Genomic DNA, 70,624 nt, shown 5'->3' on the forward strand with positions numbered 1-70,624 from the left:
GTCCCGCGGGGCTGTGCAGCTGGTGTCTCGTGTGGTGGGGTCAGTCTGGTGTGTGTGTACGGCTCAGAGAGAACGATACAGTCCATACAGTTCAGAGTCACACTGAACGGCAAAACGTCGGAATGGACTAGTGTCATTTCGGGAACTCCAGAGGGGTCATTGATTGCTCCGATCCTATTTTCTATTTTTATCAATGACCTCCCTTCCGATCTAGACTCAGAATGTTTACTCTACGCAGACGATGCCAAAATCTTCAGGAAAATCACGACGCGCCAGGATGCTGCCACTCTGCATACGGACATCGACCGGCTGAGCTCCTGGTCGGCCACATGGGGTCTGTCTCTAAACCCAGCCAAATGTAAAGCATTCAGTGTGACTCTGCGGCGCGCTCCCGTTCGGACCACCTACCGTATTGGCAGCGCTGTTCTGGAGAGCGTAGACGAGATCAAAGATCTTGGCGTCACAATTGACAGCAAGCTGTCGTTTTCGGCGCACGTGTCCCGGATTGTATGCCAGGCAAACAGGGCCCTAGGCCTGATGATCAGAACCTTTCAGGCCGGGACTAAGAGATCGAAATTTAACAAACATACGTTACTCGTTACTTACTATGCCAATGTTCGTTCAATTTTGGAATACGGTTGCGTGGTCTGGGCGGGAGCGGCCAAATCCCACACAGAGCGGGTTGATCGTGTGCAGCACAAATTCTTGTTGTGGTTGAATAGCCACACATCCTCGCCATGTTCCTCTCTGTCCTATCCTTCTCTTCTGCATCATTTTGGTATTACATCACTGTCTGTCCGTAGAAACCAACACGACCTGCTCTTCCTGAGGAATATCCTGGCCGGTAAAATCCGTTCTTCTAACCTCCTTGGTAGATTTCCGCTCCATGTGCCGCCGCGATCAACCCGCTCACAGCGGCTCTTCGCCGAGCTTCCCTGGCGCGTAAGGACCGTCGGGGATGGTTTTCTGCGCCGACTACCGAGGGCCATGAACGTGTTTTTAACTAGAAGTACCGCTGATGTTTTTAGCGATAGTTTCTACACTTTTAGAGGACACGTTTTAAATTATGTGAAAGGGCTGGAAGCGGCGTGATCGCATCCGCTGTGCTTTTAGTGTTTCTTGTTTACTAGGCTTTTTAGGCTATTATTTATTTATTTACATCTCCTGTGTTTATAACCCTACGTGTTTTTATCTTCAGTGTGTGTGTGTGTATGTAGGGGTGTGTGTGTTGTGTGTGTGGGTGGGTGCTGTTTTACTGTCTCTTTGACTTCGCCTTTTAAGTGGACTTATTGTCTGTTGGCGATTTTAAATATACAAATACAAATACAAACACTACTGCGCTCAGCAAATATTCAAACCGTATAGTGTTATAGACTCAGCACAGACAGAATACACACGGGAGCTACAGATAGCACAGGTGAGTTTTGGCTGGTGGGTGAGTGATGAATGTACTTGTCCGTAGGTTTACGCAGCAGTTGAGGGTTTCACAGTCTTTGATCTATGTACCTATTGTCCATACTTACGCCCGCGCGGTATAGGTACGCAAGGTGATAGGCAGCCGGTAGGGATGGACTGGGACATGCATTTATAACCAGCAAACTGCGTTGTATCATTGACGTGACATACCTCGAGAAGACTACGAGTACACTAAAGGACGTTGAAATTAGCAGGCTTATTTCAAAATTCAGCTACGCTCTTTAAATTTCTTTTTTTTACCTTCATTTCATCGTCCTAACAGCTCGATCATAGTTTTCCCAGCAGGCCGAGCTATGAGTTGATGCACTACTATAAGTGATTCAACCTTCGCCCGCTATGTTAAATTCATTCGTCGAAGAGGAATGGGGTGTGCCGGGGTGCGTTAGACGTGTTTAGAACAGGAGGACGGATGCATGTGCAAATGTATGTCAGTCACGCTCAGACGCTTGTGTTATTTCCATCCACGCGTATATTGCGATGTGTTTGAAAAACTGCAGCGTTTCTCGGCCAATCTCTTTCTTAGAAACGATCGATTCAACCATTCAATCCGTGCCAGCAGCCACCATGTGAATTCACAGTCTTCAAACTAATACGAAAATAATTACTCTCAGATTTGCCATCATCTATACTGCTTGCGATAGGTATGGAATATTTAAATTGAATGTGTCTTTAATCTGCTGATGATGCTAATTAGTATTCTGATAGTAATTGGTGAAGTTATGCATTGTTATAGTTATATACAGCATGTGCTACACCTTGCAGTGCGCATCCGTCTTGCCACGCTCTGGCGGCCAGCAGGAGAGTTGAGCCGAAAATTCCAATGGCTCCCGGCCCCGGTTACGATGCCCCGTCACGATGCGGCGGAAGCCGGTCTGTCCTTGAGTCGCGGGGCGGGACCTCCCTCCGCTCCGCGTGGTCCAGCCTCGGGGCACGGAGCGTGGCTCAGCATCCGAATGGGGCGCAGAGAGCAGAGAGCTTGTCTCCACGAGAGGGAGACGCAGTAGAGTAAGCCTGAGGGAGCAACAGTTGGTGCATGTTGAGCGCCGTGGGGTAAAGCCTGGAGGGCATCGCGTCGTGCCTTCGCTTAGGCCAAGGAGCATCGTCGCGGTAAGTCAAACGCTTCAAATTGCATCTGAAAATGCATTTACATTACATCCTCATGGCTTGTGTCTATAAGACTGTTTTCATTTCATCTCTGGGTTTGTAAAAGCGTGAGCTTGTCGGTCCGCTTCTGGGAAAGAGTGTTTCCAAAGACGAGTAACAAATGGAATGTTGACTGTCTAGTGTCCATTGTTTTCTTTTTTTGTACAATCTAGTTTTTTTTTTTGCATCACGTTTCTTTTCTCGACACGATGAAAATCGTCATGAATAGAGGAAGCTACATATGTGCGGTAGGCATTTACAGGGTTAAAAAAAAAAAAACAGAATTGACCACCCATTCATTGTCTGCTTTCCTTTCCAGAATACTTGCGTGAGTTTTTTTGCGAAAAATACATAAATACCAAACCTCAAAGTGTCAGAAAAAAGACACTGAATCCTCCCCTCATAGCTTTCGTAAACATTTATCTCCCCCAGGTCTCTCCCCCAGGTGGCTGGTCGCGATGCCGCCGGCCGAGCAGCTGACCGAGGAGCCTCACCAGGTGAGCTTCACACGCCGCTCGGGCGTGCTGCTCACCTGGCGGCGCGGCCTGCTGCTGCTGCTCCTGCTGGCCGCCTGTCTGCTGGCCACCGGCCTGCTGGTGCACCACCTCGGCACGCCGGCCGACGGCGCGTCCTCCGAGGCACGCGCCGCGCCCGTCGTCTCCGATGAGACCGCCGCCACCGACCGGCCGGCGCCCGACATCCGGCTGCCTCGGCACCTGGTGCCGCTGGCCTACCAGCTGCGCACGCTGCCGCTCTTCGAGGAGGGTAACTTCAGCTTCAGCGGCGAGGTGACGGTCACGCTGCGGGCGGACGCCGCCGGCGACAACGTCACGCTGCACGTCAGCCAGCTGCTCGTCTCCGACGACTCCGTGGCGGTGACGGACGTGACCGACGACAGGCAGGTGCCCGTTGTTCGGCTGGTGCACGACGTCGAGCGCGAGTTTCTGGTGGTGGTGCTGGCGGAGCTGGTGGTGCCGGGCCACAACTACAGCGTCAACGTCAAGTTCTCCAGCACCCTCAACGACAAGCTGGCCGGCTTTTACCGCAGCAGCTACTACACTTCGGAGGGAGAAAAACGGTAAGTCATGGGAGTTCATGAGGGTAGGTATATTACAGTGAGCTCCAGGCTGCAGAGTGCAGAGCCCAGTCATCAGAAGTGGTATTTTCCTGGCCGGCCCTGATCGTGTCCTTGTAAAATCCCCGACTGTCAATATGTAACTCTCCCGAGTCTGACTACACCTTTTACCGTGACCTTCTCAGGTGGATGGCGGTCACTCAGATGGCTCCGACCGACGCAAGAAAGGTGTTCCCCTGCCTGGACGAGCCGGCACTGAAGGCGACGTTTGAGATCACTCTGGGACGTCATAAAAACATGACGGCCATCTCGAACATGCCGCTCAGCACCACAGAACCAAAGTGAGAGGGATGCTTCCACATTTGCCAACTATTTCGTACATAGTTTAAGAGCGACTCTCTTCCCTCGCGAAGTCTTGCGAAGTTGAGGTAAGTAAGAAAAAGCTAGCGGCTAAATGCAGACCGAAAAAGTAGCATTCCAGTTCGTTCCTCAATATGTTCTGCATAATGTATGCAGTTCTTCGCGTGTTCACTCACCAAAGCATGCCTATCAATTGATTATAGACGCGTCCTTTCTCCGACGTCACTCTAACCGCGATCACAATCTTTATTACAGTCCGGAGAAGACAGATTTTGTCTGGGACACGTTCGAGAAATCCATGCCGATGTCCACTTACCTGGTGGCGTTTGTGGTTTCGGACATGGTCGCCAGGGAGTCCGACCCTTCTCTCAGCGACACTCGCTTCAGAGGTCAGTGGAAGGAGGGAAACGGGAGACATCACTAGTGTTAGATGATTCAACTGTTCTTTTGATGATGATGAGTAAAAGCAACAATTATATTGTTTTCGGTTACACCCCTTACTATGCGACTGGTTTATAGGCATGAGGGTGGAGGGTGGGAGGGGGTTCCTACGGTCGAAAACTGGAGTTGTCCGTTGCCGTCCAACCTCAACCACTGAGCTTGGCCTATATGTGGATAAAAAAGACCGTAATCGACCTAAAAAATATGTAAGTGCGTGATTTCCAATGTATTCGCTCCATTCATGGAAATTACGTTGATTCATAAATGGCTCACGAATGATCCTTTTTTTGTACAATAAATAAAAATATTACCTTTTTCCAGTTTGGTCCCGTGCAGAAGCTGAGGAGCAGACGGAGTACGCTGGAAAGATCGGTCCCGCCATATTGGAATATTACGAGGACTTTTTCAAGACAGACTTCCCGTTACCAAAACAAGACATGGCAGCCATGCCTGACTTCCCTTTTAGGGGAATGGAGAACTGGGGGCTCATCTTGTACAGGTAAATGGACACTGAAGATGGTACACAAGATGGTTGTATAGAAACTTACCTAACCGTTTATTTCAGAGATATACTAGTCTACTGAAAAAAATAAAGTTATGTTTACAGGCACAATCTTGTAGCAATTGCTGATTCTTTGGCAATCACTGATACAGTTTTAGCACAGCAAGGTCAAGGAAAGCAAACATAAAAATAGCTGAACGTTAACAGTGAAGTTGACCTCAGTAACATGGTCCTAGAGCCCCGAACTTTCATGAACGCTTATCGTAACGCTATACATACATACCTAACTACAGGGCCTGTAAAGTTTCGTGGTCGCAAATGTTGAAGCATGTTCGCTCCCTGATTGGTGCATTTGTGGACAGCGAGGCGGCACTGCTGCTGGACCCGGAGGTGACCTCAGCTGCCAGCAAACAGGCGCTGACCCAGGTGGTGGCCCACGAGCTGGCCCACATGTGGTTCGGCGACCTGGTCACCCCCGCCTGGTGGAATGACATCTGGCTCAACGAGGGATTCGCCAGATACGTGGAGATGCTCGGAACGCACAAGGTGATTGAAACGACAACAGAGTGAGTGCACTTTGATATAACGACGCGCGGCTAGTGTGCATGACGCAACAACTGAAAACCATGGAAATCGTTTAGCCTTGACATGAATATACATAATTATGTCCTGATCGATGAACAAACCTCCCTTCCTGTGTCCCCGTCTCGCCACAGGTGAAGCCTTCCTGGCTGGTGCCCGATCAGATGGTGACCCGGGTCACGCAAGAGGTGATGTCTGTGGACTCCCTGCGCAGCTCACGTCCTGTCTCCATCGACGTGAACAGCTCCGACGACATTGACCAGATGTTCGACAAGATATCGTATCAAAAAGGTTAGATGGCGGGGACTGATTATTGGGCGGCGAAGGATGAATGGATGGTGTAGCAGAAGTGACTACAATGGGAGCACCTGCGTTCCCGGTTCACGTTAACTAACCTATATCAATTTGTATGCGTTAAATTACAATCGATGCCTGCCAATAAACAGACGACAAAGCATCGTCACTTGTATGTGTCATGTGTCCGATTTACATACAGTTGAATTTATTGATGAACCGACGCTCCCTTTCATTGCAATGTTTCAGGTGCTTCAATTATCAGAATGCTGGACAAAATGTTGACCAGAGAAACCCTCCGAGAAGCCTTGTCTAACTACCTCAGGGCGATGTAAGTTGATGCACTGCTAATGAACAGGAATTATTATTACAACTGGGTGCGAGTGGAAAAATTTTAGGATGATCATGTCCAATTGGAATGTGGAATGCGGAATGAAACTGAAGTAGTTATTCACAACATTTTCATTACGCGTTGATTTATTTGTTTTATCATTTGCCAGCATTGGCAACCAGCATGCAGATGACGAGATGAGAACATCGTTGAAAATGTTCGCATAACAATACAAAATGATGTGCAGTATTTTAGTGCGAATTGCGTCTTTGAAGGCAGTACCGTGCGGCGACCCAGGACGACCTGTGGCGCTTCCTGACGGAGCAGGCGCACCGAGACGGCACGCTACCCGATGACGTCACCGTCAAACAGGTCATGGACACGTGGACACTGCAGATGGGGTTCCCTCTGGTGACCGTGGTCAGGAACTACGGCAAAAGGTCGGCGCAGATCACGCAGGTCAGGATAAAATCGAAAGAAAATACTACGTTGTACTGCTTATAAACTGTATGGTCTACTCAGGTACAAACATATTACATACCACCAGTAAAACGCCTTTTGGGCGAAGAACGAGCGAGCGAGATAGTGAGCCCTGCACGTGCAGAAGGGCGAGAGAGTACTTCCAACGGGCTTGTGCAAAGCACCCTTCTAACCGGTCGCTAGCGGTGTACCAAATTTGAACGCAATCGGCCCATCCGTTCCTGAGATCTGGAAGCGGCATTCTGCACGTGCGCACGTGCAAACGGGGTCAAAAATGACTTTTGCACGGCACTCTACTAACCGGTCCCCAACCGTGTACCAAATTTGAGCGCAATCAGCCCAGCCGTTCTCGAGATCTGGAAACGCCCCCTGCACGTGCGCACGTGCAGTAGCACCCTAACCGCAACACATGGGAATGCATTGCCTGGTGGGTGCCTACCTGTATGCCAAGTTTCAGCGAAATCGCCCCAGTAATTACCGAGTTACTGAAATGGGAACAAATTTGGCACCTCTTATTGTTGTATTTTGCACGTGCAGTGGGGGTCACTCACATAGATGAAGAGTATCCGACCTTTGGTAGAAGGGATGCAGCTACCCTATAAAAATGACCGCAAGACAATCGCTCAAGCCGCTGCTGAGATATGGGCCTCTCAAAATCATTACTTTTGCAAAACTGCTTGAACACCCTTGACTTTTCACGTGGCACGTGCCACGGCGGTCACTGAGATGTATCAAAAGTAGTCAATTACGGGGTAGAAGGGATGGGGCTACCCAGCAAAAAAGACCGCAGGCCATTCGGTCCAGCGGTTGCTGAGATATAAGCCTCTCAAAAGCGTTACAGGCCGGGCCGGGCCGGGCCGGGCCGCTCATACTGAGATTTTTCCGTTATATTGAAAAGACTTCGCTTCGCTCGCTGCGCTCGCTCGCTCGTAATGATTTTTCTGAGGAGGAGGGGAGGAATGTTCACTAATAAAAGCGTTCAAAACAAAAAGCTCGCGTTGTCTATCATCTTCAGGTGCATGCATTCTGTTTAGTCAATTGTTTTGCATTTCCTTACATAAATACGAATCAAATGTTTTTTTTTTCAGAACCGTTTTCTGCTAGACGGGATCGACAACTCTACCGATTATCTTTGGTGGATTCCTCTGACATTCACGACCAAAGCCAAGGCTAATTTCGACACCATTCAACCTTTCAACTGGATGAGGAAGGAACGTCAATCAACCATCAATTGCAAGTTTATAAGCTGTCTGCTCTTCTCTATCGTCTGATATAATAAAACGTTATACATTGACGTATATAATAGCTCTTATTATATGGTTGTAAAATATGTTTGAACTATATAAGATTATTTAATGTCACTAAATTACATGTTACGATAAAGCTAGCGTACATACATACAAGCAAGTTCAGCGTCGGACAGCTTTTCACGTCTATCCATCGTGCTTGCCTTTTATGAAATGGGTACGGTAATCATATCGTTTTCACATACTTGATGTTGCAACTTCGCTGGAATCATCTTTCAGATGTTGCCGATGACGAAGACTGGATGATTCTGAATGTGCAACAGATGGGTTTCTTCAAAGTCAACTATGATGCAAGAAACTGGAAAATGATAACAGCACAGCTCCACCAGAATCACAGCGCTTTCCATGTCCTCAACCGAGCGCAGGTGAGAAATGAATTATGATAAGTAAGACGATCGGTATAATTTGTATTAACTCGTTCGTACGACCCGTGCCATGCATACTTTGATGGAGATGAAGTGCAGGAAGTGCATGGAGTCAGCAAGTGCACCTTGAGCTCATCCACACACAGTTGACTTAAGATCGACTGGACCTTGTCTGGCCTGTAACCTGACCTGACCTGACCTGACCTGGTGCCCACAGCTGGTGGATGACGCGCTGGACCTGGCCCGGGCTGGCCAGCTGAGCTACAGCACGGCTCTCTCGCTGGTCAGCTATCTGGAGCGGGAGCGTTACTTCCTGCCCTGGGACGCCGCCTTCAACAACCTGGGCTTCCTCAACACCCAGCTGAGGCGGACGGCCGGCTACGGCGCGTTCCAGGTGCTGGACAGGATATTAATGCTCATTTCCACATCTAACTTTAATGAAAAATCCCATTTATTGACTCATGTGTTATCGATAAATCGATTTGCAAAAAAAGATCCTCGCGGTAACATTGTGTCGATGACTTGGTCTTAGCTGTAATGCGTTTGATGAATCATCTGCCCTCAGACATTCGTGTTGAAGCTCATCGGTCCTCTGTATGACCGCATCGGGTTCGAAGAGCGTCCCAATGACTCCCACATCGACCACCTGACTCGGAATCACGTGGTCGTTTGGGCATGTTCCATGGGTCACCCGGACTGTATCAGCAAGGCAGTCAGCATGTTCAAACGCTGGATGGAAGACCCCGACAACGCCAGGTATGCCGCCATTTCACAACTCAAAGTCAACTAGCCAATGGGTACCGGCATGTGTGCTTCAATGTTTATTATCAGTGCTGAATTAAATGGGAATAACCGCTTGTAACTAAAAGAAGAAACAATGTTACTGGATACCGTTTAGGCTACTGGAGGCTGAACTCAACCCACTGTCTTGTTGGAGCGAATGATGTAGCTTATCTTCCAACAGGATCGTACCTGCCAACATCCGCAGTAGCGTGTTCTGCACCGCTCTGCATGACGGAGGTCTCACCGAATGGGAGTTCGTCTGGAGACGCTTCAACAACTCCAACGTCGAGTCGGAAAAGGAGGAAATGCTGAAGGCACTCGCCTGCACTCAGGAAACCGTGCTTATAAATAAGTAAGCAATAAAAATACGAAATCTGGAAATAAACTTTATTACTATACTATAAATGCTAAGGGGAGATATCGGATCTTTTGATATTAGGGACTTACATCTTAAATTTGTGTCTTTTGTAAGGGGGAAACATGTATGGTAAACATGTTTGTATGTAAAAATGTAGTTCGAGCTTTCGATTTCGATTTATGAACTCTTTGTAAGATGTGGCCCCATGAGGTTATGACACTCACTGGTCCATATCTAGACAATGATAAATGCATGAACATTGATGAACATACTCAATTGCTAACATAAAGACTCATGAGTATACCACCATAGCATCCAACCTGCAGCGAATTCGCTAGTGTTTACGTGCCTTCATGGTTCCATTTGCCAGACTGCTTAGCTGGTTGATCACGCCCGATTCTGGACTTCGAGTGCAGCACGGCAACTTGGTCTTCAAATCTGTGGCCAGTAACCCGGCGGGCGGGGACCTTGCCTGGAGCTTCATGCGGGAAAATTCTAAAGAAATTGTCGAAAGGTAAGGCATATCAATTAACCCTATCGCCCATGACCTAATGTTCGTCATTACTTTATTATCGCAAGCAAAATATAAGCGCTTGAATGAAGCAATCACGAAAAGAAATAATCACTTATAGAGATGACTTTACTTGAGCGTTATTTGTTTCCCATTTTGCAGATACAGTAGTGCTCTGTTTTTACTTCCCCGGTTCATCGCAGCGCTCAAGGACAGCTTGAACACTGCACTGCAACTGGAGCAGGTCAGTTGATAAAAAGTACCCTTGTATGGTCGCTTTTTGTAATCCCACTTTTGTCGGTCGTTCTCTTGATTTTCATTTCTTAATATCAATATGTGTCATATCATTTTTCTTGTTTACTAGAAGACAGATACCAATGCGTTCTTGGAAACCAGCAAGCTACTGATACGCCAACGTGAATCTGTAGCGATAGAAGTCCATTGATAACGTACTCAGATCACGTCTCCGTCTCGTATAGTGCAAATGGTGTGATGAGGGTAAGGGTTATTAGCGTGAAAAGGGCAATCTCCGACTTTGCGAAACACTGGAGTCCAATGTTTCAATATCCTGACATGTTCCGTTACTTTCAGCTTCGTCAATTTTCAACTGAAAATGCGCATATTTTGGGCGGAGCGAGCCGGGAGATTCGACAGGTTTTGGAGCATGTGTCCGCTAGTGTTTCATGGATGGATGGAAAGTCAGATAAAGTCGTCAGATGGCTGGAAGGTCATATTTCATGAAGATATATGTGAACTAGGACCTCTCTTTTACGCTGTTGTTGTTCGGAGCCAATTTACCTCTTCATGTTTACCTCATCATGTTGTGTTGTGTCTTATAACGTTAAGAGCAGTTTTTAATCCTATTTCCAAGTGTTTTATCCCATGTCGTCTGTCGCGTTATCAAGCTGCTGTAGTTACGTAGCTTCCAATATATTTCCCCAACAGCACGTTGTCTCAAGGGCCTCTCTGGTCTTCTCCCTCCCCTCCATCGCACTCTCACCTTCCTGCGGGCAAAGTTCGGCAAACATCATACGCACTGCTCTGGACATAACTGCCTCACTGAGGTGCAGGGCCTCCTTGCCACACTCGCGGATGAAGGTGCGGTTGCTGCTCACGCGGTCGTTTTGAGGACGGCCGTTGACCAGGACGGCAGGAGTCGAGTCTTCAGAGGTAACGGGATCCTGACGGCCTTGCATAGAGTAGCAGGTGTGTCTGAGGAACCCCGTCGACTCCGGCAGGGCAGATGACCAGACGGTCAGACCAGGAACCTGCAACAGATGGGTGAGCTACAACACGGGGCACTAAAGGTGGCTTGTCACAACCCACAGAAACAATTGATGTCCTGCGGTAACAGGGCAGTTTGCTTTCGTTATTCTTCATTGTGTAAAACAAGACTGGTGGGTTAGCGTTTTTGGTGGGCCAAATACCCCCCGCAACAAGCAGCCATCACGCCATTGAGCATCTCACCTTCCTCGCTAAGTCGTACACCAGGCTGTGTACCACGGGAATCTCGGATGGGCTCGCGCTGTGCACCATCAGGTGCACGTCCGAGGGTGTCCCCTCATCCAGCTTCCATATCGTCCGTGTCAGAGAAGCCAGTCGCGTCAGGGCCGCTGCTGCACGTGCCAGCTGCGCGCGCAGGAGCAACAGAAGCTGCGCAGTGTCCCCGCTCCAGGCGTTTACCTTCAGCATTGCCTTCATGTACCAGAGCGCCCCGTTCACCAGCACCAGGTCTGGACAGTCGCGGTGACCACGCTCACAGCTCTCAGCGGCCGCCTCCAGCTCCGTCACCGTGGCCTCTGTCCAGAACGGCCGCCACTCGAACCGCAGCGACACGCCGGCGGCGGCGGCCGCGCGCGGACAGCAGTGCCACGGGCACACCCGACACCAGCGCTCCGGAGAGTTGGTCCAGTGGATGCCTCGCTGCCAGTCGGGATAACGATTGGTGTCTTCGGGCGGAGTAGGAACGCCCAGCTCCTGGGCCAAGTGTTGGTAAAGGTTCCGCAGACGCGAGTCGCCCAGAAGAAGGATGGAGGTGGGCCTGCGGCGGCGCCGGGCGCGCCGCTCCACACAGCGGCGCAGCAGCGGCCCGGTGAGCGGCGGCGGCAGGCAGGTGTCGCTGTTCGGTGGCGCCGCCTCCTCGCGGTACCGGACCGAGCCCAGACGGTACACGCGCCGACAGACGGACAAAGACGGTGTCGACGGGGACCCGGAGGGCGCTGGGGGCCCTGAAAATATCTTCGCTGTCAGTTTTTCCTGGTCAAATAAATTCGGTTGGTGTACTCAAATGCACAGTAAGCATGGCATACTTTGCATTTGAAACCACGAAACCCTGAAACTTTATTTGACAAATTCCCTGGTAAAGCAATTTCCAAACTAGGTATGTCTTTAGGATTGCACAATGCACAATCATATTGCCTGAAATGCCCAACGGCGGAAATGGCACCTTTTGACTCGCCATTCCAAGCCAGCAAATGTGGTGTGGGCCGTAGCTGGTTTTACTGTGGCTAGCTCCGGCATTTGCTCCGGCCAAAGTACTGGCAAGGTCTGGGGCTCTACTGGAGCTGACACATGATCCCAGAGCTTGCCCGCACCACAGCCGGATTTGAGCCACTTCAGCCGCGCCGTAACTCGATCCGCAACCGTACTTCAGCCACAGTAAGCCAGAGCATCAACGAGGCAGCCGGACCTGGCCGTAGGAAGCCGGACTTGAGCCGTGGCGGGGAGCCGGACTTGGGCCAGACTTGGCAGTCCGAAACCATACCAACTCGGGAGCGCTCAGGCAAAGGCTGGCTAACCGGGATAGAGCCACATCGACCCAAACCGCGGCTCTGACGGCGTTCCGTTTACACCGGCCCACCTCTGGCATGTCGAAGTTGCCGGGGCAAAACGGACTTGAGCCAAACCAAATTGCCATGGCTGCGTTTCGCCCAGCGAGGACCGGCAACATTATTGATAAGGCCGTGGTCGTTGAACTTAATTCTATACCTACGCTTGCGTTAGTTATCAGGCACTGTGGCTATATCAATAACAGCGATCGTTTCAATAGTTCTGCTGCCTCTTAAATCAGAGCAGAAACATTTTCTGTTCTCAGCTACATATGGGTTCTATTGAAAAAAAGGCACAAAACAGAACCTTAACAACCACAAAAAGACTGGACTCGTGCGGATAATGCGAGCTGACATACGCCAAAACGCGATTCCGGCCAAGCACGGTTCGAGAAACAGGTCAGAGGTCAAAGGTCAATTGGTCAAGGGTGATCAATGTTTCAGAGTATGCGTAAAATTGATCAACTCAATGGCACTGAAAGTTTTGTTGCGATTGACCGCATTTTGTGCGAGCTATTTCCGAAAAACCGAGGAGGGTCCGTTCAACCCCTCCCTCCCCAGGTGCGAGGGTTTTAAAACACTCATATATAAGCGGAAATAATTAACCTGGAAAAGAACAAAACGAATCATCACGATGACATCATGTGTTGAGTGTGAAAAGGTGTATATTTTAAACATATATTTTTTTATACATTCGTACCTGAAGGATTAACGCACCAGAAACCCAGTTGAATTCGTGAATGGTAATTGGGAGCTGCAGATATTACTACGTGAAGCTAAGAAAGGTCATCATTTTCCAGCTCACCTGTTTGGCTAAAGCATACAATCAGCAACTGGACCAGGAACACAACCAACACAATCTGCGTTGCACCTCGAAGTCGCCATCTTCTCAGCAGGACTCTGCGTGGCCACAAAATGGCCATTCTATGCCACTATGTAGCATGACACCGTGTTGCTCACTGTCCTCTATTCGCTGCCACAAACCACAACCCGAATCACTCGTCTTTACACTTTCTGACCTCTCGGAATGGATCGCCACCACTCTCGGCAGTTCAATCGGTGTGGCGCTGCAGCTGCCGGTGCCTGAGCCGCCGTCTGCACTCTGCACGGTACACCGCCTGGGGCGGTCCGGCCACTGACCCCGGACCGAGAGAGACGCCGCAGCGCCGCGGCGGAGAGACGGCAGAGGTAGCAATGCTGATAAATGTTGTTTGTAACTAGCTCATAGGATAAAGTTGATGTAGAATGCGCGTAAAATAATCAGTTTTATCGAGACGCATAAAGTGAGTACCGGGATACGATTGGTATTTCAAAAGTTGCCCATGCATTATCGATAAACAAAAGAAAAAATGGTTTTCAATGTGCGTACTTCTGTGTGCAATGCGAGGTTCCGCGCAAATTAGATTTATGGGATAAAATCTTGAGCATCAGCTGACTGTTTATAAAATTAAGCATAAAAGCGAGCTTTTTATGACCGACCGTTCTTTTTAAATTGCCTTATTGGTTGGTTTTCATTTTATTTTCCGGGTTAAGTACCTAATTGTGCATGAAAAGTCTAGCCTACCCAGCTGCAACGCCCGGTAACAACCCTCCCTTCATATTCCATACTGCACACACATTGCAAGGAGTGCAAGTTGCAACAAACACCTCCCATTCCCGCTGAGTGACTCAGCGTGTTTCCGCCGCGTAGGGTCGTTCCCCGTTGTTTTCGTCGCCCGCCGAGCGCCCAGTATGCGGTCAGGGTGGCTCGCCCCGCGGTGGAGGGCGGTAATGGCATAGATCAGACGGCAGGAACGCAGCTGATGTTTGGCGTGTCGCCGGCCCATCCTGGGAGGGAGGCAGTCCCCGGGCAACAGGTGACCGGACCAATCAGCCCCGGATCGGCCCCGCAGGACGCGCATGTCGCCGATAATTACAGGCAGGAACCGGCCTCCCGCTGCGTCAGAGGCCGGCCGAGGGGATGGCATACGCTGTGGGGTAGTGAATGGTTAGTGGTCACTACACACTTACAGGTCAAAACGGGGGCGAAAAAGATAGGTATTTGTTGAATTGTCTTTTTGGCTTGCCGGGGTATTGAGTAAGATGTCACAGGTCCAGCGGCATTTGGGTCAGGGTGGTGAAATTTTCAGAATTGGAGACGTTGCAACAAAACAACAATGTCGAATGTGTTAAAATGAACTATAGGCAGGCATCATCTTACATTTTGACTCTAACACATTCCATGAGCAAATACAAAAATGTGTTACCTTATCTCAGCAATAGGTAGGTACATCATTTGATGAAGATGCATTTTATTCATTCATTGCATATAACTATAATTAAAGTCGTCAAATGGCATGTGCCAAACATTTCTCGTCACCCTACAGGTACAGCGACTCAGAACACGCATTCATCCATTGTCACCAATAATCGCATGATGATTCAATGATATTTCATCTTCCTTTGCACCGATAGGATTCGACCGTGTCATTCGACATGACCGCAGTGAGATCAGCTCACAGGCTGTTAGGTGTTACTCCTTTCCTTTGTACTCAGTCATTGACCAGAAGAAAACACCACACACCGTGCGCTACCGCAGAAATCTATAGATGACTCCAACCAGCAGGACGAACACCAGGCACAGGATCACCACGGTGATCAGCTTGGCGAACAGATTCATGTGCTCCTCAGCCTCGCTGAAGTGGCTGCGCCGTTTGTGGCGCACCTCCTTCCCTGCCAGTGTGGGAAACGCCAGTCTCTGGGTGAACGTAAGCCGGCCTGCGGTGGCCACGGCCGACCATGATTCCTCTCCTCCGCCTCCTCCGCCTCCTCCGCTGACACTGCAGCAGGTTCCGGACGCACCTCCTCCACATCCGGCACCTCCGCCGCAGCCGCAACACTTCCTCTCGAAGAGGACCGAGTGGCGCGCGGAGGTCAGTGACAGCACCTCGCTGAGCCGCGACAGAGTGGAAGAGCGTCTCGGAGAGCGGATGACGGCCTCTATCAGCCGGCTGGCGGCGGAGGAGGAGGACGAGGAGCCCCGCGAGCCGCGGCTGGAGCGGCGCGACTCTGCCAGTACCAGCGCCAGACGGCCGCGGCTGCAGCGGCTGCATACACTGCACGAGCGCTGCGACAGGCCCGAGCTGCGCCGCGAGCCGGCCGGCGACACGGAGCTGCTGACTGAGCTGCGTGCCGAGCTGCGCGCCGACGCGCAGCTGCTGGAGCTCTTGCGGCGCGGCGCGGCCGGCGCGTCGAGTCGGGAGGTCGGCCGGCGCGGCGACTGGCATGGAGACAGACAGTCCAGCTCCAGAGTGATGGTGGCAGGGGAGTCGTGGTCAGCGTGCAGAGGTGTCGACTGGTCATCGTGCGGCAGACACAGGTCACCGTCCGGCGTCAGCCACACCTTGACGGAGGGCAGCCGACGCTCCATCGGGGTCATTGGACCTGGCGAGCGGGGACAGGGCAGCGTTAGTGAAGGACGGGTCAGCGGGGTCAGTGTTGAATGCCTGCAGGCCTAGCTATGCGGAGAACACAGCTTGCTGCGCAAGTTGGAGCACCTTTACCACCACCACCGGCGTTCGCAGTGCGTGTTTTTAATGTTAATAAACTCATTGTTTTCTTCCTTTTACGAGCATTACACTCAGAAAACACTTTGAGAACATTTTTGAATAAGGGCTCATATGAGTGCCAAAACAGGGCTCAAATCTGTATGATTTTAAAATCGGGATCAGTTAGGCGCCCTTTTCGGGCTCAAAGTACATTAGCCCCGAAAGCGGCATCAGTTCGTCTTCCTTTTCGGGCTCAATTCGAGCTGCGTTTTAGGGCTCCATACGACATTCCGCCATTCCGTCTTTTGCTGTTTTCAGTGCCATGTGTACCTACCGCCGTGATTTCAAAATGAATGGTAAGTTATTAGTTATCAGTTATCGCTATCTTTTAGAAAAAATCAAGATGTTGATGCTCATGCCATTTTAATCCCTTATCAATTAAAATTGTGGTGGCATTTGTTCAGAAAAGGTCTGAACTACAATTGTGGCGCCGTTGATACGAATACGCACGGGTTTGATTATTCGTTTTTCTTGTATTTGCGCCACATGAAAGCATCATATCTGGATTCAGGATGTCAAATAGTGTAAGAATGTGCAAAATTTTTGTCTGGTTCTTCGTGATGATGTGATTGAAGCAATACTTTCAAGGGTAGGTAAGGATTTTGTTACTTGTTCGTAATGGTTTCTTGATGCTCAACTAAAATTAATCCTAACCTTGCCTACTAACCTATTAAAGGGACACTCCCACCTTAACATTAGTTTTGAGTTGAGATAGCCAAATTGGTGGCCATGGCCTGCAAATACCGGTTTGGGCACTCACAACATCGACAAATGCTTTAATTCGGAGGTATGGAATTTCAAACTTGCAGTTTTCGGATTCTAAGGGGCTAGTGCATTGGTATGCCCCCTTAGAATTTGTAACGTCAGCGGAGATCTTACGATTTTTAAATGTTTGACTAAAACGTTTGGTAGCACGCGGTGGTATATGCTGCTTTGCGCGCAACAAATGCCGCACTTTCAAATAAAGTCGCTAGGAACAGCCACGGACGTATAAATAAACTGGACTGACAATCCCAGTGGACCTCCTATGGAAGATAGTGAAGCCGACAAGGCGCCATTTTACGTTGCCAAAAAACCGTGCTCTGGAAGGTCATCGAGCCAATACAATTAGAATTGCGTCCAAACGGATGATCGGATCGAGATGCTGTTGGTACCGTTCGACGGGTAATTCCTTGAGGCAGGTGATGATGGATGTCACATGTCACCCGGTGTCACATGGCGCGTGCCACGTGCCGACAAATTTACAAAGGGCAAAAACCTTTAAGAGACGCTTCAAATCAAACGAAGGGCGGCACAGGTGCCAAACTCACAGGTCACATGTCCCAGTGTTCGACCACTAACATATGGTATGCTCGGCATCAGGGGGTGCGGAATGCACGCGCTAGTGGCGAAAAACATGTTTTGAGGAGGCATCCTCCGATTCCGGAAAACCTTGACCTAGGCACACCAAATTTGGCACACTGACACTACTGGACACGCGCTTTAAGGTGCTGTACAAATAGGCGTGCTGGGGCACACGGTGCACGTGCTGTGCACGTGCAAACCTTTTGATGTTGCACTCCAGGTATCACATATGCGGGTAGGGCGGGTAGCGCTGGCAAGCTCAAAGTGCCAAATTTACACAGGCCACCCAGAATGTATTCCAGCATATTTATTGAGCATGTCCATATCCTGGTGGCCCCCAAAGGTGCGCTCTGCACGTGCAAAAAAATTATCCGCGCCGGGCGGTGGGGATGCTTGGACACCCTATGTGGATTTATGTAAATATCTCGAAAACGGCGTTGTGTAGCGCCGCCGTTTTCGGCACACCTTTTCATACATCTTTTTCACAAATGCTGCATAACTTTCAGACTTAGGTCACTCAAGGTTAGGTCACCAGGTTACGTCCAAGTGGCCTTACCTTAGGAAAAAATTATAATGCCCGTTATAGCTACACAGACTATACAATCGGCATAAAACGTGCAGCAATTGATAAGATCAACAGTATATACGTAGAGTACCTACTTCTGCCTAGAAATTTCAATATTACTGACCTAGGGTTCTGTCATGATTTTGCGACCTCAGACCACCAGCACGGCAAATCATTTATTTTGTCAAATTCGGGCTCCTAAACTTTTTGCTACCCAGCAACGCAAATTTACGCCTCAATCGCCGGCCAGCGCAGCATAGGCATCTTTGTTATCAACGCTGTTTGCGCCTGCAGTAATACTGTACCGTAATAACCATTATCTTCATCTTTCACCCATAGATGGCAGTAGCAAAGCGCCTGCATCTATGCTGTGCCGCAGTGCTCTTACAATACGAGCTGAGCAATAAGCATTGAGCAAGCAAGTGATATTGAAATCATAGGCGGCGGAACGAGGGGGGGGGGCACCGGAGCACCGTGCCCCCTTTGATTTTGGCATTTTAACATAGCCCTTTCCATGCCAACGCCCTATGGGCGTTGCATGGAAAGAATGGGACCAACAGTCGGCAGTGCCCCCCTTTAACCCGCGCCCTGCTGGGGGGGTGTTTGAACCCCCCCCCCCCTTGTGGTTTTTCGCGAATATCTCAAAAACGGCGGCGCGGAGCGCCGCCGTTTTTGGTACACCTTACCATACATCAATTCTACACATGTTGTGAAAATTTCAGACCAAGGTCATTCAAGGTCAGGTCACCAGGTCACTTGAAGTGACCTCACCTCATAAAAACTTTCAATGTCTGTCATAGCTACACCGAGTGACCGATCGCTTTGAAACTTTCAGCGATTGCTAAGAGCAATAGCATGTACAAAATGTATGTCTCAGAATTTTGATATCGATGACCTAAGGTCAGGTCAATTTTGCGACCTCCCCATTATAAGTCAATGGGAGAAAATTGAAATGCGCCTCTTTTGGATGAAAGACATTATAAACACTCCCAAACACCGAATTACAAGTGGTTTAGACACACTGAACTTGAAAATGGTGTCCGTGACCCTTGTTTATGCCCTGAGGTCATCTTAGGTCACGAATGGTATCTAACAGTTTTTCGCAAATAACTTTTGATAGAGGCATGCTAGAGCGATGAAAACGCCTTAGATGTGTTCAGCTCGACGATACGGATCGACTGATATGCAACATGACCCTTTCCGGTCAGGTCATGACCTTGACCTGAGGTCAAATTTTCAAGTTGACCTTTCAAGGTCAAGTTATAGTTCATTCGATGCGTCTTGACGAGAGGAACACGATGCCGGTAAAAGTAAGCTCGTACAAGGCTTGGGTCAAAAGTTATTGCAGAAAAACTGTTTTCGAAAAAATCGGCTATTTTTACAGTTTTTGCCCCCTGCAGGCAAAACCGTTGACGTTAGGTCAAATCTGAGAGAATTACTCAGAAAGGGCCTTAATAGGGCTATCGAATGCGCTTTTCCGCGGCGCTGTAGCTCTATTAGTTCTCGAGTTATGCGTTGGCTTCTTGGAAATTTTCGACATTCGACCTGGAAATCGGCGAAATTTTGCCTTCAATGACCTCTGGTGACCTGACCTTTGACCGGACCAAAAAATTGACCGAAGTGATTTCGTCATTATTTTTTACGCTCTTTCGAACGCCGCCTTCCGCGTATCGCTACGTGGCCCAGGAGCCGAGTTACAAGGGGGGGTGTTCAAACACCCCCCCCCCCCAGCAGGGCGTGGAAATCCAGGACCCCCAGCAGGGCGCGGGTTAATTGAAGGTGTTCCGCCGCCACTGATTGAAATTCCGAGGTAGAGGTACTCTACGTATATACTGTTGCTCTCATCAATCGCTGCACGTTTTAAACCGATTGTTCAGTCTGTGTAGCTATGACGGGCATTATAATTTTTCCAAGGTAAGGTCACTTGGGCGCAACCTGATGACCTAGCCTTGAGTGACCTAAGTCTGAAAGTTACGCAGCATGTGTGAAAAAGATGTATGAAAAGGTGTGCCAAAAACGGCGGCGCTACACAACGCCGTTTTCGAGATATTTACATAAATCCACATAGGGTGTCCAAGCATCCCCACCGCCCGGCGCGGATAATTTTTTTGCACGTGCAGAGCGCACCTTTGGGGGCCACCAGGAGATGGATATGCTCAATAACTATGCTGGAATGCATTCTGGGTGGCCTGTGTAAATTTGGCACTTTGAGCTTGCCAGCGCTACCCACCCTACCCGCATATGTGACACCTGGAGTGCAACATCAAAAGGTTTGCACGGGCACGGCACGTGCACCGTGTACCCAAGCACGCCTATTTGTACAGCACTTTAAAGCGCGCGTTCAGCAGTGTCAGTGTGCCAAATTTGGTGTGCCTAGGTCAAGGTTTTCCGGAATCGGAGGGTGCCTCCTCAAAACATGTTTTCGCCACTAGCGCGTGCATTCCGCACCCCCTGATGCCGAGCATACCATATGTTAGTGGTCGAACACTGGGACATGTGACCTGTGAGTTTGGCACCTGTGCCGCCCTTCGTTTGATTTGAAGCGTCGCTTAAAGGTTTTTACCCTTTGTAAGTTTGTCGGCACGTGGCACGCGCCATGTGACACCGGGTGACATGTGGCATCCATCATCACCTGCCTCAAGGAATTACCCGTCGAACGGTACCACCAGCATCTCGATCCGATCATCCGTTTGGACGCAGTTCTAATTGTATTGGCTCGATGACCTTCCAGAGCACGGTTTTTTGGCAACGTAAAATGGCGCCTTGTCGGCTTCACCTGAATGGAGGTGGTTGCGGGTCCAGTTTATTTATACGTCCGTGGGAACAGCGGAGATCCCAAAAAGTAAACAAAAGTAAAAGTCTAATATCTTGAAAACCGGTGAATATTTTTGATGAAATTTGGTATCCGAAGGTTGGGACTTTTCAATTAGACAATCACTATTCTTTAGAATTGTGATTTTCTATTGAAAATCCCAACCTGAGCTACCTCTCTAGGGGGGTGTTTATAAACAAAAGTAAAAGTCTAATATCTTGAAAACCGGTGAATATTTTTGATGAAATTTGGTAACCGCAGGTTGTTTCTTCATTGACAAACACTATTCGTTAGAATTGTGTTTTTCTATTGAAAAACAACCGGAGCGGTCCTTCTCCGGGCTATGGTTTGCATACTTGGCCTGAGATTGGGGCAACTTGGGTGGGGCCTAAACGAATCGCTCAATTTCCGTAAAAAGTTCAGGGTATGGGCTGCCGGAGGCGATCTACCTGATGGCATCGGTCGCTACTCGCTCAGAAATCTTTTGCGCGTGGCACGTGCAATTCCATTTTTCCCATAGTAAGTCAACGGGGTTTTGGACACTTTTTGCGCGATCGCGAATAGCGGAAAAAATCGCCGATCAAGGTATGGTTTGCTGCACACCATTTTATGACCGACACGTTTAGGTACACGCCCGTGGGCGCCGTATACCCGTCAGAATTCGTTAACTTGAGTTGCACGAGTTTGAAGTTGAACTTTTTTTGCTCCCCATGCTAAGTCAATGGACGTTTTTGCAGAGACATTTTCATTCGTTCATTGCACAAAATTATATGATACGATTTTGTTTAAACTTTCAGGACCTGTTGAGAAACGACCATAGAACATGTTGTTATGCTTCGTTATGAAATATAATGACCCGTTTTGGGGTAATCGGCACGTGCATTTTCCCATAGGGTTAACATGGGAAAAAATTAAAATGCGATTTGCGAAAAATTTCGTCAATTATATTTGCTGATATTTTTAGGGTCGGATCTCGGGCTGGCACCCCAACTGACGGTGGTAATTACTTAAAATATAATTGACAAAATTTCGGGTAATCGTCACAAACAGTTACCCCATGTTGAGCCTATGGTGATTTCGAAAAATTATTTTCAAATCGATTTTGTCAAAAATTTCCACGTTAGATTTTGAAAATGTTCCAATATGTTGTGCCCCAGGGTGTCGGCTACCACATGGTATGGGTCAGATATGGGGCGATTGAAAAGCACGCGCCACGTGCAAACGTGTTCGATGGGGTAACCTCCGGGAAAATCCGACATTGGCCAACTGGGGGTCCTATGGCGTGGAAACGACTTCAACTAGCGACACCAAATCAGTGCAGCCGGTGAGCAGATGAATCCAGCTTGTCGCACTGGTGGTCACGTGTCGCACGTGCTATTGCACGTGCCGTGGCACGGGGTCAATTTTGGTGCTTAAATATACTAGCATTGTGAAATGCAAGGAGTGGGGGAAATAGCCGTCAGGCCGTCAGTTTTTATGATAGGGTCGATCTGAAAACGGGTTTAGGCACAGAATGAAGGAAGCTAAAAAACTGCTATCTCGGATTTTTTGTAAAATGAAAAAATTAAAATTCTGGGGAAATTATATATTCGAAAGGTGAAATTTCCCTAAATTTTCCCGTTTTTCGAGTTTAGCCGTCCACTGTTCAGAGACGATGACACCGGCCGGGGTCATTTTTTACATGCTGATGGCCACGTCGATGGGTCATCACGTGGCGTGAACGGTGAAACTATCAGAGGTCCGGCACGTGCCACGTGGCCACGTGTTTGAGTCGCGTACCTCCCAGATTATCGTATATTTGCCGATTTGTGGCCTTATAGCACGAAAACAGCACAAGCCAGGAATACTGAAATGGTACAATTAGTGAGGAGACAAGTCCTGCTTACACCACCGGCGATCACGTGGCACACGTGCAAATTTGGGCACCTCCGTTGCGGATATATTTTATAGTGAAATATTCAAATGTACATAACTTTGTCAGTTTAAGTCCGATTGGACTAGAATTTGGTGGGTTGATGAATTGTTAAGCGACATGAACGAATGCGGCACGTTTGTTGCAGTGCGCCACGTTTGTCTCAAAGCGCCATTTTGGCCACAAAGTGCAGAATGTGCGTTATTTTGTTGAAAATTGGACGATTAGGATGCGCTGTAATTAAGGGATGGCTGCTTAAACGGTAGATATGAATGCACCACATTTGCCGCAGGGCGCCATATTTGTCTTAGTGAGCCAGTGTTTGCGTTTTGCCTACGGCGGGCGTTTTTGCGGCGGTGTTTGCGTTTTTTCGGTGTTTGCGTTTGGCGGCGGGCGGCCGTTTTTGCGTTTTTTGCGGTGTTTTTGTTTGGCGGCGGGCGGCCGTTTTTTGCGGCGTTTTGCGGTTGGCGGCGGGCGGGCGTGCGTTGCGGGCGTTTTTTTGCGGCGGTGTTTGCGTTTTTTGCGTTTTTTTGTGTTTGGCGCAGGGCGGGCGGGCGATGCGGGTGTTTTCCGGTGTTTGCGTTTGGCGGCGGGCGGCCGTTTTAGCGGTGGTTTGCGGCGGGCGGCCGTTTTTTGCGGCGTTTTGTAGTTTGCGGCGGGCGGCCGTTTTTTGCGGGGTTTTGCGGTCGCCGGCGGCCGGGCGTTATTGGCGGTGTTGCGGTTTTAGGCGGGCGGCCGCGTTTCGCGGCGTTTTGCCTTTGGCGGCGGTCGATTTTTTGTGGCGGTGGTATTTGCGTTGTTTGCGGTGTTTGCGTTTTGCGGCGGACGGGCGTTTTTGCGTTTTTTTTTGCGTTTTTTTCTGCGGTTTTGTGCCTGCGGGCGATTGTTTTTTTTTGCGGCTTTTGCGTTGCGTTTTGAGCGTGCGTTTTGCGAGTTTTGCGGTTTTGCGTTTTGCGGCGGGCGGTACAGAGGTGCTTGCTCAAACAACCTGCGGTCCCGCGATGCGGAGCCCGGCATCGCAGATGCTGGTATCCGAAGGTTGGGACTTTTCAATTAGACAATCACTATTCTTTAGAATTGTGATTTTCTATTGAAAATCCCAACCTGAGCTACCTCTCTAGGGGGGTGTTTAGCGTTTCTGCCGCGATTTTGGTCATTTTGATCCCCGCGAAAACGGCTCGATAGATTTTCTTGCCATTTTCAGCGTTTGGTCCCGTATCGGGGAGCTACCAGCTGGCATCGGTCGCTTGAAATATAATTAACCCGTTTTGGGGTAATCGGCACGTGCATTTTCCCATAGGGTTAACATGGGGAAAAATTTAAAATGCGATTTGCGCAAAAACTCCACGTTAGAAATGAATTATATTTTTAGGGTCGAATCTCGGGCCGGGACCCCACCTCATGATGGTAATTATTTAAAATATAATTAACAAAATTTTGGGTAATCGTTAAGGACAGTTACCCCATGCTGAGCCTATGGCGATTTCAAAAAATTATTTTCAAATCGATTTTGCAAAAAAATTCCACGTTAGATTTTGAAAAAGTTCCAATATGTTCTGCCCCGGGGTGTCGGCTACCACATGGTATGGGTCAGATATGGGGCGATTGAAAAGCACGTGCCACGTGCAAACGTGTTTGATGGGGTAACCTCCGGGAAAATCCGACATTGGCCAACTGGGGGTCCTATGGCTCCGAAACCACTCCACCTAGCGACACCAAATCAGTGCAGCCGGTGAGCAGATGAGTCCAGCTTGTCGCACCAGTGGTCACGTGGCGCACGTGCTATTGCACGTGCCGTGGCACGGGGTCAATTTTTGTTCTTAAATACACCAACATTGTGAAATGCAAGGAATGGGGGAAATAGCCGTCAGGCCGTCAGTTTTTATGATAGAGTCGATCTGAATACGGGTATAGACACAGAATGAACGGTGCTAGAAAACTGCTATCTCGGATTTTTTGTAAAATGAGAAATTAAAAATTCTAGGGAAATTATATATTAGAAAGGTGAAATTTCCCTAAATTTTCTCGTTTTTCGAGTTTAGCCGTCCACTGTTCATCAACGGTGACACCGGCCGGGATAATCTTTTACATGCTGATGGCTACGTCGATGGGTCATTACGTGGCGTGAACGGTGAAGCTGTCACAGGTCCGGCACGTGCCACGTGGCCACGTGTTTGAGTCGAGTACCTCCCAGATTATCGTGTATAAGCCAACTTGTGGCCTTATAGCACGAAAACAGCAGCAGTCAGGAAGCCTGAAATGGAACAATCGGTGAGGGGACAAGCCCTGCTTGCACGACCGGTGGTCACGTGGCACACGTGCAAATCTGGGCACCTCCGCTGCGGAGATATTTTATAGTGAAATATTCAAATGTACATAACTTTGTAAGTTTAAGTCCGATTGGGCTAAAATTTGGTGGGTGGATGAATTGTTAACCGACATGAACGAATGCGCCATGTTTGTTGCAGTGCGCCACGTTTGTCTCAAAGCGCCATTTTTGCCGCAAATCGCAGAATGTGCGTAACTTTGTCGAACATGGGACGATTAGGGTGCGCTTTGATTGAGGGATTGCTGCTTAAACGGCAGATATGAATGCACCACACTTGCCGCAAGGCGCCATATTTGTCTTAATGCGTCAGTGTTTGCGTTTTGCCTACGGCGGGCGTTTTTTTTGCGGCGGTGTTTGCGTTTTTTCGGTGTTTGCATTTGACGGCGGGCGGCCGTTTTTGCGTTTTTGGCGGTGTTTGCGTTTGGCGGCGGGCGGCCGTTTTTTGCGGCGTTTTGCGGTTGGCGGCGGGCGTGCGTGCGTTGCGGGCGTTTTTTGCGGCGGTGTTTGCGTTTTTTGCGGTTTTTGTGTTTGACGGCGGGCGGGCGGGCGATGCGGGTATTTTTGCTGTTTGCGTTTGGCGGCGGGCGGCCGTTTTAGCGGCGGTTTGAGGCGGGCGGCCGTTTTTTTGCGGCATTTTGCGGTTTGCGGCGGGCGGCCGTTTTGTGGTTTGCGGCGGGCGGCCGTTTTTTTACGGCGTTCGTTATTTGCGGTTAGCGGCGGGCGGCGGGCGGTCGTTTTTTTTTGTGGCGTTTGGCGGTTTGCGGCGGGCGGCCGTTTTTTGCGGCGTTTTGCGGTTCGCGGCGTGCGGCCGTTTTTTGCGGCGTTTCGCGGTTGGCGGCAGGCGATGCGGGCGTTTTTTTGCGGCGGCGGTGTTTGCGTTCTGCGGCGGACGCGCGTTTTTTGCGGCATTTTGTGCGTTTTTTTCTGCGGTTTTCGGCGGGCGGGCGATTTTTTTGGTTTTTTTTGCGACATTTGCGTTGGCGTTTTGGGCGTGCGTTTTGCGCGTTTTGCGGTGTTTGCGTTTTGCGGCGGGCGGGCGGTTTTTCACAATTAAAGTCCCAACCTTCGGATCCGCAGTGCTGTTCGATAAGCGCTGCCCGGGCCTATCCGAAGGTTGGGACTTTTCAATTAGACAATCACTATTCTTTAGAATTGTGATTTTCTATTGAAAATCCCAACCTGAGCTACCTCTCTAGGGGGGTGTTTAGCGTTTCTGCCGCGATTTAGGACATCTTGATACCCTCGAAAACGGCTCGTTAGATTTTCTTGCCATTTTCAGCGTTTGGTCCCCTATGGGGGAGCTACCGGCTGGTACCGGTTGCTTGAAATATAATTAACCCGTTTTGGGGTAATCGGCACGTGCATTTTCCCATAGGGTTAACATGGGGAAAAATTGAAAATGCGATTTGCGCAAAATCTGTTCAGTAATATTTGTCCACATTTTTAGGGTCAGTTCTTTGGCTGGCACCTCACCTTCTGGGGGTAATTATTTAAAATATAAATGACAAAATTTCGGGTAATCGACGCCGACAGTTACCCCATGTTGAGCCTATGGCATTTTCGAAAAATTATTTTCAAATCGATTTTGCCAAAAATTTCCACGTTAGATTTTGAAAATGTTCGAATATGTTGTGTCCCGGGGTGTCGGCTACCACGTGGTATGGGTCAGATATGGGGCGATTGAAAAGCACGTGCCACGTGCAAACGTGTTTGATGGGGTAACCTCGTGGTAAATGCGACATTGGCCAACTGGGGGTCCTATGGCGTGGAAACCACTCCACCTAGCGACACCAAATCAGTGCAGCCGGTGAGCAGATGAGTCCAGCTTGTCGCACTAGTGGTCACGTGGCCCACGTGCTATTGCACGTGCCGTGGCACGGGGTCAATTTTGGTGCTTAAATATACTAGCATTGTGAAATGCAAGGAATGGGGGAAATAGCCGTCAGGCCGTCAGGTTTTATGATAGGGTCGATCTGAAAACGGGTATAGGCACAGAATGAAGGGGGCTAAAAAACTGCTATCTCGGATTTTTTGTAAAATGAAAAATTCAAAATTCTGGGGAAATTATATATTCAAAGGTGAAATTTCCCTAAATTTTCCCGTTTTTCGAGTTTAGCCGTCCACTGTTCAGAGACGGTGACACCGGCCGGGGTCATCTTTTACATGCTGATGGCCACGTCGATGGGTCATCACGTGGCGTGAGCGGTGAAGCTATCAGAGGTCCGGCACGTGCCACGTGGCCACGTGTTTGAGTCGCGTACCTCCCAGATTATCGTGTGTTTGCCGATTTGTGGCCTTATAGCACGAAAACAGCACAAGCCAGGAACACTGAAATGGTGCAATCAGTGAGGGGACAAGTCCTGCTTACACCACCGGCGGTCACATGGCACACGTGCAAATTTGGGCACCTCCTTTGCGGAGATATCTTACAGTGAAATATTCAAATGTGCATAACATTGTCAGTTTAAGTCCGATTAGGCTAGAATTTGGTGGGTGGATGAAATGTTAAGCGACAGGAACAAATGCGCCACGTTTGACTCAGTGCGCCACGTTTGTCTCAAAGCGCCATTTTTGCCGCAAATCGCAGAATGTGCGTATCTTTGTCGAACATTGGACGATTAGGATGCGCTGTAATTAAGGGATGGCTGCTTAAACGGCAGATATGAATGCACCACATTTGCCGCAGAGCGCCATATTTGTCTTAATGCGTCAGTCATTGACCTCTATAATACCTAATAGAGGTCAATAGAGGTCAATGGCGTCAGTGTTTGCGTTTAACGGACGGCGGTCGTTTTTTTGTGGCGGTGTTTGCGTTTTTCCGGTGTTAGGCGGTGGGCGGCCGTTTTTTGCGTTTTTTTTTTGCGGTGTTTGCGTTTGGCGGCGGGCGGCCGTTTTTTTGCGGCGTTTTGCGGTTGGCGGCGGGCGTTGCGGGCGTTTTTTTGCGGCGGTGTTTGCGTTTTTTGCGGTTTTTGTGTTTGGCGGCGGGCGGGCGGGCGATGCGGGTGTTTTTGCGGTGTTTGCGTTTGGCGGCGGGCGGCCGTTTTTGCGGCGGTGTGTGGCGGTTGGCCGTTTCTTTTGCGGCGTTTTGCGGTTTGCGGCGGGCGGCTTTCTGCAGCGTTTTGCGGTCGCCGGCGGCCGGCCGTTATTTGCGGTGTTGCGGTTTGCGGCGGGCGGTCGTTTTTTGCGGCGTTTCGCGGTTGGCGGCGGGCGATGCGGTTTTTTTTTGCGGCGGCGGGGTTTGCGTTTTTTTGCGGTTTTCGCGTTTTGCGGCGGACGGGCGTTTTTTGGCGTTTGGGGTGCGTGCGATGCGGGCGGTTTTGATTTTTTTGCTGCGTTTTTTGAGTTTTTTTTTGCGGTTTTCGCGGGCGATTTTTTTGCGGCATTTGCGTTGGCGTTTTGGCGTCCGTTTTGCGCGTTTTGCGGTGTTTGCGTTTGGCGGCGGGCGGGCGGTTTTTCACAATTCAAGTCCCAACCTTCGGATCCGCAGTGCTGTTCGACAAGCGCTGCCCGGGCCTAGATATTCGTTTTCGCTCTTTCTGAACCGAGCGACATCACTTTCGTGCCAATTCATTAACTTTTTTGAAGGTGGGAGGGTCCCTTTAAGTTAAACTTAGTACCAATACCTACCAACCTACAACCTATTTGGATCTTTCATATACTTATAACATGCTGCTGCTTCTGCTAACATGCTGCGGAATGCTGGTTGACATGATGGAATGCTGGTATGACAGTGTTCCATGTTTCAGAATTTTAGGTGAATAACCACACATGATGGGGAAAATATTTTCATCCTAAAAATATGACAAGTGGCTTTATTTCATCTTTGCTAAAAAAATATGTCAAAAGTTTGATTCAACAGCCAGCTGCCAGGTTATGCATGACTTGACAGTTGATGCATCTACTCTACATCATTTCATTTCAGATCCTTTGAAGGTTCTGACAAAATCTGAGGTAAAAAATGGCATTATGCAGTTTTGCGGAAAGACTAAATCTATCTCATTTTGTCTTCAGATTTTTTTTATTGGGACACCCAATTGAAATCCAATTTTAGAACACTGTGACACCATGCCTGTGTGCCAAGTAAGAGGAAGGGTCTACAAGTATACATCAAGATAACCAATTATGGACAAGTTGAGACTTGAGTCATGAGCTCTTATTTGTGGTTACAATACCTTCAACTGCATGATTTTGCACAACTTCCATACAGGCATCCAGACTGGAAAAGGTTCAAGTCCATACTTATTCTGGTGCTTGAATATGGCAGTTCAAAGATGGAAGGCATACCTATGATGATACAAAATGAAAAAAGTAATTCAACTTACAAAAAATAGGTATTCATATCTATCCTAAACTAAACTAACCTAAACTTACCTAACCTAATCCAACCCAACCCAACCACCCCAACCAGCCCAGCCCAGCCCAACCCAGCCCAGCCCAGCCCAGCCCAGCCCAACCCAATCCAAAACTTACAGTCTAAAACCTAGAGCTAAAACCTGCAGCCCAAACTGGAAAACATCCATATGGTACGCCGGACGCCCGTGAAGCCGTCATGCGCCGAAGTTCGGCGCAAGCTATTTTGCAATTTGCGCTGAAATTTCTGCATTGTTTGCGCCGAAGGTTAGTGCCCTTTTGCGTCAAAATTAAGCCACTTATACAAAAAGCACGTTTACATCTGCTGGCCAAGGTTTTATAAACCAGACAGAACGCTCTGGGCCTTAACCACTCCTGACTCCCATGTTTGAGCGTCCAAATTAGTTGATGTTTCCATGGAAGCTGAATACCACAATACGTGTAGCGCACTGTAGCATCGTGCCGTGAAATAAGGCTCGGGACGGAAGTTCCGGGGTCACAAAAATTGGTGTGGCGGTGTTGTCGCGGCTGGCGGGCGCCAGCAAGGGGTTTAAGTTTACGACACCACTCTTGTTTCAGGAGAGGTGTCAGCGATTCGAGACTACTTGGGCATGCGGGCAGCGGGGTCGGCGTGGCTGCCTGCGGCTGCGGCCACACATCTTGGCGTCCTGGAGGCGGAGATGCTGATGGTGGCATGAGTCATCACTGGCTGCCCGATTTCCATGCTCCAAGACTCGCCGTGAGGGCCGAGGCGGGCGTCGTGCCGATGGAGAGATGAGGAGGGATGCGCTGGCATCGCGCCTACTGGCGAAGGCGCTCTCCCTCCCGTCGGAGGACCCGCCGCGTCGTGGCGGAAGCCCCCCCCCCCCCAACCGTGACTGAAGTCAGTGACCGGCTGGAGAGAGCGCGGGGGAGCGGTGTGGGACCACTGGAGTGGCGCTGCCCGCCGAGGCGCGCTTATCCACGAGACTGCCCCCGTAGACGCCAACAGACGGCGTCACGGTCCACCTGGACCTGCTGCCGATCGGGGCGTCCGCGACAGCGAGGAGGAGTGCTGCGGAGGCGTGCCTGGGAGCGCTCCCCCAGCGTGCGACGTGGGCCTGGGTCGACGGGTCTGCGACCGGGGGAGTAATAGGAAGGCGGCGCTGGGGTCCTCACCGAGCACCCAGACAGTACAACATTGGTACTGCGGGAGGCGGCGGGGAGGATTTGCTCCATTTACCGATCTGAGATGGTGGCGCTCAAGACGGCAAAGCAACATCTCCTGAAGCACCCGTCCTTCGAGGAAGACCCCATAATCATTTGCTCCGACTCGCAGGCGTCGCTGGCGACGCCACGAGGTGGACAAGTGGTCCAGACACCCCCCCCCCCTCATCCCCTAGGTGCCGCCATCTGGGAGTATATGATGGCCCTAGTGGCTGTAGGGGGCCGAAGAATCCACCATAGAAGGAGGGCGGCGATAGCCCGATTAAGCTGGGCGTCCAGTGGAGCCTCGGCTCTATCATGGGCATTGGGCAAGGACTCTGCGAGCACCCCCGTCTCCTCCATCTTCGACGGCACTCCAGTCAGAAAGCTGTCCCCACCCGAGTTTCCCAGCAGCATGGGCCACATGAAACCGAACAGCGCCGAGCCGCTCGACGCTGAGGACCAGGCGAGAGTAACAGTGAAAAGGTGAAACGCTCGAAACGGCGCGCGCCGCCGGCCGAGGGCGCCGAGCCGGCCCAGGCCGGCTGCGGGTCAAACAGAAGCCGTCTCCGCGGCGGCCGCCCAGTGACAGCGACTCGGACTGACGTCGAGGCACCGCTGCCGCCTCCGCCGACCAACCCGCCGCCCAGCAAGGGCAGTTTGAAGGCGGCGGCGCCGGTGAAGGTGGCGCGGCCTGGCAGGGGCCGCGCCAGGCAGGGAGTGGGCCTGGCAGGGGCCGGCCCACTCCCAGCTACCCGTCCCGCGAGGTGCTCAGTACCACCGACTCGTCCGATTCTGAGGCAGCGCCGTCGGCGGGCCGCCGCCAGCAGTGACGACGACCGGCTGGCGGCGTTCGCGCGGGACTTGTCCGACTCCTGGTACTCGGACTTGCCGCCCAAACTGGACGCCGGCGGCGTGAGCACCAGCAACGCCAATAAAAAGTCCAGCTTCATCCGGCTCTTCTCGCACCGTGTCAAAAGGACTACGCCGCGCGGCCGGCCGGCCAACTCGAATGAGCGCAGCGAAGGGCACACGTCCCCGACGGCGGCACTGGCGCCTCCCGCCGCGCCGCTGCCGGCGTTGCTGGCAACGCCGATCCAGGCCCATCGATTTCTACTGTTTTGTTGCCTACGTGCCGCTGCCGCCGCTCAGCCAGCACAATGGCGTGCCGGTGTTGCGCTGTCGGATCGAAAAGCGGCTCGTGCAGCGGACGGACGGGTGCGGCCCGCGCGATGAGCCGCCGCCGCACACCGAGCTGCGCCGCGCGGACGTGAAGGTGGAGCTGGCAGCGGCCTGCTCAGTCCCCTCAACGGCGTCGACCGGCTCTCCGGCGATTTGCGGTCAGAAACGCCGCCGCTTCTGGGACCAAGGTGTCAGAGCGCGGCGCTGCCCGTGAGACGTTAACCCTCGCCGGACCTATTGGTTTTCTACATACGCGCCGGCCGAGGGGGGGGGGGGGCGGGTACGACCCCCCCTCGCCGTTTCGCCCCTGGTGGAGCTAGCGCGTCGCGGAAAAAACGAGCGTGTGCGCCGTTACGAGACGCAGAGATTGGTACCCGATTTTAAGGTCCTAGGTCAACCGGTGACCTCTGAGGTCAGGTCAAGTGCCCCAAGGTACGGTTCAGTTTTTGGTGAATAACTTCGCAAAAAACGGCCGCAGAGCGCCGATTTTGGCAGCATCGTGTTCGTCTCGCTCAGGCGCGTCGAATGATATACTTTTTGTCCGGGTCAGGTCAATTTGGGGTGTTGACCTCAGGTCAAGGTCAGGTCAGCACCCCCAGGTCACGAAGTTGGTCGAAAGGCGTCATGTCGCATATCATTCGATTCGGCAGGTCTTCCTGAGTCCATTGGTGGCTTTCCCGACTCGCTAGCTCAATTTGATCAAGATTTATTGACGAAAAACTAATATGACCTTGATGACGTCATAAATGACGTCACGCAAGGTCAACATTGCAAAAGTGACGCATCTAACCTTGCAAGGAGTGCATCAAATCACGATTCTGTGTGCTTGAGATAGTTGGAGATCGTTCCCGGCGCCAGAATAGCAGTTTGAATTTTTCCCCATTGACTTATAATGGTGAGGTCACGAAAATGACCTGACCTCATATGACCTTTAGGAAAAATCCGAGATATACAAGTTGTGGGACTCATAATGGATACTAGATCCTGCAAGTTTCATTTCCCTGTGACATCTCCTCTGGCAGTGAGGGCGTTGTGAAGTTGCGACATCTGAAGACCGTGCAGAGGTTCACTTATGACGTCATAGGTCAGTGACCTGACCTGACCCAAAAATGCGGTTGGTGTCAAAAGATCCGGCTTGGATCAAAGGTCAGGTATGCCAAGTTTCAGCTCTCTATCGCCAGCGTGTTCGGAGCTATCGCGAAAAAACCCTATGGGGGGGGGCGGCACCCGCCCCCCCCCCTCGGCCGGCGAGGGTTAAGTTAGCACAGGCAATGTCGTCTGCACTCCTTGCAGTTCATGTTGAATACACAACCATGTTGCGAAGTAATAGGCGCCGGGTTTTTCAGTTCATAGAACTTTTTCCCTGGCTATTACACCCCACAACCGAACACTGACACCTTGCACAAGTATGACTGTGTGTATGAATGTTAATAAATACATGAACCAATGTTGTGTTTTCGGTTCCAGTACCTTCTTTGGGCACCTCGGCAACAAGTAAGTAATCCGTTAGCTTTGCCACACCTAAGATAGGCTCCCACGTTGTTATTTGCTCCCGGGTTACCATAAACCGGTTTAACGTAACTTTTGCATCCCGGCCAAAATTGCCGGGTTAACTGTCCCACCGCTCGAGACTGGCGCTAGGCTGGCCGAGCAAAAAAAAAGTTTGTCCGCGGCTTCGTCTTATTCGCAGCTGCTGGACACGGGGGAGGGGGGAGGAGGGGCTGCATCGGACGAAAAGCGGGCTCTGGTATTAAAGGGACGTTAGGCGGCACGGGCGGACATCGATAGCAGCGCCTCTATCGGTCACTAGGGAAAGCTGGGCTGTAGGCGACGAAATACCGGCTGAGTTGTCACACGTTGAATAGGTTTTATAGACATCCGTTTTGTGAAAAAGTTGAACTTTTGCCTTCAATATTTCTACAGGCAATTTTAGAAGTGTCTTCACATAGATTACAAAACCGTTTAGATTATTGTATTCACTTCAAGCCTTTCCTATTGTTCTTGACGAGGATGCGGGAACTATTTCTAATTAGTGTTTCTAGCATAGTAAAAGAACATATTGTGCAAACGATGAAAAAAGCATAAATGGAAGATTTTAAATGCAATTTTCTCTAGCAATTAATGGTAAATTCTCTACAGATCAAGGAAAATGTGCATGCTAACTGATAATTTAAAGTTCTTGGGGCCAGTTGTTTTCTTCTTTTCTTACGTCGCCCCAATGGCCGCGAATACACTTGTGATAACGCCTATCGAGATAATGAGCCAAGGCCTCGTCTAACATGTTAACTGGGGGGGCCAAACCCCCGCAGTCATCGACCTGGCCCCCCCAGTCAGGGCAAAAAGTCCCTACTGGGGGGGCCGGCAATAGTCAAAAGGCAAACGAATTTTTATTTCGCGGCGTTAGTGCACATAAAAACAAATGCGTAAACGAAACGATGCAATGTGACCACATTGAAATACCCCATTACCTAGGGCTGTTATGTGTTTATTTTGTTTACCTGAACCTTTTTTCGCTCAGCAATACGTTACATTTCGTCTTTTCAGGCGACCAACTCCGTGTCCCGGATATTCTTTTTTCATTAATTTTGTCCGAACCTTTTGAATGGAAGGATTCACAAGTAGAGCCCCCGCCAAGCAGAGCTTTGCGTTGGCCCTGCCCTCTACCCTCCGATCGCGCAATTCGTGATCTATGACAGAATTTAGAGCCCAAAGTTTAACGTATGCACATAGCCGCGCACGGCCGGTCCCCTCACTGACTTCGAATGGCTACGGCCTGCCACCAACCGTAACCATACTCGCCAGGAGGCTCGTAAAGATCGTGCGATGTCGCGCTTCGAACCTGGACTGTTATAACCGGGACGCGTGCCCTCACCACGCGGAGTCCAAGGCTCTACCGGCAAAAAATCTCCTTAGGTATCAATCTCTTGTTTCTGTCCTCGCCCCTCGGGGCGTCAATCTCTTGTTTTTGCCTATCGTCGTCCTCGCTAGCGGCGTCCAACTTCTGGCTGGACGGTCACCGGTGTGCTGCTAGAGTAGCTCCTAATCGTAATGAAGCAGGCTCCCGTTCTGAGTGGTCAAACGTAGGCGCAGATGCCAGATTGGTGGTCTGTCTGTGGGGACGGGAACTCTGACAGCTGGGAAGTCGGCATGGAGTCCTGGAGGGCAAATGCCAGCCACTTCGTGTCCCAACTCCCAACTGCACTGAAAAAAACTTACTCCCCATTTTCTAATTTTAGAATGCCAAAAAGCACTCCTGCAATCGAATAATTTTATGACCTGGCATAAGCGCCTAAAATGGGGAGTTTTGGGGAATAAAACTAGCATATAGAATATATTTACTATCCGAACGCTTATATTATTCGCGCTAGGGAGTAATTTTATGACGGAGGATAAAAGTATGCTATCTTTGGATAAAATTACACCAGATGATAATTTTATTAACTTAATACTAAAATTACTCCCATTCGGGGAATAATATTGCCATGCCAAAAAGCACTCCTTTTTTCGATAATTTTACCCCGGAGTAACTCCCCGGTAAAATCAAGCCCCGGTGTAAAAGTACCACCCCTGATAATGCGGGGTGATGTGATAATATTATGACCAAGTGTAAAATAGGAATGCATTTAAACAATGTATTGAAACACCAACAATTGATTAACGAATGGTACCTGAGCATCAGCAGGTACATCTTAATTTGGACGCACTTCCAGTGATGGCGCATTGCGGCCGACAGGGACGTAATTTTGCTTCCTAGTTGAGAAGCGGCGTCTCAACTGGGAGGCAAAACTTCGTCTCTGCCGGCCGCAATGCGAAATCACTGGAAGGACGTTCAAGGTCACAACTCACAAGGGCGTTATGGTTAACACTGAGGCTAACGAATAACATCTGCGCACAGAACCACCGCCACGGATGGCAGATAAAACGAGCGTGTATGGTTAACACTGAGGCTAACGAATAACATCTGCGCACAGAACCACCGCCACGGATGGCAGATAAAACGAGCGTGTATGGTTAACACTGAGGCTAACGAATAACATCTGCGCACAGAACCACCGCCACGGATGGCATATAAAACGAGCGTGATCTGGGCTATGAAAGACGTACTGAGACTCATTGGCGTACTGAGACCGCCGCAGCTGAATTAGTCATAATACAGAGGCTCCAGTAGTGTGAGCCACACGTTGCGAGTCACTTGAGCAACAGGTGAGCCACAAGTCACGAGTCACTTGAACCACAGGTGAGCCACAGGTCGCCAGTCATTCGAAGTGGGCATCTCCGATGCTGGTTCTACACTACCTGGGTAACCTCCCACACCTTCTGTGATAAGCCAGATAGGTTTACATCGAATCCCACACTCCGGTAAAGAATCTCGGACAGGGCCCTACAGGGCCCCGTGAACTTTGTGTAGAAGACAGCGTGGGCAGCCGTCATTAGGGCCACGGTCTCCAACCTGGTGGCCGGCAGTTGGCAGACCACCACACCGTCCACCGATAGTTCCTCACCTGCCTGACGAACCCCGTTTCTCGGATCCGCCAAGGTACCAATGGTTGTTCCACAACCATAGGCAAGTAGAGCTAGCAGCTCGTCGTCTGCCGTGAAAAAGAATATTGCAGTCAGTTGGCATCAATGCATATCGTACAAATAAACGTAAAGGAAACCTAGAAGAGAAACAAGGAACCGCGTTCGTACAGGCTGGCTATGCCATCCACAGTATCTGGAGACGATTCTTCGCTTCTTCCTTATTTCTTTTCACTCTGAAAATCGTAGTACGATGCGTAGTACGTTTGCGTAGTACGATACACTCTTACAACTAAACGTGGTGCATAATTACAAAATAATTATACGTCGTTAAAATATTTCAGTGAAATAAGAAATTAGTACCCGATGATCCGCTGTCATGGTTAAGTATGGAGTGCAAGTAGGTATCAAACTGCATGTAACTGTGGTATATTTGGAGACAATGAAGACAATCATGAATGGAGACAACCTGAATGGAGACAACCATGACTTTTCAATATCACTAGATTAAACATAAACAACACTTTTTGACTAATAGCAAAACCCACGACGATTGGCTGTCCAAAGGTGAGGTACAACATGTTGTCCCGCCCGTCGTTTAAGTGCCACCTTTTTACGGTTTTCGGTTTAAAACGGTTTTCAGTAGACCTGACCCACCTATGACCTAGGTACCCTGAAGTCCGTTTCCCGAAATTCGTCCTAGTTTTCGAGATATCCGCATTCAAACTTCACATTGATGCCATCACAAAAAGTGTGGGAGATGGGATTTTAACATGGTAATGTTACATTCCCATATTCCACACATTTGTGATGGCTTTAATCTGAAGTCCAATTGTGGATATCTTGAAAACTAGGCCGAATTTCGGGAAACAGACTTCAGGGTAGGTCATAGGTGGGTTAGGTCTAGTGACAACCGTTTTGTGTAAAAAAGGTGGCAGTCTTCCTTTAAGCAAAAAAAAAAAAATCATCAAGAAAATAAACAGTTGTCCTGCCCTCTGCTATTAATGTATTACGCCATTGGGATATGTGAAACGTCATTTCTCCATTCGTGCAGGAAGAAGCATGCGTGGGAAATACCTTCCTACACTTGGTCTTGGCTAATGTTTTGGCCTGACCTCGTATTTATCGAAAATACCTCGGGCCTAACTTTACATTCGCTAAAAAAAAATCAGCCAGAGGCCTCTTGCACCAAACTACCTAGCTAGGTAAAATCGAAAAACCGGTTTCAGAATAAGCTAATCTAACAGTGGTAAATTTGTTTGCAATAGCCCAATACATAATCCTACATGTGCTTGCTAAATTTTGCACGCTAATTGTTACATTTGGGTATGCGATGCAAAATAATCCAAGCTTTGGTGCAAGAGAATTTTGGTGCAAGAGGCCTCAGATCTAAACATTATTCCAGCCCTGGCCAGGAATATATTGTCTACGATGATCGGCTCGAGCCCAGTTATATAGAAGAAGAGTATCCCCCCCCCCCCCGGCACGATTGTTGCTAGCGGAACACCTCATCCGAAAAGGTGTGCTTGTGCCCGTTCAAAACTCACCGTCTTTGTCGGCCGGCTCCACGTTTATCATCGTCTGGGCATACTTCTTCGCGGTATGTCTGATTTTGTGCAGGACATGCTCCTTCACGTCCTCCTCGAGCCCCATGATCATTCCCAAGTCAGTCCACACCTGGAAACATCGCAAAATCACATTAATGAATGGAATTAACATCAAGCAACATCAAGTGAACATTATATCATTGTGGAAGGTCAGGTCAGGTAAGTTACTCCAGCTCATAAAAAGTTTTAAAGCGCGCCACGTCAAGTGTCAACCTCTGGTGATCTTTTACCTGATAAAAATGACTGGAATGCTTTCGTCATGGTTTGTGACAAGATTCCCAACTCCGCCTTGAGCGTTTCGTTACGGTTACGTTGCTTAGGACCCGCCAAGTTAGATGGGAGAGGGGGGGGGGGTGACTTCCCAGCAGGCGGTAGAAAAACCAGAGGGAGTGGGTTAAAAATTATACAAATTTTCCAGATGTTTTCCTATCCAATGTTGTTCCCTGATAGCGCGGATATAAAATGGTGCCACTAATTATAGTTAGTTCAGTTCAACCATCCCCCGTTAACGAGTTTCAAAATTCCTTTACCGTTACATCACGCTGCCGCGCTGGCGGGAAAAAAAGTTCCCACGCATTCACAATATACATATACGTGGCGGTCAAATTTTCATACTGAACTGAACTACCCTGTTAGTAAAGGAATCTCGAGTTCAATCACACAATATAACATTAGACAAGACTTTTAAATACCGAATAAAGCAACACTTACGGCAGCTTCGCTGTACATATCCGGGAATATCTCCTTCATCTCCTCGCCAGTCTTCCGGTTTCGGTTGCTCGTGAGGCATGTATCCGCCGAACCTCGAAGGATATTTGAGAACGGATGTCTTGTGAGTGACATCGGCGTGCTTTAGCTTGGCACTGAACTTGGCGGTTTCGGTGCAGATGTCTAGCTTCGACTTCTTCGTTTTGGGAAACATCCCCGGCATCCCCTCTTCAGCTGCCGCACGCTTTTTCACAACGATGCCCCTGGCTCGTCTTTCCGTGTCGATGACGGCGTTGTTCAATGCTCAGTGGCTTTCGACAGTTCTTGAATCTGTTCCGAAGTTTCTGTCGGAAGCTGTTCTTCCGCAGAGTCACCTTTGAGAAAGAAAAGAACCGTTTTTTTTTAATTTCATGGACAGCTTTATCAGGCAGTGAACACTGAACAAGATATAAATACGTTCATTAAACGTGTTTTCTTCTATTGTGATATTGGGAGGATAGAAACAACAAAAAGTAGATGTCCGGATATGACCGTTTTAACAATTTGTTTTGTTTGTTTGTAACAACAATTTGTCAATTTGTTTTGAAAATTTGTCTTCCAGAATTTCATCATCGCGGAAATCTTCGTCCGCAAATCTACGTCAACGCTTTTCTTGGATTGTATGTCATACTACGGATTACTGTAAAGTCATACTAACAAAACACAAAGTATACAGTAATTTCAGCTTACCTTCGAGGACTGGAACGCTTGCTCGGTTCTCTGACAGAAGGCCTTGGTTCTGACGACTTGAGCACAATGGCGGTCGCGAATGGTCGCGAACTGAAGAGACATTCCGAAAATATTATTCTTGGAATAATACTGTGCTGGACGAATAGATTAATCACTTTTAGATTAGTTATGTCACAACGGAATAAGATTATCAAGAAAGTGATACAGTATTGCTTGAAATACGCTCCCGAATACTCCCGAAGAATAATGTTAGTAATGCTACCACATAATATTACTCCATGGTTATAAAATTATTGTCCGGACATGATAGTTTTATCACGAAGGAAGTAATTTTTACACCTACATGAGAATAGTTTTATTCTGTCGCGTCAATTTATCAGCCGTAATGGAGTATAAAAATTACCCTATTTACTCCACAGCGGTTTATTTTTATGCAGTTTTGATAAAAGTACTCTAGCTGTCAATTTTATTACCATCTAATGGGAGTTCAGCACAAATATATTCCAATGACCTTGTTTATCACTGTGAAATAAGCTAAAATTACCCCATGCCTCTTTGAGACTGATATAAATTTATAACCCGAAAGAATAAAAAGGACACGTGATAAAATTAGAAGATAAAATTACCACTTGCTAAAACACAAAAGAGATGATTATAGTACCAGGTTTAAGAATAACTTTCAAAAACGCCCTTAATGCAATGCAGAGAGTAAGAATACGCTACAAAACATAATCATTATATGCCATTGGTGCGTGATTATTCGCCAAACTGGAGTGGAAAAACTCCAAAAATAACTCTCTAGGTGTAAGTTTTTTTCAGTGTGGCCTCAAAGCACTACTATCTTCATTTTTGTTTAGTTTATAGCCTCTGACGAGTGACGACCTTAAGGTTGTGTCGAAGATCCACGGCGATTACGGAGAATCCACCTGAGAAGACATCAGTCTCCTTGTTGATACACAGGCATTACACTGGTCTGAGGGGGCCCTAGTGGGAAAATACGGTCTCCACTCAGATTGACCCTTAAAACCTGGTATGGATCATATAAAACCAGTGTGGGCTACCATACAGGCCGACGTAGGTCCAGAAGCTGACATTAGCCCTCAGAGATCGGCATCGAGCGCTCAGAGAGACCCATCAGAAACCGATGTGGTTCTAAAAAAAAATGCGTATGGGCCCTCGACATAAGGCTCGGCGTGCAAATTCCCTAGCCTTGCAAATTCCTTAGACACGGCTAACGGCACTGCCACTCAAACACACGCTCAACAACGAGAAGTGTGATTATTATTGTCTGATGAGGCAATGTGAGGAGGCTATAAACTAATATACAAGCATGGGTCGGATGGCCTACTATTTTTTTTTTTAGTTTTCAAAAAAAAAAATATTCATGGTGTCAGGGTGATGAAAAATAAGTGGTCTAAATCCGGTGAGAAAACAGGATTTGGGGGTACCCTAGGTTTGGCTCCTTCAGTCTCTGGCCCCCCCAGTGAAAATTCCTTAGACGAGGCCCTGTAATGAGCTTTCTTTTTTCTTAAATAAAAATTACTCGACATCTATACTATTTCTACTGTAGTTTCTATAAAATATGAAAATTTCCTAGCACATTTTCGTATGTGAAAAAGGTTTTTATTTTTGCAAAAAGAAGCAGTACTTGCAGTACTTGTAACACCCACCGAAATGCGTTGTCCTTCTCTATAAAAAAGTCGCAGTATATGGCGCTTTTGTTTCAAACAGCGACGCTTGGGTTTTTGTTTATGTTATCGCCTTGTCGTTGCTTGGTTGTAAGGATTCTAATTTGAATTAGAGTTAATTCGGTTTAGAATTAATTAGATTCTAATTCGGGGGTACATAGTGCCTACTCTTCTTTGTTTCCAAGTATTATTTTGCGCCACAAATGAACGGCATGCGCCAGAAACGCAGCCAAATCTTGCGATTGCGACTACGAAATTCATTATTTTGGCCTCAGAGCCTGAAGCGAAAAATACAAGCATATTTATTTCAAAAAGACTTCAGGTTTGTCGAACGGTGTTATGAGAATTTTGATAACAGTACTGCATAAGTTTTTCAGTGATGCCGCAAAAGTGTTGTATCTATCTTCTTTTATTGTGCAGTCGGCGGGACCGATTCAAAATTGAGTCGTTGCTACTAAAATAGCAGCATATGGCGACAGATGATGAACAGGAAAAATAGTTGCGTAAATTTAGACATAAACCACCCCCAAACCATGAATATCTTTTGAAGGCACTATAGACGACCATTAACTAACTAGATGTGATGAAGATCAAATGTAATGAATACGCTCATTTTACAAAATTATATGGAAGTACCAAAAAGTGATGTTAGTACTTATTCAACGGTCATTTTCAGCGCTCCCCGCTAACGTGACTTCAAGTTGAGATATTTGCGGCAAGGTACCGAATTGAGCAAAATGGTTTTAATTTACATTATAACTTGTTGTGTTTTGTCAGAAAATGGTCCTAACTCAGATTTTGTGGAAAAAGGTCATAATCTCCCTTTAACTGGATTTTTTGCCAGCTGGCGCCGTATGGTGGCGCTAGCAGAGCTTCTTACATATCAATGCTAGATATAAAAGAATAAATATTTACCAATCAATTTTTCATTTAAAGCCATTTGAAATATTTATGTCCATCCTACTACCGCGCTTAGGTATATCTAAAATTAAATACCTTTCGTGCGTCGCCAGCTGGCCAGCCAGCTGACGCAATCCAGCTTTTACCAAAGCCCCGAAAAGCGATGACGTGAGCCCTAATATTGGCTTCACCACACAATTTGAGCCCTCAAACTGGAATCAGGTGAGCTCGAAAATGGGGATCAGGCTGAAAACTGGTATCATAGTGAGACTAGTTTTAGAGCTTGACACCGATAATGGGTACTGACTGAGCTCTGTTTCTGCGATCAATGATACCGATTTAAGGGATCGTATGAGCCCATGTGGCGTTGCTCAGAAAGTATTCTCGAAATGTGCTGTCTGTTTTGAATATGGTACATTAGCCCGAAAACTGGTCTCTGAGCCCGAAAATCGGGACACTGTTTTCTCAGTGTACAATTGGTCTTTTTAAAGAAAACATATATTTTCTACATATAAGATCAATAGCTTTACTAATTTACAGCAACATGGAAACTTGATAATTGCCGCGAAAATAAGGAGGCGAAATATAAAATATTGACAGCCTTATAGCAATCTGTTTAGCATCAAAGTCAAAGTTTTACTATCAGTTTCTTTCCATCAATCACTCCGGAGCATTGCATGCTGTCTATAGTGAAAAACAAGGGACCTCTAACCCGACACCTATGGCGATGTTCATGTGTGATGATGCAAAGAGGTATGCAGAGCAATGATCTGGAAGTTTTTTTAAGGGATATTCAAGGCAGAAATAATCGAAGTGCAAACGTTTTTATCCTATCCGAGGGTGTATTTTCATCCTCTTAACACCAATATTTTTCATTGCACGAGCATCACAACAAGCAGTAACACGGGTGTGTGTAATTTCGTACCATCTCGGAAGGCCTTCTTTCACAACTATAAAATCGAGAATGCAGTTTAGAGAGTACCTCTGTTGTGCATTTCCCGCACAGCTCATCCCACATCGACTCTTATGCTAAGAAAAGTGCAAATGAGCAACCTGTTTACTCCCAGTTTCACGGCTTGGTGATGACAAACGGAAGTCAATTTGCTTCTGCAAATGCATATTGCTCAGGACGGTACAAAACGGTAAAAGACAGAAACGCATCATAAAGAGTAAACTCCTAACTACATTACGATAGGACGTACATAGGTGATGCTTCCAAAATGACAACTGGTTTGCTAATCGTCACCGAAACAGAGAGATAATGTTTTCAAATATCGCATGAACGCAAGAGGGGGTCGTTTTGCTCTACACTGCGGTGGACGTTATCAACCTCGACCTTTGAGCGCTTCCCAGCAGAAAGGTCATCACCACACTCGACGCGTCTTTGAAAAAGAAAATATGATCACTTGGAACGAGTGTCTTTTTTCAGGGATCGTTCTTTTATAAACAAATTTGATTTTTGGATCATTAGCCCATGGCTTATGAAGCTACCGATTTTGCTGGATTATTCAAATCGGGTATAGGTACTGTTGACTTCCTTTCGTTTAGGGAAACACGGTTGCTTCTTTTCTACAAAGTCTTATCTCAAATTTATTGAACGAACATTAGACTAGATGAGAATCTGAAGGATACCTAGTGTGTAATCGAGCAACATAAGAAAGTACCTACCAGCTTTCGTGAGTGGATCCCGATCGGTCGGCAGCCCCACGGGATCTCCTTGCTTTGTCCGTTAGTCGGCAGTCTTGTCAGCTTCCGTTACCGCGCTCCTGTTCTTCTATCACTGGCGATGGTTATTCACTTGATGCTGGGCGAACTGCTTCTCTCATTAGCAAGTATGAGAAACCATTTATCTTCAACACCACATGACGCACACCGAGAGATTAGCAGCTCTTTGCTACATGAATCGATTCAACTACCATGCAGACGTACGCTCAGTAGCTACTACTGCATCCTTCACTTTATCAGCGGCCCACCAGCTATAAACCAGCCTTGTGTTTTCACTCTAAGCGACACCTTTCTGTTCAACACCTCATACTGTCCTCAACCGACAGTGTCCGTCACTCGCGACCACCCGAGGCGGCTTACTGACGACCTGACTGTGCCTGACCTGCCCGACCCCGACTGTCGCCCGACGCGACCTTCATCGGCGCAACATGCTCGTACGCACTCCCGACGCACTCATCGGTAAAAGAAGTCGGAGCGGGGATGCTGGCTTCCAGGTAATACCCTCAGGTGCTCAGCTAGAGCCATGGCTAGAGCATGTCAGGTTCTTGATCGTTACGCCATGCCTCCATCTGATAACTTTGTCAGGTGTTTAATGAGGTGTCAATCGCAAGCCACCTTGACGACGATGGTCACATTATAGATCGATGGCTATTTCATAGAAGTACCGAAAACATGCAATAGTCCTTTCCCTGTTGGTCAATCTGATGCGTTTCTGATGTGAGCATACTCGCAAGGCAGTAAATAGGGATTTTGTTTTGCTATTCCTAAATTTGTTTAACTTATAACATGTGTAAAATGGTTTGCAAGACGCAATTATTCCTACAATATTTCAAGAAGTCCTTCAACACCCTGAGCTAACGTAAAAAGTAGAAATAACATGCCCAGACTCAAAACCATGCAAAGAGTGTAACGATTTTGAAGCAGGCTTTGAAGCATGAAGGTATTCCAACGTTTTCCAGCAATTTTGCTGTAATACATATTTCTCGCTGTACAAAACCTCAGTTCCACGTCCATAGGCGGCGGGACGGGGAGGGCACCGGGGCACCGTGCCCCCTTTGATTTTGGCATTTTAACATAAGCCCTATGGGCGTTGCATGGAAAGAATGGGACCAAAAGTCGGCAGTGCCCCCCCCCCCTCCCTTAACCCTCGCCCGCACATGCCATTTTCCCATCCTAGAACGCACATGGGGGGGGTGGTTGCCACCCCCCCGCGCCATTTCGTTCCTGTTGGAGATAGAGCTTAGCAGTAAAGACCAAAAAGATTCTTTGGGAAGAGACGAATCCAATGATACCCAGTTTTACCTTCTCAGGTCAGTCATTGACCTTCCAGGTCAGGTCAAACTAAAAAATGTTGCTGTTTTGGGTCACCGTTGGATATCAAGTGCGCTGCTTATCAAATACCGATGACGATGCTGTTTTCTGGTGCCAAGCCAGCTAGAACCTCTTTGTCACACTATCCGACCAGAATTTTGCTGCTGAGGTCATTTCAGGTCAAGTTAGGTCAAGGTCAACTATATGTGTTTGTATGTCTGTGTGTGTCTGTGTGTATACTGATGTGTGCACCGATTGTTTTTGGGTCCATATCACATGAAATCATGATCTGAGAAGCTTTTACCAAAAATGCAGTCAAAAAACTTCACAAAAAGTAAATTCAGCTTGCCTAAAACGCAATTATCTTAGATGACCTAGGTTGACCTTGACCCTGACCTTGACCCCTGTACATCGTCGAACAACATGTTCCGTGATAGGTGGGAGGTAAGACTGGCAAAAAAAGGCCGAAATCAGGGTGTCAAAAGCTCACAAGGCCCATGGCAAACGTAAGATGTTGAGAATTGGCCATTTGGGTCATGACATGACCTAAAAAACAAGGTCATATCTCCGAAACCAAAAATCACAGAAACTTGAAATTTTCAGTGGACATCAAGAAAGGATAGACAAGCAGCTATACAAAAAATCAGCCTTCTAGCTCTAAAAATGTTGAGTGCAGAGCAGAAAGACTGCCTGGGGGGGGGGGTGGCAACCACCCCCCCCCCCATGTGCGGGCGAGGGTTAATTCAAGGTGTTCCGCCGCTACTGTCCACGACATACAGAGCCAAAAGACAAACACATGCTCGTTCGCTCCAGGTTAAATATGTATTACGTATTTGGTGTAATCCGTGTCTGAAAGTCTGCGTATCGGCACTTAACAAGACACCGGTTCAACATTAGAGCACATTTCAATATCAGCACACGGCTCAATGGCTCAAAAAAAGTTAGCAGGAGGGCTAAAAATGTTATCTGAAAACGCTGCAACTGCTAAGTGTCACCGTCACAATCGTCCTGGACATATCGGCCATTGCATTGTATTTGGTCCGATGGTTGCAGAAGTGAGCTTCCCTCACATATAGTGGTTATCAAGGTGAAGAATGGACGCACACGAAAATCAAACTGGGAAGTGAAAATTATCAGCGGACAGCGAGGCAGATGATTTCTCGAAAGGAGAGACGGAAAGACAATACACCCCATGGGAGAGAGAGAGAGAGAGAGAGAGAGAGAGAGAGAGAGAGAGAGAGAGAGAGAGAGAGAGAGAGAGAGAGAGAGAGAGAGAGAGAGAGAGAGAGAGAGAGAGAGAGAGAGAGAGAGAGAGAGAGAGAGAGAGAGAGAGAGAGAGAGAGAGAGAGAGAGAGACTGAGGGAAGGGGAGAGAAAAAAACGAAGATGGAAATGATGGAACAAAGATGGCGACATAAGACATTCACAGAAAAAGGAAAATTGAGACCGGCAAAGCCGCACATTCACTGCACACATGTAAAATGGCACACGTCTGTTTTGTTTTGTAAATAGGTTCACTCCAAGTTATTGACGATGCGCCACAGGTCTACTTACTAACGACGAACTACCTACTAAATTACAATGCACACTTTCCGTAGTAGCCAGTGGCTATTGAGTTTGCTAAGCACGCCATATCATTCGAACAGTTAGACAGATATAATTTTCGTAATTTTACTCAGATCTACGACGTGATTGTATTGGTGTTTGGTGCAGTCGAGCGATACGCAGCTGAGTGAGCATGAATCGATACAACAGCAAAACATATGTGCTTTTACGCTAAATGGCCTGCGATCTCCAATTCAGGTATCACCTCTCATATTCGACCGGTGTGGAGGAAATTAGCCACAGCAGAGGACCGCTCTCCCCACACCGAGCTCTGCAAGACAGGTGCCGCCCCCGACACGCCGGCCGCCGACGTCGGGCGCTACAGCACGCTGTCGACGGTGGCAGGGGGCGCTGCGGCCGCCTCCGTCGCCGCCGCCGCCTCCGACGGGTTGTAGTTGGCCTTTCTGCGCCGCAGTACCGTGGACAGGGAGGTGCCCTCAGCCAGCAGCAGGTGCGGCGGGTGTTTGCTCTTGTACTCGTCCCACTCGCGGCGGTGCTCGGGCAGCGCCGGCCCCCAGTCGTCCGTGGGCCTGCAGCACTTTTGCAGCCGCTCGCTCAGAGAGCCCGGTGTCACGGCCAGCAGGTAGATGGCGTACCCGGGCATCAGGAGCAGAGAGACGAGCGCAGAGAGCCAGCCGACGCCCTGTGCCCACGGCGGGAAGTCCACACCCCGGTAGCTGACCGGAGTGTTGAACACCATCGTCGTGACGAAAATAAGCTGTCGGTGAAAACGAGAGGGAGATGAGCGACAGAAGAGCGTGAGGAGAGAGAGTGAGTAAGTGAGAGAGAGAGAGAGAGAGAGAGAGAGAGAGAGAGAGAGAGAGAGAGAGAGAGAGAGAGAGAGAGAGAGAAAGAGAGAGACAGAGACAGATACAGAGACAGAGTGAGTGAGTGAGTGAGTGAGTGAGAGACTGGCGCGTGATGGGAGAAAGACGAAGGTGCAAGAGATATAAAGTGAGAAGTGCAGGAAGTAAGAATGTGAGGCGAGGGTGAGATGGGCGCGGAATGGGCGGAGTGAGATGAGCTAGAGAGACGAAAGTGAGCCGTAATGGTGTGATATGAATGTGAGACAACGACGAAAGTGAAACAAGGTTAAGGAGCGTCAAAGACGATAGTCAGAATGCGAAGCGAACCGACGTTGAAAGAGATGAGAAGAAAAAAAAAACAGAAAAGGAGTTTTACGGAAGTCCACAATCATTAACAAAACGCACGAAACAGCGATCAAAGGATTGGTCACACAATCATTTCTATGATAGAGACGACGTTCAATAAACAATTTTTTACACGGAACGCGACCCGGCACTTGCGCAGTAACAACGGCCTCGTTGTGAATGGTGTGCTGTCTCTCTGGACTTTGTTTAGCATCAGCATCAATGTAGTAGCTGCGTTCCTACGCTACGATACCATGATTAATATCATACTCTTTTGAGTGCACTCAGCTGTTCCCAAACACTGGGACCATGTAGCACGTCATCACATTGCCCCAAAGTGTCAAGTCTCATAAAATGACCAATAAATAGACATCGGCATACTAAGAAACCGACGCAGCATGATATAACGTCGAAGTGCTGTGGGTCAAATGGTGACACCATTACCAATACGGTCATTCCGAACGAATACATAAATAAAGAGCTGTTGTATTGTAAGCCACAAAGAACTAGCACGTGTGAATGTATATTTTCTTACCACGAGCACTATCGGTGTGACGAAGTTCCAGCACAGCCGCCACCAGAAGCCTACGGGCTTCTGTACCATGAACTCCACGTCTCGGCACAATTTTCCCGAGCCTGCACGTGAAGAAGTAAACGGGTCACTGGGCCACTGCGTTGGGGCGTATCAGCAAAACAGCGTGGGGTTCCGGGTTTTAGCATCACCGACTCGATTAAAAAATGTGGGACGTAGCAGTCACAATAAAAGCGTTTTGCTCCGAAAGCTATGTTTTGTGAGTTCAGTTTCGGCGTCCAATTGTGTGTTACAGTCGCTTGTTTGTTTTCCTTGGATCTATTTATTTCCTTTAATATCTAATATTGATTATTTGCAAAACAATAAGAAAAAGGGCATGAGTGTGGATAGGAACAGCTAGATAGTCATCATTTAATGATGTACGGTAAACGTATGACGGAAATACTTCGCTGCATCCTCAGTCACAATGCACATGAATGTTGCGCATACTGTGCAAAATAAAACTACAATGCCTCAACTTGCAACGTCACTGTAGCCACTACGTTACAAGGTCCCCGCCTAAATGACGCAGCATTCAATGGCACAGGCCGTGTCGTCGCTGTGTGTGCGGCGGCTTTCATGTGCGAATGGCTGACATTGGGCCTCAGCATGACAAGAAACACTGGGATCATAGCCCGTCTCACGTCTCTGGCACCATGGGGCTTTGTTTACACCTCGCCTCACTCGAGAGGAACATGGTATGCGATTGTGACTTTTGTTTAAACAGTGTGTTTAGTGGTTTCACTCCCAGCCCTGACTTGTGAGAGGCACATTTAAAGGTGCCCAACCACTTAAACATTTTTTTTTTTGTGTGTAAACTTTAGCATATCAATCGAAATAATAATAAAACGAAAACCGGTTAGATATCGCGATTCGCGTATAACGATAAATATGAATATAAACAGCAACAAATACGTTCCATGAAACATTTACACATCAGTTGAGTTACACCTCAAAGGAAGCCCACGTAAGCAGGTAAAATTGGCAAAAACGATGTTATTGTTAAAGGCAATGTGTTTGCTTACCGTAGATCCAGCAGAATGCCAGGCACTCGCAGATGCAGACCAGAATCACAGACATACTGGCGCAATACCAATCGAGAATTTGAAGAACGTACATTCCACCCTGAAAATAGAGGGGAGTTAGATAGTGGTTGAGAGAAAAAAAATGGAGATGGAAGGAAAAGAGAGTGAGTAGTAAAGGAGAAAAAATATAGAATTAGGAACTGAACTGATAAGGATGCTGTAGAACCAAAAGGCTCATATCAACACGCCCTAGGTATCTGTCGAAATGCACGTTTGAGTCGAGACATCATACAGTACTAACTCGCAATTCAGCGCAAAACAACGGTGACACACTATAATTCTAACGTAATTACAATCCAGATCACAGCTACAGCTCAACAGTTGAATGAGAAAAACATTCATTGAGTATGTCAATGAAGACCACCACCCATTGGTCTCTAACCTGGGTCACACAGGCCAGTGAGATGAGACCCATGCAGACGCATAGTCCAAGTGTGATGATCGACTTGCGCTTCCTGTACTGAGGGAACTCGTCCAGCAGCGCCGACACCACGGTCTCAATTTGCACGAATTCGCTGTCGATGCCTAGCAGGAACAGCATGAAGAAGAAGAGCACGGCCCAGAACGGCGCGGCCGGCAGCAGCGCCAACGCCTCCGGGTACGTGACGAACGCCAGGCTGGGGCCTGCCGGACGCACCGGCGAGCGACCAGTCAGCTCGGCCGGACGGTGCAGCAAGCTACATAAGCAAGCTACATAAGCAAGTGTATAAGCCAAAAAGCGTCGCCAGTTTCTACCGTCCTTGGGATTTGGGATAGCCCGTTTAGCAGAACGTTGTTATACTCGAGAAGCGACAGTTACCCGGGCAGAGCCAAGAGCAGATCATCTGATACAAGTTCAAAGTCATGAGTGTACAATTAATCCACTTGTTGGGAACAGAACGTTCCCTCGCTTGAGGTCTTAGTTTGTCTCACCTCCAGTTGCCACCTTCTCAATGGGGACACCGGTCTGGTGGGACATGAATCCAAGTACAGAGAACACCACGAAGCCGGCGAAAAAGCTGGTAAAGCAGTTCAGCACAGGAACCACGATTGCATCACTGGAACACAGAGAAAGCGATATTCATTGTTGCGTTTTTATTCTTGGGCAGTTGAAGCTCAAACAACACGATACTCCGACGGGATTTTGCCCAACTAAAACATGGCCGGGCTTTCTTCACAGGGTGTAAACAAAAGCTTGGTAATGATTGGAATCAATATTAGTTTAGTAGGAACCCTCCCCCCCCCCCCACACACAACAAAAAACGGAATAGCGCCTTGAACGTCCTCCCCCATCTCGCCTTGAAAGCGGTCGCAAAGCAAATGCGAGCTAAGAAATCCAAAGTGAGATGCTGACTGCTGTACCGCAATACACGACAGTACGACGGCACAGACGAATTCGTTGGAACTGGAGACTGCAATTGGTAAGAGATAGGCAACACGGTAGAAATGTATCTCTTGGACAAAAAGTGCCAGAGAAAGGTAACTCCGGAGAAAGGTATCGTAGTTACTAATTAAATACCGGAATATGTGTTCCATAGACCTACAGAGGTCTATGTGTGTTCCTATCCTTAGCTTAGTAATCAAAGTGATTCATTATTTTTGCCGACAAGAATGTCTCTCGGAAGACGCAGGCTGATCTATATCAAACTAAATTACGCTGTAAAAGTAATACGTCGAATTTCCTTCCCTTTGAAATTGCAATATCTAAGCGTTCAGTGGTTGATAACATCTGTAGCATTTAAATGAAAGTGGTGTATGAATGATTCAACAATGACCCATGTAACCTAACCATTTGAGCTAGAAATGATCGCCACGTCCACGTGTGTGGTCAAACGATCAATAACTCACAACTTGGCGTCGTTCCTGAAGCGATTGAATGAGGACATCATGATGAGGCCTCCCCAGCCGGGGCCGAGCGAGTAGAAGATCTGGACGGCGGCGTCAGCCCACACCTGCAGAACCGAAAGATCATTGGCGTCAAAGAATTCGAAGACTTTCCTACACAGCTGCACCAAATGCGATTCAACTTTACTAAGCGGTCGTGCTGCATTAGCATTCTGGTTGTTGAAATCAAATCAGGACAATGAACTGAGAGAGCGACCTCGCGTACCTTGAACTCGCCGAGCTTGCTGAAGTTGGGCGTCAGGTAGAAAAGGATGCCGTCCACGGCTCCGGGCAGGGTGACGCCGCGCACGAACAGCACGAACAGCATGACGAACGGGAAGGTGGCTGTAAAGTAGACCACCTGGCGACAGAAGGCGACTCTGCTTCAGACGGCTCGACTTATACCTGATGTAATGTACAGTCCACAGCAGAAGTAATGTGGGGTTTCAGTCATGGGTATGTTCTGCTTCTGAAGCTTAGGAACGATTAGCCAGACTACAATGAAACTTTGAATGTAGCTTATATGTATCATCACCCTTGCAGCTGCAACTTTAGCTATTGACATCTTCTTTTCGATCACTCCGCATTAAACAATCGCCAGTCAAAGCCAACCGTTGAGATTGGTAAAACCCTACATTACTTTAGCGGTGGCCTGTACATATGTTAGGGTATGGGCGTACAGGCAGCATGTCTTTTAAAAAATATATTTCAAAGCACATCACATATTCACGAATTTAAACAGCTATCACACGTCGTGCGCGATACGGAATGTGTCTGTTGCTATGCACACGAAAACAGTAGACAGGCCGAGCTCCCTTTATGCTCATATAATATTTTGCAGGCACGCCGCCCTCAATCGATGGTTGGCGGGCCACACACAAGGTCTGGGCAGGACCACTAACACAAATGGAGGCGGTCGATACACCCACTGGGCGAAGGCGACGATTCGGATTCATCGCTCATCAGACCACGTAAATGTCCACGAATATGAATGCACCCACGGACTAACGGTCAACCAGCACGGCCACACATATTCATACACTAGGGCTAGGCAATGAACGCTAGCATTCCACAGCCACGAGCAAAAATGGAATGAAACCAAGTTATATAGTGGATTATTGTGGTTGGCTTTATAATGCGAGAGTAAGGAATGCTACCTGAAACGTGTTACCTTCGCACACTTGCTAAAACAATCTAATGACAACTTGCAAAAAAAAATAGACAATGATAATCCATTAATAACTCTAGCGGTACGATGAATTCACGGCCAATGTAACCGATAGCCGCTTATCGTCCTATGATACGAGTATCTGCAAGATCATTCAAGCAATTAAATGTTAACTTTCTTATCGATTTAGCATTATCCATTTTAACGGAGGCTCACTTTTCCGACGAGTTTGACGCCGCGGAAGATGCAGAAGTAGACAATGACCCAGGCGATGCACGAGCAAAGCGCCAGCTGCCAGACGACAGTGCCCTGATCCTCCACTGAATCGGTAATCTGCAGCATGAAGTTGCTGAAAAGAACCCGTGATCAGACAGTCGTGAGCGAAAATTGTGAGTGCAATCACTTGCAGTGATTGACATGTTTCTCTGTGTACTGTGGGCGAGTATCTACAGCTTCGACTGGAATTCATCCGCGCCAATGGACCAGGAATGACGGTGCATGGTAGCTACTTCATGCAGAAGATCAGGAAAAAGGGTCTTACCTATACATGCAAACAAGTCTCATTTTCAGTTTGTCAAGACTCCCAGCGCAGAGGCAAGTACCTATTTATCCATCAATTTAACATCGACTGACTGAAAAGATCAATGGGTGCAGGCTGCAAGGGATTGATTTTTTGCTCCCCGCTCCCCACGAAACATGCCAGGCGAAGTCCTTTATCAATTTCTGCACCCAAGTGGCATTTCTGCTGTTTGGTATTGCTATTTGCTAACCATCGGTCATTTTCCGCACCGCCTCCCGCCGACTACACCGGTTGACTGGGTTCATGTCCGAGCCTAATAGATGTCGACTGGGTTCGCAAACCCCACCGGTCTAGCGGCCGATTTCGCCCTCCAGACACGCGCCTGGCATGCGTCCATGAACCCTGGCTGAGGTATGCATTTACAACTTCACACGAGCTATCGGCTACCGGCCAAAATTTAGTGAAAACAGCCAGTTCTCCCCGGGCGCCTATATCTGTTCATGGGTAAGGTTGTGCCAAAATAAACTGAGTGAACACCCCCCCCCCCCCAACGTTCGGTAGTTCAAGACGGTGGGGAGGGGGAGCGTTGGATGGGGTGGGGGTAGGGGGTGAAGGGTCCGCCGACCACGTCAGCTGGTAATTTTCCACAGCTCGATCGGTCTGCTGGCTGTAAGCACAAACGAGGCCCAGCCCTGCACCGTCGGCAATCAATGACCTCTAGTTACACGAGGCTAGACGTCCGTCTTGATGTGACACTAAATAATATACCCACGTGATAACATCTATCATCAATGCCGTTTTGGCTGGTAGATAGAATTACTTTCAGAACTTTCAAAGTCTTTCTGGTGTATAAGCTGCTCTACATTTATTGCAAAGTTGCACTTGCTTTCAATACTATGATTAGGTATTGATTTGTTCGGACTTCGGTATTCGGTTTGCGATTCGTTCCACATGTGTAATTGACATTATTGGGTAATGCAAGGTAAGAACGAAACATTCCTAAACAAAGCAAAACGTACGTACTGTTCAGTGTTCATTCTGCATTCTTCAGCTCTTATGTGCATTTTCCGTTCAGAAAACAGTACACATTGCGGATTGCACATAGTGGGTACTCACTGGAAGAACTCGTCGGTGGGTGTATTCTTGACGGTCCCATTGTCGACCGCCCCGCGACTGGTAGTGTTCGACTCGAACCCGCGGAGCTGTCAACAGATGAAATGGAGCGTCGAAAGATACTTCTATAGATATGGAGCGGATCATCGGCGTCAACGGAAGGGTGGTGGGAGATGCGACAAATTAGTGCCTGGTGTAGGGCTCATGGTATGTTGTCGCTAGCTCTCGTCACTCGCAATTTTCCTGGTACTGTATCACTTAGGCAATAGGAGCTTGTTCGTATACATTATTATTGACCTATTATTGACCCATTATTATTGCCGAAAACAAAGCTACGCTTTTCCGAAATGTTGTTGTTAAATCATTTATTTATTTGTTTATTTGTTCTGCATTTGACAGACTATCAGTTTTTTCCATAACAGGGCAGTGTGGGAGCGTTGAGTACTACTCGCCTCGTCATTTTACCCCTATTGGTCTAAAATGTTTCACAAAAACGAATAATAGGAATAGGGCCGACACATATCAAGCTAGTTGTGATAGCTATATTCAAAGAAATATGCATTAAACAATTAAGTATATATGGTCATGGAACGTAGACGTAAATCTTACCAGTAAAACGCCTTTTGGGCGACCAACGGAGCGAGCGAGAGGATGGGCCTTGCACGTGCGAAATTGCGAGGGGGTACCTCCAACTAACTTGTGCACTGCACCCTACTAACCGGTCTTTAGCGATGTGCCAAATTTCAGCGCAATCGGCCTAGCCGTTCTCGAGATCTGGAAGCGGCACACTGCACGTGCGCACGTGCAAGCGGGGTCCAAACTGACTTTTGCACGGCACCCTACTAACTGGTCCCCAACCGTGTACCAAATTTGAGCACAATCGGCCCAGCCGTTCTCGAGATCTGGGAGCGCCCCCTGCACGTGCGCACGTGCTGTAGCACCCCAACCTTAACACATGCAGATGATTTATCTGATGGAGACCTAACTGTGTACCGAGTTTCAATTCAATCGGCCCAACCGTTGTGCCGTCATTGAGGTTGCAATTTTGGGGGTTCTTAAAAAATGTCCAACTTTACCACGCGCCACGTGCGGTGGTTGGCAAGAACGCATGGTGGCCATCACACCACAGAACTTTTACGTCCAAGTGACATTCAGTAAAGAAGACCGCTTGTCAATCGGATGTCCCGTTCCTAAGATATTAGCTTTTGAAGAGCGTCCCCACGGCCGGCCGGCCGGCCGGCCGGCCGGCCGCTCATACTCAGGATTTTCCCTTAATTCAGTATGAGACTCCGCTCGCTTCGCTCGCTCCGTAATCACCAGTATAGCGCCTTTTGGGGCGACTAACGGAGCGAGCGAGAGGGTGAGCCTTGCACGTGCGAAATTTCGAGGGGGTACCTCCAACTGACTTGTGCACGGCACCCTACTAACCGGTCTCTAGCGATGTGCCAAATTTGAGCACAATCGGCCCAGCCGTTCTCGAGATCTGGAAGCGGCACCCTGCACGTGCGCACGTGCAAAATGGGTCCCAACTGAGTTGTGCACGGCACCCCACTAACTGGTCCCTAACCGTGGACCAAATTTGAGCGCCATCGGTCCAGCCGTTCTCGAGATCTGGAAACGACCCCTGCACGTGCGCACGTGCAGCAGCACTCCAACTCTGGCACATGGATATGCAGTGCCTAGTGGGTGCCTACCTACATGCCCACTTTCAGCGCAATCGGCCAAGTAGTTACCGAGATATTGCAACAATTACAAAACTGACACCTCTTCGTTTTGCACGTGGCACGTGCATAAGGGGTCACCCACATGCATCGGGAATAGTCCAATACTTGGTAGAAGGAATGAAGCTACCCTACAAAAAAACGTGTAAATCGGTCAAGTGGTTGTTGAGATATAAGCCTCGCAAAAGCGTCCGCACGGCCGGCCGCTCATACTCAGAAATTTCCGTTAATCTAAGGAAAGACTACGCTCGCTTCGCTCGCTCCGTAACCAAATGATAGGGAATACATCTGAGGCTACTTTTTATGCACAAGACATAGGCAAAGGGACAGCAAAAATATAAATGTGCTGCTAGCTAGTGACCTCATGCCCCGTTTCAAGTTTCCGAACTTATCGCTCTACCTTCTCCGCCACTGTGAGGCTGTTCCGTTCAATTGAGTTCCGGGCCATTCACGTCTCTCCCCTGAGGAAGCGGCCAATCGCGCTCTATTAGCCGCCCCGGCGGTTTAGAGCAGTCTGGGGTGCGTCCCAGACACAGATACGGTGCCCCCCCCCCAGGCGCCAGCCCCCCCCCCCCCGCGTGTCGGCGCATTGGCGGACTGGAGTGGTGCCAAGACGGAAACGATCCCGCCAATGGCAAGGTCATGCGGGTTGGGGATGCAGGCAAATGATATACTTGCAATATAAGTCCATTCGCTTAGAATTTGACGACAGATCACAAATATAGTACCTACTTCTTATACCTATTCCTGGCGCAACGGTACTCATATAGTTGGAACAAAATGAAGCATTGAAGCCGGAATAGAGACGCGTCCTCAGTCATATATTGATGATTTGGTCGGCAAAGCCGCAAACTTGGCACACTAGCTTAAGTTCTTATAAAAATTTACTGTCGGCGAACGTAACCGGCGTACATTGGGTTACCCTCACAGGGATACCCTGCAGCATGGCAGCATAAAAATACCACACCAGGCGAAAGACATTTTGATAGTAGGTATCTCCTCGGAACAAGCATGGCAACCATTCATGACGCTAACCAGAAATCAGTATCCCAAAAAAGTGACGTGTCCTCACCCCTGTTCTCCGGCTGGGTCATATCAAACAGCACACCACTCTGTGTGTTTTTAGAGCGACATGAATGCGCACCCCTCGTAACAGCCGCGTCATCACGGCCGCGCCAGCTGCGCCGTAATTGCATCACAAAGCTGCGCCATAACTGTGATTGATTCCGATTACTAGCGTCTACCTCCCTTCAAGTCAAGAGGTCTCTAAGGGGATAAACATGAAGATTAATGGTAGTGGCATTATTACTCATCACACGGTATATAGAGAACTAGGTAAAACCGGTTCGAAATTACAACACTAAGGTATTTTGACCACTATTTTCAGCTGACCTTTTAAGTCTAAAAAAGAGAACCAAGCAACAGATTTCAATGAGTTTTATAGTTTGTATATATATTTTTGATTTATGATCACAGAGCACGTCATGTATGAACCTGTGAAGCATTAACGAAAATAAATTGTTGGCTATCTCCGACATTTCAAAAATTATAAATCTTAAAATGCAAAGATTGTTCATGGACGAAATTAATTTTTCACAATCAAAAATAAAAATTGAAGGATAAAAAGTAATATCAGAGGCCGACACTCTTTCATTGAATTTCGAAATTATTATGGTTCTGAGCTGTTCAGCCTACCGGACCTGCCAATGCTCCACCCTGAATTGTCGAGTAATTTCAGTGATGTGGGGCTTAAAATATGGTCAACAAATATCAAAATTGAAATATCTTTCAGATTATGTGTGTTTTGTTGGCTTTTAAACATTTGAAACTGTATTTAGTTGATGTTGAAGACACAACCGCCATTGGTGTCCTTGGTCACCCTGTCCCACTAAATGTAATATTTTTTGAAAACAAGACCGAGTCGGCATCTAAATGAATCACTAAAATAATAAAAAATACTCACATTATAACATATCAAAATATCAAAGATCATCTAAATCGGGAAATTTGGCAATTGGCTTCCGAATATGAAACTTAGTTTTTTTAGAAACTGAACAGTCCTGAACAAAAACAACAATATTTGGTAAAACTGTCGGAGGTTGGCGTGCAAAAGGACTTTTTTGAAATCAAAATTCAATTTTCTTTCCAGATATGCATGTTTTATTGCAGTTTTGATGTTGTAAGCTACATTTTTCTGGTCTGGAATGTATTAGCGTCCTTCCTGCTAAAGGTCTCACTGTAACATTCAATAGAATATTACTAAAAAACAAGACCGAGTCGGCATCTATTGAAGTCACCATATTTAAGCAAATTAAATTCTCTATCTGATTAGATAATTTTTAAAACCAATATAAATCGGGAACTCGCAGAATTCGGTGTTGAACCCTGCGGGCCATGATTTACAGCCACAAGTTGCGTACTGTAAATGCTGCTAATATACGTTTGTCGCTAGCAGACGCACGACGTTGCATTCGATTGGCTAAGCGACGTTTTATTTGCTGACAGAGAACACTTTTTAGTTTCAACATGTTTTCTGACGTTTTTGTTGATATTAGTTTATGTTGATGGGAAACGGAAGTTAATGCATAGGTAATTTTAAAACCTGTTTTTTCATCGTGGGAGATTATCAGTGACCGGTTGGGTGATTTTGTGTTTTAGCTTCATATCTGTGATATTCAAATAGCTGGGAATTACTCAAGTTGGCCTCTAGAGCAGTGAGGTCTGAGACAAAAAGAACCATGAAAAAATGTATCAAGCAAGGCTATGTAAATTGTAAACCATATTAAGTATATTCTTCATTAATGATTATAAATGTTATTTATATACATTGTGATAAATGTTTTGTCTCACAGGGAAGACGTCTTGGTATCGGTTAAGCGAACATAGCATGAGCTGCCATTTGGGCGGGAATGCGAATTACCTACAACCTGATCTAAAGGACCATGAAAAAATGTATCAAGCAAGGCTATGTAAATTGTAAACCATATTAAGTATATTCTTCATTAATGATTGTAAATCTTTTGTCTCACAGGGAAGACTTCTTGGTATCGGTTGGGCGAACATAGCACGAGCTGCCATTTGGGCGGGAATGCGTATTAACCTACAATCTTGAACCTGTTATTGGCTACGCGCCCTAATCCACGAAGAAGAAGAAAGAAGAAGCTTGTGCTACGTCTGCCTTATCGTTACCAACGTCTTAAGTGAAACACTTTCAGCAGTGCAGATGAGAAAAATTAATTGAGCAAATATAATGTCGTAGGTACATATCACATATAAACCAGGTTACCATCAACATGTCGGGTGTAACAGGCGGATTGCGCTGAAATTTCAGCACAGTGTCCAGAGTAATGGTGAAACTTCAGTTTTTTACATTAAAGATTATAAAGAAACACAATTTTGATGAAGAGTAACCAATGAACTTGAACAGTGAACACTAGAGTAACTAATTCAACTATTTGTTGTTATGCAGACTGCCCGCCAGCGGACGGAGGCCAACCGACGGACGCCGGCTCAAAGGCCAACAGTGGCCCGCCCGCCGGCCGACACCGGCCCGCCGGCCGACACCGGCCCGCCGGCCGACGGTGGCTCGTCGACCGACACCGGCCCGTCGGCCGACTACGGCCCTCCGGCTGATGGTGGCTCGCCAGCCGACGGAGGTCCGCCGGCCATTCGTGGCACGCCCGCCGACGGCAGCTCGACGACACGTCCTGGCTATGCCACCCCCAAGATTACTTCGCCCCCCCCCCCCCCCCCAAGTCCCTAGGTGAGTGGCTGGAGAGTGGAGAGAACTTTGTGTGTTGCCGGGACGGGATGCCTGCTAATGCAGGTGCCGTTGCAGGGATCGTGACGTATGATGGGTCTCAGACTCGGGCTACGACTTTTGAGTGATAAACGTATAAACAGGCTAGTGTATTGCAATTACGGCGAAGTGTGCGACAGGAAACGATATGAGCTATGAGTTGTCGTCGCCGTGGGGGAAATTTGACGACCGTAGCAACCTGTGACGTCGGCGTGACTGCTAATTGACGATCGCATTGGCTCGTGTGTAACGGTCACTGTGCCTGGTATGTGACGGCCGCCGTGACTGTTTATATAACGGCCGTCGCGACCGAAACGGGACGGTCGTCGTGAGACCTGACGTGTCGCGACTCGCTGTGTCACAGGTCACCAGTTGCGGGCGCTTCATCTGACGGTGTCGTCCGACGGCTCCACGGTGACCAGCGCCGCCACTGCGGAAACCATCGGACCCCAAAAATGCTGCTAGCCGTACACGAACAAAAGGCGCCAGGCACCCAGGACCAGCGCCCTGCTCCGAGGCGGTATCTAAAGAAGGCCGCATAGCACTTGCTGTGCTAAGGCATAGTGCGCGCTGACTGATGGAACAAATGACGGTCAGTTATCAGATCTCAGTATGGAACTCAAGATGGTCGGAGCCGACCTGGCCCGGTGGATGGTGTGCCAGGGTTGATTAAGTGTCGAAAGGAGTGAGACGCCCAGATATGTGAAGGATACGTCGATACGAGCCCCGGCTTCGACTCCCCGTCCCAAAACGATGTTGGCTGTGATTGGAGTTTGGTATCTTTACGGATTTCCCCCCCCCCCCCCCTGAATTTGTGCTATGTAATAGGACGATAATATGTCGTGGTCTCATTCTGGCTCGATATGGTAATAGGTACTTAATTGGACAGATGTTGATGGTATTGGCGGTGGATGTAAATGACAGGTTTGGCGAGCGCGAACTAGTAATCGTGAGTGCACTAACTGCAATCAGTCGCGCGCTTATTGCTGAGCACCTGTGAGCAAGAAAATGGTATGAAAGTGGTAGTTCGTCGTGAAATCTGTGTACTTTTGGATTAAGTTTTCAGAACGGAAGTGTATTTTTGCCATGTCCACTGCAGCTCTGGAACAGAAACATAGAGATCGGCTGTGTGCTGTAGCAGGGGCAAGTAGTCCGTGCCAAAAAATCAAAGGTGATATGTGAATTTAAGTGAATATACCTCGCTTTATTTTCAATTTTATTATAACAGAACAAATGCGTCGACTGCTGATTACCCTCGGCTCCTAACAATAACGTTTGCAATACTGGAAAGTACATAGACAATAGATACCCTTGCGACCGACTGGCGCGATCCGAGAATCTCTCAACTGTTTTTGCTGACCTACACACGAAAACACGGCCGAATAGCTATGAGCGAGAGCACGGAACGATGCTGGTGACTGACGGACCAGCGAAAATAGAGCTCCCGTCTACGCGCGGAACAGCGCTGATTGGCGCGGCTCACAGACTCCATTGGCTCATCAGAGTTCAGACTGTTAACGGTTGTTGCTCCTCCCTCCCCTCCCCGAGAGGGCGTAGCCAAGTAGCTTAGTTGTGTGCGCAGCTGGCGGCCACCGCCCAGTCATCTTTTTGCATCTGTGTAACCGTTGAGTGGATGGTATCCAGACGAGCTAGGCGTCGGCGTCGCCCATCCAGCGGTCGGGCACGGGGCAGCGCAGGTGGACGGCCGCGGATGGTCCGCCACCGATCTCGGCACACTCTGCAGAGTGCGGCCGGACGCTCCACGGAGTTGCATATTGTCGATAGGCCGTATGGTGTCGTTGTAATTACAAAAGCGTAAGTAGAAGGCTGAAGCAAGATAGAATGCTATCGTTTTCGAGCTTTGTTTCACAATTAGTACATAGGTATTGGCCGTTTCTTTACAAATAATATCGCAAAGCACAGCTTTATGTGCTGGTAACGATATGTGCGCGTTGGTTGCGGCGGTAATCGTCGAAGAAATATATAATTTATGAACGTTACTTGATCATTGAATGATAAACATGGCAATGTTTGCCTGTTGTGAAGAAGACTCCTATACTGCCGCTCTATCGTCCGGAATTATTCGTGTCTGATAACGGCGATTCCGCCACTCTATCAGCTGATTTTTGTTTCCGAGTCACGTGACCAACCGGTGTCTCCCTGACTCATCAGTCCACCTTTTTGCTGGAAGAGGGTCTCGAATGGCAAACATTTTCATCGTATTCCAAAGCATTTATATGATAAATAAAAAAAAAAAATCATGAGGATGAGAACGAGAAAGACCGACTGAAATTGGTGACTCTCCTGAAATAACACGCCTGCCAACTCAGAACCACAACTAACGGTCAGACCTGCAGGCCGCAACGTCAGGTCCACGAGTCCAATGGGATTACCGATGTCATGCGATGTTACTATAATTACAGACAATTGGAAAACCGATACCAAACCAAATACGTGCCAACGAAGAACCTTGGCAAAAGCCGAACCAGCCTAGGATTTTTTATTTGCTTGCTTCAATCGCATAACGGAAACGAATAACGAAACGGCAGCTATACCTGAAGCATCGTGAAAGGTTTTCTTGCCTTGTTGCATTGCATCTTCAACGAAACTAAATGCATTGACAAAATCACTGAGAAACCAGCACATGTCATCATGGCGGCCCGGTACTCACGTTATCACAGTTTGGGGTGTTCCAGGTATTGTTGCAGTCCATCCAGGGCAGGTGGGGCGTCAACGACAGGTACATGTAGTAGATGGGGTACGAGATGATGACGTTGTAGTAGCCCGAGACGACGAACGTCACCAGACACGACGCGAAGCCGGCGCCTGAGGTACGATAGTGGAAACGGTTATCACATATAGAGACGGCCAGTGCTGCGGTGGGAAATGGAACGCAACATCACACTGCCAAGTGATGAGAAATGATTTATGGCGAGTGACCAAGCTTACGGTGGAAGTGCATTTATTTTGTAATATCCTGATAAAGTAAAAATTTATGAGAAAAAAATCGGAACTTGCCTACATAAGAACTGTTTTTGACGGAAGTTACTGAATGTTGTTGAAATAATCAACTTTGATTGAATAGGGTCCAACTGAATCTTGGATACACTTGCGTGAATACGGGGAAAACTTGAACTTATCAGCAATACGTGCGACAGCGAAATCTATCAGCATGTTACCTTTGAAAATGGGGCTGATCTTGAAGACTGTGAGGCAACTGGAGCTGGAGAACTGACCGATGCATGTTTCCATGAAGAACAGCGGGATGCCGCACAGGAGCAACATCGAAAAGTACGGTATGAGGAACGCACCTGTAAGGAGGCACAAGGACGTCAGATAAGTTCTAAAAATTGATAAAAATCTAACTAAAGAGTTTCATGTCATAAGTATAAGACAGGAAGACAGACATGCAGATTACAGACAGACTGTAATCTGTGTCACTGACCTCCTCCGTTCCGGTAGCACAGATAGGGGAAGCGCCAGACGTTGCCGATTCCGATGGCATAGCCGGCCAGGGAGAGCAGGTAGTCCCACTTGCCACCCCAGTTGCCGCGCTCTGCGTTCTCATCTTGCTGAAACGCGCGGTGAATTCCAGTCACGACCCGTGCACAGCTGCACAGTGTGACAAGTCACAGGGATAAGACAGGCTTAGGGGAATACAGGCGGGTATTGTTGTCTGCTTTCTATCATTGTTCTTGGGTTAAAACCACACCAAAGCGGTGCATTGGTCCGAGTGGAACATAACGAGAAAGGGAAGGTCACTTTGATGCCCCAGCAGCATTTGAGCCACGTAGCGGCAAGCTGTAAAAATGTTTAACCCTCGCCGGCCGAGGGGGGGGGGCGGGTGCCGCCCCCCCCCATAGGGTTTTTTCGCGATATCCGAACACGCTGGCGATAGAGAGCTGAAACTTGGCATACCTGACCTTTGATCCAAGCCGGATCTTTTGACACCAACCGCATTTTTGGGTCAGGTCAGGTCACTGACCTATGACGTCATAAGTGAACCTCTGCACGGTCTTCACATGTCGCAACTTCGCAACGCCCTCACTGCCAGAGGAGATGTCACAGGGAAATGAAACTTGCAGGATCTAGTATCCATTATGAGTCTTACAACTTGTATATCTCGGATTTTTCCTAAAGGTCATATGAGGTCAGGTCATTTTCGTGACCTCACCATTATAAGTCAATGGGAAAAATGAAAACTGCTATTCTGGCGCCGGAAACGATCTCCAACTATCTCAAGCACACAGAATCGTGATTTGATGCACTCCTTGTAAGGTTAGATGCGTCACTTTTGCAATGTTGACCTTGCGTGACGTCATTTATGACGTCATCAAGGTCATATTAGTTTTTCGTCAATAACTCTTGATCAAATTGAGCTAGCGAGTCGCGGAAGCCACCAATGGACTCAGGAAGACCTGCCGAATCGAATGATATGCGACATGACCTTTTTCGACCAACTTTGTGACCTAGGGGTGCTGACCTGACCTTGACCTGAGGTCAACACCCCAAGTTGACCTGACCCGAACAAAAAGTATATCATTCGACGCGCCTGAGCAAGGCGAACACGATGCTGCCAAAATCGCAGCGCTGCGGCCGTTTTTTGCGAAGTTATTCACCAAAAACTGAACCGTACCTTGGGGCACTTGACCTGACCTCAGAGGTCACCGGTTGACCTAGGACCTTAAAATCGGGTACCAATCTCTGCGTCTCGTAACGGCGCACACGCTCGTTTTCTCCGCGACCTGCTAGCTCCACCAGGGGCGAAACGGCGAGGGGGGGTCGTACCCGCCCCCCCCCCCCCCCTCGGCCGGCGCGTGTGTAGAAAACCAATAGGTCCGGCGAGGGTTAAGAAAGAGTGTTATATATCATAACAATAGGTAGTATTTTATTTTAGACATCTTTATAATAGTAAAGGTCATACTCGAAGGTAAGGTCAGGTCATAGGTCATAAAAGATCAAGTGCTACCCATTTTAACGTTTTTGGACAGAATTGATCACTATTAAAAACTGATCAACATGCAATTCGTGACCTGATAGAGGAATGAATGGCATGTTTCGACACAGACGATAAGGAAGGCAGTACACAGCTTTTAACCAGCAACACCAGCACCTCAGCAGGTCTGGCAAGGGACGGCCATTCAAAAATATTCAAATATAGCTAACAAAAAAAATAAAATAATGACACAACTGACAACAGTATGTCACACTAAATGCATACAGCGCCCACCCGACGGCTTCAGCTAAGTACATGCCTAACGACCCTATAAAAACGCCGACTCTATGATGCACCATGAATTTACTAGCCAGTGGGCTGATTCATGTGATTCATATACCAAACCTTCGGTACCCTTGACTTGTATCAGTAGAAATCGACTAATACCGTGTCTCAAATTGCGCAGCAGATACGGACACTGTGTTTATAAATGTGACAACATTTTGTAGCCCCGTCGTGGCCTCCCTGAATAAACCTTCTAAAGACAGACTCGGACGAATTGGGTCTGAATCATCAACTTATTAGGGGAGCATCGGTCTCTCCTTGAAACGTCTGAATGGTGTGTTTGGAACGGCGCGTCATAAGCAAGTAGAATCTGCATACATACTATTGAGTTGCATTTCCGAAAGAGTTAAAGTAAAACTCACTTGTTTCTCGGCGTTGTCCTCATTGGCGCAGTCATATTGGGGACAAAATACGGGGGGACATGTGCGCACCATGGCGGAGTCGCCAGCGGAGGAGAGTGAACGAAGTGAAGGTGAAGGTCGGCTGAGAAGGCTCCTCGAATCCCATTGGCTTGTTACAGGCTCTCATCTGGCCACAACACAGCAATGGGTAAAACCTCACGAAGATGCAAATATACCATAAATGTAATTGGGCGGAGATGTGGTAAAAGTAAATATAATTAAATCTAGCAATTGGTAGAACGTTTATTACATTTGTTACTAAAAGCGACATCATAAGAGTCAAAATTAAACAAGGATTTTTTCCGTCAAAAAATAAATAAATCAACAATTTAGAGATCCAAAAGAACTACCGACAACCGATCATCGCTATTCTACTTGGTTCCTTCTCCAACCGGGTAAGCGCGAACACAGGTGCACTAGTGACTCACTCGGTACCGGTGTGGCACCTGACTGCTGGCGGCGTCGGCAAGAACGCTGGGCCCCTGCCCCTGCCCCCCCCCCCTCCGTCTCCTGACCCCCTCCCCCCCCCCGACCCCGGTAGGTGCGCGGTGCTTAGTGGACCTGCGCCGGCCAGCCGACGAACTGACACGCTGACTAGGCGCATGGCGCATGCTATTTATAGTGGCGCATGCATATGCTTACCTATGTATGTACGTACCTCCGGACATGGCTACTCATATGTTCGTGAGAATGAAGGTATTTTGTTGCCCCTGTATTGCGGGTACCTACTAATTGCAATATATGTGAAAAAAATGTTATCGGGCTAAAAACTGCTGCCACTGATTGTGTTACGCTGAGAGACCGATATATTTAGGCATTTGTTGTGCACATAAATGCATCGAATTTTACGAGACTGTGGCTGAATGAAAGAGGAGATGACAAGTGTGTCAGGTATAACATCAGTGGCCAGTGGCCACCTATCATTACACCATGGTTGCGAATGAAATGCTGTCTCGTGAAGCTCCAGTGCAGAGTCGGTAGAGCGGACAGCGGTTATTGGCTATTTATATACACTGTGTTATTGGCGACGGGTCTGCGGCGGTGGCAAAAGCAATCGCCTTTGCCCAACGACACAGGCGGTTCCATGAGAACGCATAGAGTATATAGGGTGCCTATGTTTCACCACTTGAATTAGGGCGATGAATTTCAGCTATGACAGTTATATTATCTAATAATTATGCTGCCATGTTTCCCAAACATTATATGTGATAGATGCGCCGGCATAGTAAACTTTAACTGTTTATGATGGGTATGGTTCATCTGGCCTGCTGACCGCTCTTACATCCGCCCCGCACATAAGTTTCCGACCATTGCCTTAGTGGAATGAGCTTCAGGTATAGTTATGTTTAAGCTGTAACCAAAAAAACAATGGTCACAACCTCTGTGAGAATTCAGAACGCCAGATTGAAATTAAATGCTACTTAAAGACAGACTTTTACATCATGTCAGTCAGACTTGAGTTGGAAACTATTGAGTGCATTCGTACGTTGTGCTAATAATAGCCGTTATGACGACGGCCATCTGGTACACATTTGGTGCACATCTGGTACAGATTAGGTGCAGATTTGGTCAAATCAGGTTCAGTGTGTCTCTAAACAGCTATCAGCTAGGGTTGCACTATATAATTGCTTATATGCCTGTTTTTTCATATTATCAGAGAGCATCATCGGTTAAAACACTGAAATAAATTCATACAATGAAGATATTTGCTGTAAATAAAATTAGGTGCAGATTTGGTTAAATCAGGTGCATTCGCCGGATAGCCCGTCGTGAAAACGGCTAATAGCCGTTTTCACAACGGCTAATAGCCGTTTAACGTTAATAGCCGTGAAAACGGCTAATTCACGACGGGCTATCCGGCGAGTGCACCTGATTTGACCAGATCTGCACCTAATCTCTTTTATGCAGAAAATATCTTTATTTTATGAATTTATTTCGGTGTTTTAATCGATGATGCTCTCTAATAATATGAAAAAGCAGACATATAAGTAATTAGTGCAGCCCAAGCTGATAGTTACTAAGAGACACACTGAACCTAATTTGACCAAATCTGCACCTAATCTGCACCAGATGTGCACCAAATGTGTACCAGATGGCCGTCGTGAAAACGGCTAATACGTATACCTAACTATTTAGTTCATCGAGCAACTTCTCGGATTGATGCTAAGCACGTCAGCATTACGACAGAATTTGACGCATGTTCTGGAGACGAGATCTACATCATCCCTCACTGGTTCGTGTCAACCTCTGTACGTGCGACGCGATTGCCAAGAGTTTGAGAAATCTGTAACCTTACCATTCGGCTACTTTCCGAGCTACAGAGGAATCTCGAACCACTTGGTGAGCTAATAGTTACATTCACCCGATATTCGCTAGCAGAACCGGGACAAATGTTGACGGAAAACTTGGTGCCTAAAGGAATGCTATCCAAGATTTTAAAATCTTACGCATATCTTGGCATTTTGGTTAGTTAAAATGAAATATTACTCAGGGGCATGACAAAGTAAGGGAATAAACATTCAATAAAACATTTTTATTTAGGTATTGATTTCGCCTATCACTGGGATCTGTAATGGTACAGGTATCCCCATTTGCGGCATAAGAATAACCCCCGCCATGGTGGAGGGGGAGTATTTTTGGCCACCCCTCCAGTCTTTTCGCATTATCTCTAAAACTACTGCGCCGGCCGCCGAGTGTCAAACTTTCAGTACCGTCTCGTACCTACATCACTTTTACACCTCGTGTAAAAAAAAAAAATGTTCCAGAGCCTATGATAGGTTGGCCACAAATGACATTGAGTGACGCCATAATCAGCCATTTTCGATCAAAAAAAAGGTTTTGCGGGAAGAGCCATCATGCCTAATGTGTTAAAGATGGATAAAACTGATCTAAATCAAACAGATGTAAAATGAACAGGGCCACAAATTTGCCACCTCGAGTTGTTGATTTATTTTTTTTTGTGTTTGACCTCTAAATAAAAAAAAACAATACCCTAAAAATACCAAAAAAAATTAAAATTTCGAAGAAACGGGATATACGTATAGAGCTATTAGTCTACTATCGACATGCCAAATTTAAGCTCGGCAACACTATTTTTGGCAAAATTTAGGCGAAAAATGCTCAAAATTGATGCTGTCCAATATTCAAACACAACTTTCAGCCTTTATAGACTACGTAGAATAAAACTAAGACCAGTATAACGCCTTTTGGGGCGACTAACGGAGCGAGCGAGAGGGTGGGCCTTGCAGTGCGAAATTGCGAGGCGGTACCTCCAACTGACTTGTGCACGGCACCCTACTAACCGGTCTCTAGCGATGCGCCAAATTTGAGCACAATCGGCCCAGCCGTTCTCGAGATCTGGAAGCGACACCCTGCACGTGCGAACGTGCAAAATGGGTCCAAAATGACTTTTGCACGGCACCCTACTATCCGGTCCCTAGCCATGTACCAAATTTGGGCGCAATCGGTCCAGCCGTTCTCGAAATCTGGAATCAACCCCTGCACGTGCGCACGTGCAGCAGCACCCCAACTGTGGCACATGGATATGCATTGCCTAGTGGGTGCCTACCTACATGCCAACTTTCAGCGCAATCGGCCAAGTAGTTACCGAGATATTGCAACAATTACAAAAGTGACACCTCTTCCTTTTGCACGTGGCACGTGCATAAAGGGTCACCCACATGCATCGAGAATAGTCCAATACTTGGTAGAAGGAATGAAGCTACCCTACAAAAATTACCGCGTGTAAATCGGTCAAGTGGTTGCTGAGATATAAGCGTCGCAGAATCGTGACCACGGTCGGCCGGCCGGCCGCTCATACTTGCAGAAATTTCCGTTATTCTACGTAAGACTCCGCTCGCTTCGCTCACTCCGTAACCACCATTGGATTCCTCGTGATGAGCTGCATCGAATAGGTGCTCAATGCATGCAAAAATATCATCTTTGAAATTTGACCTTTTTTACCTGAACTTATCCTGCCCTCCACCAGAACGTGACCTAAACCGTCCCTGATGGTCGTGTAACCAACACCATTGAGTTTGATGCTATAGATTGGATATAAAAGATGCATCACACGGCCGTAGTATACTACGGCCGTGTGATGCATCTTTTATGTCCAACTTTATAAAGTTGGATTCATGTGCTGGCCCTTGGTGACCTGACCTGGTATTAGTGACCTCTTTTGGCAACATATAGTATGTACTAGGCGATCGACGCTCTATCGATGATTTTCGATAAAATACGTTTTACCCGATGCTATAACCCATTTCCTAGAAGGCCCGTAAACGGTAAAACAGTTTGCTTTGGGATGACCTGTGACTTCATCGGTGACCCCGGGGTCAATGAAACTATTTTTTTCATGACAGTGTTTACAGGGCTATCGAACGCCGCTTGAGGTTTGTGAATCCGTCCAGTAGTTTCGGAGATACGAGGGAGGGGAGGGGCAAAAAATAGCCCACCCTTTCCCCCACCAGGCTGCCTCAATCGGACCCCACCGGAGCGCGGGATGATTGAAATGAAATAAAATGAGCACGGTGATATATGACTATTCATTATTGACACCTCCCACTCATGTTTGCATTTTGCAAACCTGGGAACTGAGTCACTGCCGCGCTGTCTGTCTCCACAAATCATTTTACGAGTGGTTACGAATTAGCTATTGCACATTTTGATTTAAACAAATAAAGATCGTTCTGTTGATGCTCTGTAATGTAACTGAGTTCTTACTCAGTTACATATAATTTAAAGGTAGTGTGCCAGCTTTCCTGGACCGTATGGAGTTAATGGCCCAGATAAGGAGAACCGGATTTTTAGAACTTATCCATTAGGGCGGGTCATCCGAGAACTTTTTTTCGAGGACACATAATGAAGACCGAAATTCCTACGGAGCATGTCACAAGAAGACTGTGTGAATTTTTTCAATTTTTTTGGTTGAGGTTGCGGGTCGCCGCAGCCAATTAATCAACCGGGGTTTTCGCTACATTTTCACTGCACGCGAGTTTTGAGCACAAATATCATATGATTAATTATTTTCAAATATATACATCGAAACTTCAGCTAT

The 70,624-nt window shown here is 47.9% G+C and overlaps 4 protein-coding genes and 1 long non-coding RNA gene across 7 annotated transcripts in view; 2 read left to right on the forward strand and 3 right to left on the reverse strand.

Moving 5' to 3' along the window:
* The first annotated feature begins 2,424 nt into the window (after positions 1–2,424).
* LOC122372064 (aminopeptidase N-like) lies at positions 2,425–10,952 on the forward strand. The gene is made up of 17 exons (XM_043348926.1): positions 2,425–2,583; positions 3,065–3,697; positions 3,880–4,035; positions 4,310–4,443; positions 4,817–4,994; positions 5,360–5,543; positions 5,714–5,870; positions 6,123–6,204; positions 6,480–6,663; positions 7,773–7,917; positions 8,211–8,356; positions 8,574–8,750; positions 8,922–9,112; positions 9,321–9,491; positions 9,868–10,011; positions 10,171–10,252; positions 10,600–10,952. Exons 2-17 carry the CDS (start codon positions 3,078–3,080, stop codon positions 10,747–10,749), a joined length of 2,901 nt encoding a protein of 966 aa, XP_043204861.1. The 5' UTR covers positions 2,425–2,583; positions 3,065–3,077; the 3' UTR covers positions 10,750–10,952.
* On the reverse strand, positions 10,880–14,007 carry LOC122372065. Its single transcript, XM_043348927.1, has 3 exons — positions 13,642–14,007; positions 11,476–12,236; positions 10,880–11,276 (listed from the first exon to the last, which is right to left on the reverse strand). Exons 1-3 carry the CDS (start codon positions 13,757–13,759, stop codon positions 10,923–10,925), a joined length of 1,233 nt encoding a protein of 410 aa, XP_043204862.1. The 5' UTR covers positions 13,760–14,007; the 3' UTR covers positions 10,880–10,922.
* A 1,145-nt stretch (positions 14,008–15,152) lies between these two features.
* On the reverse strand, positions 15,153–17,320 carry LOC122372060. Its single transcript, XM_043348917.1, has 2 exons — positions 17,303–17,320; positions 15,153–16,259 (listed from the first exon to the last, which is right to left on the reverse strand). The coding sequence occupies exon 2, from the start codon at positions 16,252–16,254 to the stop codon at positions 15,406–15,408; it is 849 nt and encodes a 282-aa protein (XP_043204852.1). The 5' UTR covers positions 16,255–16,259; positions 17,303–17,320; the 3' UTR covers positions 15,153–15,405.
* Positions 17,321–46,091: 28,771 nt separating this feature from the next.
* The window catches only part of LOC122372058 (sodium- and chloride-dependent GABA transporter 1-like), a 44,162-nt gene continuing 19,629 nt past the window's right edge, over positions 46,092–70,624 (reverse strand). The window contains exons 1-14 of one of the 3 annotated variants that reach the window (XM_043348913.1): positions 65,994–66,032; positions 65,527–65,692; positions 63,329–63,455; positions 63,063–63,194; positions 62,555–62,709; positions 54,367–54,452; positions 52,947–53,079; positions 51,789–51,923; positions 51,527–51,630; positions 50,612–50,736; positions 50,082–50,323; positions 49,640–49,739; positions 48,579–48,679; positions 46,092–47,610 (exon numbers count right to left, since the gene is read on the reverse strand). In XM_043348913.1, the coding sequence (XP_043204848.1) occupies positions 47,212–47,610; positions 48,579–48,679; positions 49,640–49,739; positions 50,082–50,323; positions 50,612–50,736; positions 51,527–51,630; positions 51,789–51,923; positions 52,947–53,079; positions 54,367–54,452; positions 62,555–62,709; positions 63,063–63,194; positions 63,329–63,455; positions 65,527–65,598 (1,911 nt within the window). In that variant the 5' untranslated portion in view covers positions 65,599–65,692; positions 65,994–66,032 and the 3' untranslated portion in view covers positions 46,092–47,211. Of the gene's footprint in view, positions 47,611–48,578; positions 48,680–49,639; positions 49,740–50,081; positions 50,324–50,611; positions 50,737–51,526; positions 51,631–51,788; positions 51,924–52,946; positions 53,080–54,366; positions 54,453–62,554; positions 62,710–63,062; positions 63,195–63,328; positions 63,456–65,526; positions 65,693–65,993; positions 66,033–70,624 lie in introns of those variants that run through there. The other 2 variants (XM_043348914.1, XM_043348915.1) reach the window with 2 other exon arrangements.
* Positions 57,406–61,097, forward strand: LOC122372059. Its single transcript, XR_006254810.1, has 2 exons — positions 57,406–59,847; positions 60,248–61,097. It is a non-coding gene; the product is annotated as an uncharacterized LOC122372059 (long non-coding RNA).

Source organism: Amphibalanus amphitrite, unplaced genomic scaffold (genome assembly GCF_019059575.1).
Source record: "Amphibalanus amphitrite isolate SeventyFive unplaced genomic scaffold, NRLGWU_Aamphi_draft 001310F_arrow, whole genome shotgun sequence".
Lineage (NCBI taxonomy): Eukaryota > Metazoa > Arthropoda > Thecostraca > Balanomorpha > Balanidae > Amphibalanus > Amphibalanus amphitrite.

Bases quoted from the DNA above. Each gene is read 5' to 3' on its own strand.
- LOC122372065 (XM_043348927.1), bottom strand. From the start codon at position 13,759: ATGGCCATTTTGTGGCCACGCAGAGTCCTGCTGAGAAGATGGCGACTT. The intron at 12,237-13,641 runs GTGAGCTGGAAA...AGATATTTTCAG, and splicing joins TGTATGCTTTAGCCAAACAG to GGCCCCCAGCGCCCTCCGGG. The intron at 11,277-11,475 runs GTGAGATGCTCA...CATCTGTTGCAG, and splicing joins TGTACGACTTAGCGAGGAAG to GTTCCTGGTCTGACCGTCTG.
- LOC122372060 (XM_043348917.1), bottom strand. From the start codon at position 16,254: ATGACCCCGATGGAGCGTCGGCTGCCCTCCGTCAAGGTGTGGCTGACG.
- LOC122372064 (XM_043348926.1), top strand. From the start codon at position 3,078: ATGCCGCCGGCCGAGCAGCTGACCGAGGAGCCTCACCAGGTGAGCTTC. The intron at 9,492-9,867 runs GTAAGCAATAAA...TCCATTTGCCAG, and splicing joins GAAACCGTGCTTATAAATAA to ACTGCTTAGCTGGTTGATCA. The intron at 10,012-10,170 runs GTAAGGCATATC...CCCATTTTGCAG, and splicing joins TCTAAAGAAATTGTCGAAAG to ATACAGTAGTGCTCTGTTTT.